Genomic DNA, 72,089 nt, shown 5'->3' with positions numbered 1-72,089 from the left:
GCACTCTAGATTGAAATTTAAAATTCAATTTTGTTTTAAGCGAAAATATCAAAAGCTGACATATGATATTTCATTCTATTCAGAATGTCATTTTCTATCGACTGAGGTAAAAAAATACCGAGGGTGTCATTTAAAAATCAAAAGTTGTAGTAATTTCCGGTGAAACAGGAAGTGGCCGAAAAGAATTGAATACGTCAATCAATCCTAATATATGTCATATAGTAACATACCAAATTTCCTTTTTTTTATCTGATAAAATAAAAAAGTTATAGGGGTGAGCCACTTTTGAAACTCACCCGGTACACTACACAAAGACGCGCCGTGATTGATTGTTTGATTTTTATTGTTAATCTTAGCATTAACATTATTTATAATTTTTTTTCTGGAACTATTAATATATTTTGTTGATATTTTATTTTATTTGAAATTGGTAATTGCAAACTTAATAATTCTAGTGTTTATGATTTAGTCAAGTAGTTTTAGTTTAAAAATCAAGTTAATAAATAACAAACATAAGTTATCGAATTAAAAAAAAATCTGACATTTTAACGCCATTTATCTATTTTTGTTTATCAAAAAATATTTTTAGATATTTGCGGAACCTTGAGATTCGCTATCACCTTAGTTATCATCTGCTTTGGCTCAAAAAGGCGTAAATAAAAATAAATCTTTTAAGAAATTAAACGCAATTTATTCAAGCCGGTAACACAATGTAAACAAACAATACTATAAATAGTTTTAGGTACTGACTAATTGAATATACGGTATTTAGAATTTAATTGTCAATCCCTCTTATGTTATATCACCTTTTAATGTATCATGGCATGATTTAATTGAAAAATGTGTGTACAGAAATGCCGTATGTAGCGTATGCGGGGATGTGAAATGGACGTCTGTAAAGAGAGACAATGAACGATTATAAAGTCAACATACAAATAACGAAGATGATGTGTACTTTTCAATTAAAATGTCAGACAACATAAAGTAAATTGGCTGCAGTTTTACGATTTACGGCATAAACAGCGGCAGCGGTGCATAAGGTCATATTTATATGTTTATAAAGTGTCAATTGTCTGTTATATTAATCCATAGGTAAATTGTATTTTTTTTTCATTTTTTCGATGTCAACTATCGAAATCTTCTCTGACTCGTTGGACAGACGTCTAACTATCCTCTAGCTTTAGGTTCTAGTCCCAGAACCCTTCTGCAACTTTGTAAAAGCAGTCACAAGAATGGCTACAAAACGGTGGGTGGCCAACAAATCTCTAGAATGATGGAGAAATTCACCAGAGCAGATAGACGAAAAAGTACATATATACATTGGGCAAAATTCACAGCAGACCTGATAAACAAAGATATAAAGACAGTCGAAGCTGTAGTGGGTCTACTAACAGGGCATTGTAAACTGAATAGACATCTAAAGCTGGTAGGACCGACGGACGAAGCCATGTGCAGGATTTGTCAATCTGAATACGAAACGCCTGGCAAATATGCAGTTCTTTGTACTAGGCAATGATAAGCCATAGACGAAGAGCTATATATGGAGGGTACAGTCTCCAAGTTGGATAGACTTCTTCAATAGGATAGGACTGGAGAATGTAAACTAAGGATTCAGAAGAGATTCACAAAAGATCTGAAAAGGTCGCAGTGAAACTAAACTTACGTGAAAAAATGTCTATACCTATGTGGCGGCTTCATCTATCCAAAATAATCCTTATGGGTTTTTCGCCACTGCACTGCAAGAAAAATCTACAAAATAAAATAGTTATTTTTTGTAAACACTTCTGCGATAAACCTAAACGGACGCTGCTTGTCAGAAGTTGTGTTTACAGTAATAAAAATTTGCCTAACAAAGAAAAAAATGCTTAACGTTTCGGAAAGTTTTCTCTTTCCGTCGTCGAAAGCAAAAAAATATAAAGAATCAAGAAAAAAACTATTTAAAATATTATAAAATAATATTATACGTGAAATTTAAAAATAATCATACAGAAAGTTTGGGCTTTTTGGTTTTACCTTATTAAGAAATTATCAGGTAGTAATTGTTAATTTTGAAGTTTAACTTAATATAATGTCATTTTAACAGAACGTCAACGATTTCTTGTAGACGTATCTGTTTTAAAAAGTAAAGTGTTCTCGAATAGTTCAATTTAAATATTTTAAATAGTTTTTTTCTTGATTCTTTATATTTTTTTGCTTCCGACGACGGAAAGAGAAAACTTTCCGAAACGTTAAGCATTTTTTTCTTTGTTGGGCAAATTTTTATTACTGTAAACACAACTTCTGACAAGCAGCGTCCGTTTAGGTTTAACGCAGAAATGTTTACAAAAAATAACTATTTTATTTTGTAGATTTTTGTTGCAGTGCAGTGGCGAAAAACCCATAAGGATTATTTTGGATAAACTTACGTGCATAGAAATCGGCCCACTGTGAACTTTTGGTTTTAACTGTGTCGTTTAGAATCTATTTATCAGAGTAAGTAAAAAATATGAGATGTTTCAAAGACAATTTAACATGTTTTGATATGAGTATAAATTTATCCAGAGTACTTATCATAGACTAATGTCACGTACTAGAGATAGATTGGACACTGATATAAAACAAATGGGTCCGTCATTTAGAGCCACCTGGTGATCCGGAAGAAACTAATGGAGAGTTTTGGCATAACACAATTTTAGCGTTCCGTTACTTATTAACGCTAATTAAAACGGTAACGTTATTCAAGCGCAAAATTATTCCTTGTAAAATATAAAATAATAAATATAGACTTTTTTCCGCATTTCATATTTTATTAGATCATTAGAAGTATAACATAATTAAAGCAAAATTAAAATTATGAATACATACATTTTAAACACCAACAATTCAATTGTCTATGTACTTACTTATTTATGATTAAACTATTTTTTTATTTGGTTTATAAATTATTTCTAAAATGCCAAAATGACTTTAATAAAAAAGTTTAGTATCTAACACGAAAATGATGATCGACTGTAAATATTAGAATGCACAAACTAATAAAAACACAAATCACTGAAATCACTGAACTTTCTGGCAAATCAGGAATATCTGAATTAATAATTATTTAAATAATGATTTAAAAATAACTTGACGGATCACCAACATTTTGTCAACTAGACAAAAACTAGACCATAGACAGTAGTTAACATAGAGACTGTAATGTCATCTTCATATATAAATTAGAAACCTGTACTTTAATGTCTTTTGCGCCGTCTGGCGATGCGGAAGAAACTAAATTTGTAGTTCTATAAAATTACCATTGAGTGTCTAGGGCATGTTACTACCTTTGCAATCGAAATTTTCACATTGTTCTTTTATTCTTTGATTAGTTGTGTTTCATTGTTTGATTAGTGTTTCAATTTAATGCATACATTATCGGAAAAAGCCGCTCAAGTAATCGCTTTAATCGAAAATGGACTTAAACAGAGAGCTGTAGCTCGGCAACTACATATGACACGCGGAGCGGTTCGATGAGTGTGTAAACGATATGAGGAGACTCGATCCTTTCGTAGGCGACCTGGAACTGGTAGAAAGAGATATACAACGGATCGTGATGACCGCTTTATTGTGTCAACAATGTTAAAAAATCGGCGTCTTAATGCTATTCAGGTGCAACAACAGCTCCGTGAAACACGAGGAGTGACTATTAGTCAGTGGACAGTAAGACGAAGATTGAAAGAAAGTAACATGACCCCCAAAACACCCGCAATTGGTCCAAAACTTACCCCAGCTCATCGTCAAGCACGCCTGCGTTTTGCACGGGAACATCTGAATTGGACACTAGAACAACGGGAATCTGTTTAATTCTCAGATGAGACCAGGATATGCTTCAATGGTAGCGACCGAAGAAGAAAAGTGTACCGGAGGCCAGGTGAGCGATTAGCAAAATGCTGCATTGAGGAGCGGATTGCTTATGGAGGTGGTTCCTGCATGATCTGGGGTGCAATTTCTCTGACTGCGCGAACCGACCCAGTTTTCATCCGTTGGGGCGACCGTCGTCGGCACGGGAGAGGAGGTTTAACTGGTGTTAGGTATATTGAGGAGATTTTAGAAGTTCATGTGGTACCTTACGTCGCGTCGACTACATTCGAAACGAATTCACTTTTATGCATGACAATGTGCGGGCACACACATCAAGAATCGTACACGATTACATTTCAGAAGTCTGTTTTCGGGTTATGGAATGGCCAACGTGCAGTCCAGACTTAAACCCAATAGAACATTTATGGGATGAGCTAAAACGAAGAATTCGTGCTAGACGAAGAGCCCCAACTTCTATCCCAGAGCTCATTGTTGCAGTAGAGGAAGAGTGGCTTAACATCCCGCAAGAAACAATATCAAATTTGATCGAATCTATACCAAATCGTATAAGAGATGTTGTTAGAGCAAGAGAGGGTCATACCCATTATTGAAAATTTAGTTTAGTTACTTGTCCATAAATAAATAAATAAATAATAACATACCTCTTAGTAATAAAAAACGATAATTTGTTTCATGCGTTAATTTAATAATTTTAATCCAAAGAAACCAAAATACAAATTAATATAATATCTCTAAACTCTTTTCAAAGAATATGAAATTGTCTTTCAAACAGCATATAGGTATTTTTTCTTAATGTGACAAATATATACATAGTTAACATCAAAAGTTTGCCTTGGGCGGATTTCTATGCACGCAAGTGTAGTATCCTCTAGATTTACATATTTCTCTGGGGAAATGTGAAAGTTAAAATAGTAATTTATACTATATATATATATTTATACTTTGGTAATACAGATTCTAGTTTAATGTAATATTGAGCGTGATAGTGATTTTGTTCCAATTTATCAGGCAGTAATAATTTGCGATAACAAGACAGGGGAGAAGTTGTAAGGTCTTGACAAAAAATACAAATAGGCAAAGATTACTGTACAAAAGGAATGTACCCAAGATATACAAACCAGGTGTAAACAGAAAAATGCTAAATTGCTATTTATTTACTAAAACAGATTATTAACAAAAATTATATGATTATTGTATAATAAAAAAATATGATGCAACGTATAAAGTGCATGATTTGTTAAATTTACAACAAATATATAGTTCATATCTAATAAACTTTTAGTCACGTGATTAAGCTTGACCGGCACAGCGCTGCCCATTTTTACATAATATTTTCTTATAATCAAAATATTTTTGGAAACAAAAATAATTAATTAATCATAAGTATATAAAAAGTTATTATTTACTATTCCAGAGGACAGTCCTCTTTTTGGTCTCACTGTCCTTGTTTTCTCTCACATATTGAAAAAGTCCTCTTTTTACATACCAAACTCAAAATCTTAAAAAGATCCGTCTATCGCCACAATGCCTTAAAACATGATTAATCTGTGTCTTTTGGCAAGAAATATTTATGTACAAGAAATATTTGTGGAAGCCATAAACATGTTTAACTATTTTATGTTTACTGACTGTTAGCTTATGTTTTGAAGACATTTTTTTTTGGTGAAAACGGTTTGTTTTTTGTTTTGAGTATCAATATTTTTAAGAAAGCAAGAAAGATCATCAATCGTATACCGTTTACATAACTTTTTGGGAAATTCTAGACATTTGGGCGAGGTTTCAAAAAATGTTTCGCCTGTGCCTCTTTTTTACCCTTTCTTTTTTAAGCCTTTCTCTATTTTTTATTTTAAAAGTTGGCAACCCTACCTTAACAGCACTTTAGGACCATTACTACCGCTTTCCCTTTCAAAATATTCTAATAAGGTTGCGATGAGTTTTTTACAGCTCCTATTAAGCTATCTTGTACACTACACACTAAAAGAGGTTCTAAAAAGAACAATGTGTTTAAGCTCAAATGTTTAAGCTTAAAGTATCACAACACTATTTATTTAAACCAAAAACTCATAATACAAAACTAAAGTGTCAAAACGAACGACAATGTAAGGAAATAAATAAATTAATATGGCAACTTGATATTTTTTACAGCAGAGCTACCACCTGAATCCCGGCGCCTAATATGCCCATGATTGGCAGCAATGAATTTAAAAATCGCGCCCTCGATTACGTAACTAAAAGTTTAATTGGTATCGCTTATACCCTGCTGGTCATCTAATTTATGCGGTCCGGATGAGTGTGACAGAGAATAATATAAATGACCGGTTGACAGACAGAGAGACAAAATCAAAAGCGGCATACAGTGTTGCCGGTTTTTTTTACGTTTGCAGAAAAATATGTGTAGAAAAATATAAGCTATTTTAAAAACTTTCATGTATAGTACTGAAATGATGATAATATATTTAAACTAAATATAATCTATTACAGCTGTAGTAAAATAAGTAACCTAATAGTGAAAAATAAAGTTCCAACCCTAGATGCAATATTTTTCGTAAACGCCTACTTGTGCGTTTGGAAATGTTGATGCCAAATCCCATGCCAATGTTGACCCAATTTTATATCTTTTTAAAACATTTGATTCTGCATTAAGCTGTCCAGATCACTGTCTCAAACCCCGTTCTCAGAACTGCGTCGTGTCGACAGCGACACTAATTGACACTTCAAACGACCAATGGGAGCTGTACTAAATTTAAAATTGACAGCTGTTTGAATTTTGTACAAATCCGATTGGTTCTTTTGTCGTGTCGCTGGCGACAGTCGCAGTTCTGAGAACGGAGCTTTAGACGTTAAAATCCAGACCGCACAGTTTCGATGACCAAATCGGTATATGGTCAATCTATCTCTTATACATGTCTATGGATGCAGCAGCGGCATCTCCCCTGCAAAGAATACTCACCGATTTGGCATAAATTTGCTTGACACACTGCAGAGCGGTCATGGGATTCTCCTTGTTCACGTCCAATTGCAGTCGAGTCTTCACGAACCAGATGGGGTTGGTGAGCGTGCTGGCCATGAAGCCTGCGCACGACGCCGAACAAACATGCACTATAGGAGAATCTGGTGGTAATATGCTATTCCAGAACCTTTTGGCTTGGGAATAGGTGGAGAAATACACGGCACGAGAAGGGGCAACTCCTATCAAGTTAGGGCCCAACCTGGAAATAAGAAAATTAATGTTATAGTTTAATGGAGAAAAATATAGTCTGTTTTACGAATAATGGAAGATTTCGCCGGAAGATAGAAGAAAAAAGACAGATGACGTCTACACCAATCTATTTAGTACACTAAAAAAAATTTCTATTATATTTTTTTAAGTTCTGTAAAACGTGTGGGATCTGGTAAAATCTTATGGATTGCAGGAATAAAGTGCGGCTTACAACAGGCCCTCTTGACAGGATATATGTCAAGTGTTACCTGAACAAGTTCAATCTGTATCAAGGAAGTCTTTGCTGCAGACTCTGCGATAAAAATCCTGAAACAACGGAGCACATAATATGTAACTGCAGGGAGGCACGACTTGGATCATAACGCTTTTTGACTAGGCTAGAGCAGGAGGAACTATGCTCCCATCCTCTCAAGGACCTGCATAAGTTAGTGCAGGGCGTAGGGATAGGAGAATGGGTACAGATATAGAAAGGGGACTAACACAATAGGCCACACAGGTCGCAGTGTTTCCGGCAGAGGACTGCGCCCCTTGTTAATGGAAAAAAAGTTAACTATGGATGTGTTCAATATATGCGTTATATAATGTTAAGAGGTTAATCTGAGAGAATAGACAATAATGTCTGGCAGGTGAAAAATTGGGATAAAAATTATTGAGACCATTGCCCTTATTTTCGAAGTCCTAAAAAATTGTCATATGATAGTTTATATTATAATTACAGCTGCAAATATAGTCTGGCTAATGTGGAATATCCAGAATGCCTTGCCAGACTCGTCCAATGTTCGTCAGGCGCGCTAAATTCGGCATGTTCAATTATGCCACTTCCTCTCCTCATTTAACTACCTGACTTGTGAGTCTGGCGGGGATTTCCTGATTGTAAATCACAGTCAGACGTGTATTTTCTATGAAATTATAGTATTATTATATTTATTATTTATCATGTGACAAATTTTCAAATCCGGGAAAATAAGAGCAAAAAATTGTAATTTTTGCAATTTTCAAGATGCCGCCAGGCTCATTTGCCAATTTCGTAAATCAACCAGACTTGCTTTTGATTATAGTTTATGATAGTATCAAATAATGGTAGTTAAATTTTAAGCAAAAAAAAATGGGAAAATAAAGGTTAGATTTCAAATCTGTCAAATTTTAGCATCCGCAAATTTTCAGCCAGACTAACTTTCCTCCACTTGGGATGTGCCAGACTGTTATTTCCATTAATAAAATGATTCACTTTAATAAATGTCAAATATTTAAGACTGGGAAAATAAGTGTTGACTTGTTTTTTTTTTATCTAGTAAACCCTTCCGAAAATTTTAGCCAGATTAACAAATTTCATTTAATGTGACCATCCAAACAAACTATTTCATAAAAAATGTCTATACCTATGTGTCTATATCCATTTTATCACATACTAAACCAATGAATACAGAACAACAAACAAAAAATCTAATATACAAAATACCATGTGAATGCGATAAATTTTACATTGGTGAAACATCTAGACACTTAAATGTCCAAATTAAAGAACATAAAGATTATTTAAGAAAGGGAGATTTTCACAAATCTAAGATTTGTCAGCATTCATGGGACACAGAACAAATTTTAAAATTAAATTTTAATAACGCCAAAAGTATAATGAAAGAAGCGATAGCCTCTAAAGAAAAAATAAAAAAAAAAAAAAAAAAAAAATCTAATAAAAAATAAATGTATTGCTCATTGCATCTGTCGAAGTTAGTAATGTATGGCAATCCTTTCTTTGATTTTAAAGAACATAACATAAACATAACATACGTAAAAATTAAAAATAATCATACAGAAAGTTTGGGGTTTTTGGTTTTACCTTATATGATAGTAATTGTTATCAGGTAGTAATTGTTAATTTTGAAGTTTAGCTTGATATAATGCCATTTTAACAGAACGTCAACGGTTTTGTAGACGTATCTGTTTAAAAAACTAAAGTTTTCGAATAGTTGAATTTAAATATTTTAAAATAGTTTTCTTTATTCTTTGTATTTTTGCTTCCGACGACGGAAAGAGATAAAACTTTCGAAACGTTAAGCGTTTTTTGTTCGTTAGGCAAATTTGTATATCTATGGCCTAACTTCTGACTGATTAGTTTCCGTTTGGATTAACGCAGAAGTGTTTACAAAAATAGAAACAGTGGCGAAATACCCATATATGATTTTTGGAAACTATTTCATATTCACTGACTTGAAAAATAAATGATATAAAAAATTAAAAAATGTTTTTTTTTTTTATAATTTATAAATTATAAACTTACCTTTAAATAGGGCCACTGGACCTTCATATCTGATAATGTGCCTGATACACTGGGCGATGCCCATGTCGTTGCCCAGCCTCAGTGGAGGTGGCGGAGGCGCCGTGAAACCTGAAAGAGCCACAACTTGAGGCCGGCCATAGCTTGTAGATGTCCATAACCTACGCTTACCTAATGCAAGAACAAATATTTTCATGCTTATAGACAATTTTTAGCACAAGCTAGTTTTATTTAGAAAAATCAAGCCTTATCACTAAAGTAATCTAACATTGAGTATAAGTGAAAAAAGATAGAATAAAGAGAAAAACAATTAGAAATACAAAAAAGATATGTATTATAATTAAATATTTGCCTCAATTATTAATAAAAAACATATAAAGTCAAGCAATTTTTCATTGATTTGATGCAATTTGATAAAAACTTTCTGTTTAATACTGTATATTGTCATTGAAACTCCTAAAAGAACAGTGGTATCTTGAAGCCATACAAAATGTAATAAGAATTTGATTGAATTGATGCAAAACACACATAGTAACAGACAAAAGATTCAGAAATATAATTTATTATCTTCTATTAAATAATAACTGAAACGTTTTATTACTGTTATCATTTAGTTACGGAATAATATATTTTAGTTACAGAAGTTTCTAGATAACTATAATATACGTATCGTCGAAAAAAATAGTCTCAAAGACGGCTGGGAATGACAACCGTTGATAATTTTGGCGAGGTCAATCACTAGACGTCATTTACTCCTCGAATTTTTTTTATATTTATATATATTTACAGTAAAGTTGGAAATCAGTGATTGTTAACAATTACTAGTAAAAGCTCACCCCATTTACTGATTTGCTAAGACTACGCCAGTAAAAGTTCAACAGCTATTTTGGAAACCAATTTTACTAGTGAATCCTAGCATAATATAGTAAATAGTAAAAATATAAGAATAAATAAGGATAAGTTGAATAATGGGCAATATAAGGATAACATTAGAAATTGGGCTAAACACTGGCAACGTTGACAGACATCTGGCGTAAATTCACTTTGTTTTTGTGGTTATGTGTATAATCGTTTCGTTATCGTTGTAAAAGTGTTGTGCGGTACACCCTCTGAAAGAAATTTTCTGTGAAAACTTAAGGTAAACTAGGCACTAGCAAGAATGTAATAGTGCTTGTTTTCATTTTTGAAAAAAAAAAAAAAAAAAAAAAAAAAGTTAATTATTTTAAGAAAAAAAAGATATTAGGAACCTAGTGACTATGAACGTTTTGATATGCTTAAGTAGTGGGTTTGAAAAAACGAATAACTCCCGTTGAAAATTCAGGCATACTTTATTTTGTCCACGATGAAGAACTTTGATAAAAACCTTGTACCCATAAGTAATCTTATGTTTATGAATGTGTTTTTTTTAATGTTTTTGTACGCTTTAAAATGCTTACTATGTGTTCCCTTTTTTAATATTCAGAAGGTTATGCTGTTATTTTCTATAATTTTAATAAATATACTAAAGAAGTAAATTGCAATTTTAAGATATGTGGATCAGCAAGAATATTGAGGTGATCCAATATTCATAAGTTTTATTTTGTTCTAACTTCCCATAACATTCTTCCTTACCACACTCTCCATGTACAATAGAATAACTTACTGGCAACCTTTAGTAAATGTTACTTTCACAAGTGAATGTTAGAAATTACTAGGAAAAGTCGACAAATATCTTTAAAATGCCACATTCACTGGTCCAGTGCGTAATTGCTAGCATTTCCGAGTGAATGTTAACAATCACTAATTTCCAACTTTGCTGTAAAATTATACACCATTGAAAAATCATTATTTTTACTCGCTATATAAGCTGTCTTTGACGCCGTTTTTTCGATCGTATGGTACTTCATATCACATAACGTTCCCCCAAATGTATTTTAAACAACCCATTTGGTATGAGTACAATAGAGAGACAGAAAGAAATCACATTAATTAACAGAAAATTTATTTGTCTGTGCAGCAATGACAATTAGCTAGTTCAATCACATTTAATTACCAGGAGTCGATGAGGGTTTAACGTTCCTTGACTGTGGAGGTGCATCGCTTCCTGGGGTCGATTTGAAACCGCTGCCCCTTGAAGACTGTTGGCGAGTTTTGACTACTTCTAATGGACAAGTCACGATGGCACCTACTGTACCCGCCACTCTGAAATTTCAAACAAAAATCAATTAAAATTGTATATAAATGTACAAATAAGATAGATAATAACTAAGAAAAATATATGAACATACTAAAGATAATAAGTAGTAATAATAAAACAAAAGAGAAGACAATACTGGATCGAATCCAGGGCGGAATCAAGTTCAGTGGAATCCCAATAAACAATATCAGATATGCCGATAATACGGTTATAATAGCCAACGATATACAAGAACTGCAAAGCATTATAGATTCGTAGTCCACTATGGTGAGATGTTTGAACTGCATCTCAATGTCTCCAAGACCAACTATTGGTCTTTTCTAAGACTCCAATAAATGCACACCTGCGTGTCAAGGGACAAACAACTGAACAAGTGACCTCATTAAAGTATTTAGGAGCTAACATCAATAGTCAGTGCGACCCGAAAAGAGAAATATTTTCAAGAATTGAGCAAGCGAGAAAAATCTTCGTGAGAATGAAATCATTTTTTACAAGACGAGACCTCAGTGCCAGATGCTACGTCTTCTCTGTGTTACTCTATGGGTGTGAGAGCTGGACACTGGATTCACAGACCGAGAAGAGAATACAAGCCTTCTAAATGTATTGTTACGGATTCCGTGGGTCCACTATTTAAACTCACGATAAAATACTTAACAATTTACATTTGTTTCTATACACACTGGCCGCCTATTTACAACACAACTTATACAACTACTATTACTCTAACGGTATTTCGCGGTATTTTTCAAACTTCAGACTATCTTCAGACTTTAGACTTTAAACTTTAAACTTTTCTTGTCCAACTGTCAAAGAGGGGGCCTTATATACCCCTGGCGGTTGTTTCTAGATTTTCTAAAGAATTCTATAATTTTTCTTTACTTTTCTGGCGAATGTGCCAGGTTCCTCAATGCACCGTTGCGGTTATGCAACCAGTAATACACATTTACCTTAACATTGCCCCCTTCTCAAATTTGATCGTCCGATCAAGGTTTCCTGTATGGTATCTCTTCAATCGATCCAGATGAACTACTTTCATCTTACTTCTAGGACTGCGTTGAATCCGGTACACAACATCATTTATCCTCTTGATGACTTATAAGGACCTTCCCATGCTGGGGTTAACTTTGGGGACCTCCCTTTCTTGCGCTGTGGGTTATATAACCATACCATATCGTCCTGTTGAAATCCCGTAGAATTAGCTATGAGGTCGTAACGAGCTTTCATCCGGTCACTGGCTGGCGTAATCTTACTTCTCACGGCCTTATGAATTTCCAATAACCTTTCCTTCAGTTCATCCTCGTAGTCCTCTACGTTCGTGGTGCTGTCGTCTGGTGATCCGAACACCAAGTCACAAGGCAACCGTAATTCTCGACCAAATAAATTCTTCGATGGTGAAAGTCCGGTGGTTTTGTGAACTGCACTTCTATATGCCATTAGGAATAGTTGTATATGCTGATCCCAATATCTTTGATGTTCATCCACCATTTTCGAGAGATGTTCTTCAATGGGCTTATTGAATCTCTCGACCATCCCATCAGACTGCGGATGTAAAGCTGTTGTCCTAGTCTTGTGAATACCAAGCAGATCACACATCTTCTGGAACGGTCTTGACTCGAAGTTCCTTCCTTAGTCAGTGTGAAGCTCTAAGGAATTCCAAATCTACTGAAGACATTATTGACTAATACTTCAGCTACAGTCGATGCTTCTTGGTTTGGAATGGTAAAAACTTCTGGCCATTTACTGAAATAATCCATCGCCACTAAAACGTACTTGTTGCCCTTGTGCGTTTCAGGGAATGGCCTGCAATGTCAACAGCGGTTCTTTCGAATGGCAGTCCAACGTTATATTGTTTCATTTTTCCTAGATCGAGTGCTTGGTCCTTGGCTGGCTGCACAAATTTTACATTGTCGACACCATTTCTTGACATCTTCGCAATAATCCACCCAGTAAAAACGATCTCTCAGCTTGCTCAAGGTCTTGTTTACTCCAAGATGGGCTCCAGCTTTACCACCGTGAATTTCTTCCAATACCTGGGTAACTTTCTTCCTTGGTACCAGTAACTGAGTTGTTACTGTGCTGCCATCCGCACTTTCCCATGTGCGCTTTAACAATCCATTCTCAATTACCAGTGAATTCCACTGAGCCCAGAGAGCTTTGAAAACGAGGCCTCTGTCCGCAATATCCTGCCACGGTGGTCTCTCGCCGTTACCTTACTTGAGCCGTAGTATTGCACCGATGTCTGGATCTTCCGTTTGGTCTTTCCTCAATTGTGTCGTCGTGCACTGTTCATCGGTTCCAAGTTTAAAACTCCTTATCATGACAGTGCCTTCACGTTGTTCCGTTTTACAGCAGTGCTTACAATCGGTTTGACAGGGTCTTCTGGATAAACCGTCTGCGTTACCATGCATTTTTCCGGCACGATGTTGGATGGTAAGTGATACTGTTGGAGCTTCTCGAGCCATCGTGCTATTTGACCTTCAGGTTGTTTCATCTCCATAAGCCACTTGAGAGCCGCATGATCTGTCCTAATTGAAAATTCTTGGCCGTACAGATATTTATGAAAATGATCAACTGCCTTCACAATTGCTAGCAGCTCCTTCCGGGTAACGCAGTAATTCCTTTCTGGTTTGGATAGAACTCGACTGTAATATTCTATCACTCGTTCTTCGCCATCTTGCACTTGTGATAGCACTGCACCGATGCCGATATTGCTGGCGTCGGTATCCAGGATATACCTCCCTTGTTGTTGCGGGTAGGCTAGAATAGGACTTGAACATAAAGCCACCTTAAGTCTTCCAAAGGCTACATCACAATCGGTGTTCCATTCGTAGCCAACTTCATCACCTGTAAGTCTATGTAAGGGTGCAGCTATATTGGCAAATCCCTTGACAAATCTTCTGTAATAGGTGCATACACCCAGAAAACTTCTAAGTTCATGTTTGTCGCGAGGTTTAGGCCAATCCTTGATTGCAGCGATTTTCTTCTGATCGGTGTCAATTTCGTCTGCCGAAACTACATGACCCAAAAATTCCACTTGTCGTTGGAATAAGCTACACTTCTTCGGGTTCAAGTACAGGTGCGCATTCCTTATGCGGCCGAAGACTTCTTCTAAATTTCGCAAATGCTCCTCAAAAGTTCTTCCCATAACCAATACATCGTCGAGGTAAACCAGGCACGTTTTCCAAGTTAATCCTCTTAACACCACCTCCATGATACGTTCGAAAGTGGTTGGAGCATTGCATAATCCAAACGGCATGACCTTGAATTGATACAGTCCGTTTCCTGTAGAAAAAGCCGTTTTTTCTTTGTCTTCCTCGTCTAGACCAACTTGCCAGTATCCACTCTTTAAGTCGAGAGTGGAGAACCAGCACGAACCTGCCAGAGTTGTTAATGTGTCATCTATACGTGGCAGTGGGTAGCTATCTTTCTTAGTGACGTCATTGAGCTTCCTATAATCCACGCAGAATCGTGTACTACCATTTTTCTTCGTCACCAAAACAACAGGAGATGACCATGGACTCGATGATTCTTCGATAACTCCATCTTCTAGCATCTTATCTACCATTGTCTCCATTTCTTGTTGTTTGGAAGGGGAACTCTTCTAAGACGTTGTCGAATCGGCTGAGCATGACCAGTATTAATCCGGTGCTTCACAAAATCCGTTCTTCCACTGTTGTTCTTCTCAAAAATACTGCCATGCTTTAGCAGGAACTGCTTAGCCTTCTGTTTCTCCTCAGGTGTTAGGTGATCCCATGGCTGTTCTAGATTTTTTAGTGTTTCTTGGGATGCCTTTTGTGTAACATCTGACGACACTTCATCACATCAGGTGACACTTCTTACAGGTTCGCAGATGGCTATCTTGTCACCTTTTTGAATCTTGATACAATTCGGGAAAACATTCGCAACTCTGATCGGTATATTCTTGTCGGTGTTCACCAATGACTTTCCTACTAAGTACCTATCTTGTTTGTTGTCGCTACTTTGTACCAGTCCAACACAGCACCCAGCGATTTTCTCCACTTTACCGAGTACGATCTTCTCGGTATTACCAGGTATCACCACAGTTTCCGCTGATCTTACATCCATTCTTCCTGGTCCCTCGTCTGGAGATAACATAAACTCTTCATTTCCGATATTCAGGATATTTCTCTGGTGATCGAACGAAATCCATGTTGACGAATCACATTCATGCCCAAGATGAAGTCATCTTCAATATCTGCCACTAAAACGCTATGCTGGAACTTCAAATTTCCTAACTCCAGTTCGACGATAGCCTCTCCCCGTACAACAGCCATTTCCCCCGTAACTGTACGTAAACACACTCTTCTTCCCAGAGGCATCAGCTTCAATCCTTGCACTGAGTTAGCCCGCACCAACGATACCATAGCGCCAGTGTCCACAGTCATTCGAATTCCCTTTCCATTGACTTTCCCGTCGATCACCAAACTGTCAGCGGTTCTTCCTAGACTCCTAATGAAAAAATCCTGGGGGCTCTGTTCTCCCCAGTCAATACTCGCCCCTTAGTATTGACTGATTTTAGTTTTCCTGGTGCCTACGTTTTCTGGATGTGGTGAACAGGATCGCATTTGAACGCGATCCCGTTTGATGTGGCCATTCCTGCCACATCTATAGTACCTTATGTCCTGGGATCTTTTATGGTTCTCTGTCTGGGTGTTGTTGCTACTCTTGTTCACTAGTAACTCACATAGTTTACTAAACATCTCCTCCAAACGTATGTGAGAACTTCCGGGCTGTTCCTCGACCGTTACCGATCTTATCTTCGGTCTAGGGATGGCGCTAAATGCAGCTTCGATTTCCAGCGCCCTGACCAGTGCTTCGCTGCTGGTAGAAAATCGGGATATTTGCAGCGCCCTCTGTAATTCGCTGTCCTTCAGTCCGCTGATAAAGCACTAAGCAGCCAGTTCTTCCCTAAATCCTTCCGGTGCTTCTGGATATGCTAGGTGTACCAGGCGACGTAAGTCTGCTTCGAATTCCTGCAGACTTTCTCCGGACCTCTGCAAGCGTGTCTTGATCTGGGCCTGGTAAAGTTGGCGTCGATGTTGGTCGCCACATCTTCTGTCCAGTGCAGCGACCAAAGTTTAGTATTCCTGCTGTTGGGCTGCAGGGAATGGTTGCAACAGTTCAGGGCAGGGCCACGCAGCGCGATGACAAGTGCCGCTGCTTTCTCCTGGTCAATCCATCCGTTGGCAGCGGCCGCTGCTTCAAACTAGCGGTGGTACATCGTCCAGGTGGTTTGTCCATCGTAGGTCGGGGCCTTGAGGTTCGCAGTTCCATGAACGCCAGGTGTCCTTGCTTGTACCTTGGTCTTCTGTAGGTCCATCTCTAATTTTTCCATTTTCTGCTGAAGGCGTTCCTCCAGATCTTCTACGACTTCTTGGAAATGGTTCTCCTGTCGTTTTTCTAGGTCTTCAAAATTCTTCTGTAGTCGAAATTCCTGATTTTCTAAAGTTTTCTTAAGACAGTCCTGATCTTCTTGCTCTTTCTTTTGGCGGCGTTTCTATATCTTCTAAAATTTCCCTCCATTCATTCTTCTGACGACTTTCTAAATTGCCTAAAAATTTCTCAAGCCGGTCCTGTTCTTCTTTGTCTTGTTGTCGTTGAACTTTCAAATCTTCGAAAATGTTCTCAAGCCGGTCCTGTTCTTCTTGACGTCGTAGTTTTTCCTCTTCCTTTTCTCTTTCTAATCGGGCTCGTTCTTCTCGTTCTTTACGGAGTCTTTTCTTGTTCTTCTGCTTTCTCCCTTCTCATATTCTCCATAAAATCGCCTAATAGTTTGCCTACTTCCTCCATTTTCTTCGCTTGTTCCCTTGTACCAACCATAAAATACTCTAATCCGGTCTAAAAATCTTCCAATCCGCTTAATTTCTTCTTAAAATCCTCTTGAATCGCACTTCCGACACCAACTGTTACGGATTCCGTGGATCCACTATTTAAACTCACGATAAAATACTTAACGAATTTATTTGTTTCACTCTATACACACAACTTATACTATTTACAACACAACTTATGCAACTACTATTACTCTAACGGTATTTCGCGGTATTTTCAAACTTCAGACTATCTTCAGACTTTAGACTTTAAACTTTAAACTTGTCCAACTGTCAAAGCGCGGGCCTTATATACCCCCTGGCGGTTGTTTCTAGATTTTTCTAAAGAATTCTATAATTTTCTTTACTTTCTGGCGAATGTGCCAGGTTCCTCAATGCACCGTTGCGGTTATGCAACCAGTAATACACATTTACCTTAACAGTATGTATTATGTATACAGACGGATGCTGATAATCTCATGGGTACAAAGGATCACCAACGATGAAGTACTCCAGCGCATGCAGAAACAAAAAGAGATACTGAACACCATCAAGGAAAGAAAAATGCAATACCTGGGTCATGTGATGAGAGGTGGTAGATACGAAATACTGCGCCTCATAATAGAGGGCAAAGTGCAAGGGAAAAGATCAGTAGGAAGACGCCAGAACTGATGGCTAAAAGATTTGAGGAGATGGTTTGAACGCTCGTCTGCGTGAATCTTCCGGGCTGCAGTTTCCAGAATTTCCAAATTGCCATTTGGATCGCCAACCTTCGGAAGGAGAGGGCGTGATAAGAAGAATAAAACAAAAGAACGATCAATTCGAAGTTGGTCAAAGAATGCCTAGAGAAGCTGAACAAAGTAGACAAAGAAGTCCTCCTACTATGGGTGCCAGCCCACTAAAGGGTAGAATGAAATGAAAGAGCAAACGATGTAGCTAGAAAAGGAGCGAAAACTCCACTAACTGGACCAGAACCGTACTGCTTCCCAAGTGGAAACCAACTTAAAACAGAACTCAAGTACCTGGAAAACTCCATCCGTAACCTGGAATGGGAATCCTCCAACGGTCTAAGACCCTTCTGATTTCTCAGGACTCTCGGACAACCGAGACACAATCAAAGATCTTGCTTAATTTAAGTATTGTATTGTATTGACTAAGAGTGGGACAGGTGGGACCCTGCACTGTGGCCACGAGGGCCTATTGTAGCTCAGTTTCTACAAGCTCTTTATTTGAAAAAGAGCATTAAAGTTCACGGGACTTGCGCTCCATTCCTACCATCCTTTAGGAGTTCTCTTGTTCTACGTTTGGATGGCCCTGCTAGGATTTTCTTGGCATGTTCCATTCCGGGACTGTCATTCCAGTCCCGAAACGTCGCACCCCTAACACATTGCCTGTCTCTTGCGAGATTTTTTGGCACGCTAAGTATCGGTTCTGGGCCCACGAATGGCGACATGCGCCGGTATCCATATTAGCGACACTTTGTTTCCATCTAATATATTGAGTAGTTTCTTACAATGAAGACTCGTCATAGACGGGCTTTTCGTTGCCTCAAGTGCTTTCAACGCGGCTTGGCTATCCGAAAATATGCTTATTGCTTTCCCGGTGTTATTGCTGTTCTACCAGCAGTTGCACACAGGTTTCAATAGCATATAGCTCAGCTTGGAAAATCCAAAAATAAAATGTTTTCCAAGACTGTGGTATGTCTCAGTCTTTGGACTGCCGCAGTAAATTCTTGCGCCAGATCCTTTATCGCTTTTGGATCCGTCCGTGTACCAACACATTTCCGCATGTAATAAACCGTCCCTATTCGGAAGCAGGACATTGTAGGTGCGTGTCAAGAGTTGGATTTAAGTTGTTTTAGTTGAGTTGATTTAAGTAACAAGAATTTTCGGACTGTAATATGTCACGGGATTTTTAACAATGTCTCCTCAATGAACACCTCAGTAGATTGAATCTAAAATATTGCTTCAACAGATGATTCACACACCTCATTCAACACCTCATGATAGAGAACTAGCGTCTGTAAAACCGTCTCAGATACTGGTTTTTCTCAAAACCCTGGGACTGCATGATGAGTGCTCCAAGAAAGGGGACACAATATATCTGTAAGGTCATTGATTAACGCTCCTCCCATACGGGAGGGGGGTAATCACTATAAGGATGTATATTCTACTATACCATGATAAGGTATTGATGAAGGGCTATATTATGGAAGATAGATTTTCTCTTTTTCTTAAGAATATAAGTATAAAAAACCATTATTATCATAGAAGTTGAAGAGAACAAAGGTAGATAGAAGTTATATATTTTTCTGATTACAGGTATAAAAAATTTGTGCATACCGGTTTATATTTACTTAATCCACAATCCTGTTGTAAAAATGTTAAAACATTATTTATACTCTTGTTTATAAAAAAGCATTCACGTTCAGTTAAATAAGCATTACCAATTCTCATATAAACTAACAACAAATTAATTATTTATTAATCTTCTAATTGCTTAGTGACAGTGTCATTAAATAATTTAAACTTTGAGTTACTGTACAACAATTAGTAAATAATCAGGTTGTCCTATTTAATGTACAGGGTGGGTCAAATTCGACGCTTTTAAATGGAAACACCCTTTTCTATAGGAGATACACAAAAACTAATATCGGTGTCTGGAGCTCAATTTTATCAAAAACATGATGGTGAAAACCGCACATCAATATCTGTTACCGTTTCGGAGTTACGCGGTGTTTTTCAAAATGTGCATTTTGAACAAATCGCTGTAACTTTTTGCTATGGAAAATTTTGTATTTCTATGAAAACATTTCCAAAGCACCTTTTTACGTAGAATTTAATCGTTATAATTTTTTAAAATTAATAATTTAAGAGTTATCAACAGAAAAATTGATTTTTATTTGGGACACCCTCTATATTTTTAATTAACTGAAAAGAATTTAAAATTACCTTTCCAAAAATATAGCACACTTATTTTGTTATAATCGCCTTCGAAATATAAAATTTTAATAGTTCGCCACTTTTTTAACTAGTAGGCTTTGGACCCCTTATTGATGATATGCCCTTAATGCAACTCGAAACATATTTTTCCAGCAGGACGACGCACCGCCTTTGAACGCTGAAGTTATCAGCAAATTTTGCAGCCAATTTCAAGAATAATTGAATAGCTAACCAAGATCCCAGCCGTTGGCCGTCGAGGCCGCCTATGCCCATGGATCTAATCCTATGGATATATTTGCGGAAGAGATAAAAGGTTCCTTATTCTTCCGTATAATCCTAGACAAGAATTAAATACTTAGCAGTTATGAGAGGGTATTTTTTCACCCCCACTGAGTAATGAATTCCGCGAAATGTTCAAAAACTGCCGTCTGTCCATAACAGAAGACGGTTGATATGTCGAACACCTGTAGCAAAATCTCATGTCTTAGTTTTCTTGGGATGTTTTGAATTGTGAGGTTAGGTTTTTGTTTTGATTTGCAGTCGATCAGCTGTTATCAATGTCAATTCGAATGATTTCGCAGAGCAAAGCTTTAGGTATTATTTCTTAATTATTTGGATTCTGGTCGTTATTCTAGTCTTGTATAAATATTTCGATAGGACTCAAGATGACGCAGAAAATATAAAAGTAACAACCGAATTGTTTCCGTAATTTGGACACCGGATGTTAAAAACAAAACGAATTTTTCAAATTTGTAAATTTTCCTGATGAAATATATCAAGGAGACGAAGGTACAATAATAACTGACAGTCATACTTAAACCCTTTTTGTAGGTTTTAAATGAAATACTTAAATAAATCGTATTTTTGACTTAACAAAGAGGAAAAGAAAGGTATTTTTAGATAGTAAGAAGTGGCTACTTAAAGGTTTAATTGTTTTGATCAGGCATGGAGATCGAGGTCCTTTACAGCACGTTAAAAGAATTACAAACATAAATTGTGATACTGAAGAAACCAGTATTTTAAGATCTTATAAGGTACCGGACTGACAATTTTTCAGTCAATAATCTTTAAAAGTGTACTTTCAGGCATATCTACACAATCTGACAATAACAGGAAAAATACAATGGACAGGTCCAGGTCCATTCCACGGTTTTCCCATAATGCCCACATATCCAAACCAGTGTCAATTGGGTCAATTGACAATGCAAGGGGTCAGTCAGTTGTTAAATTTAGGCTCTATTTTAAAGAGAAGTTATTGTGAAGTTTGGCCAAAGATTAATTTTATTAAACCTGAAGAAATTCTAGTCCATAGCACAAGATATCGAAGAACCTTCCAGTCTGTTTTAGCTTTTTTGTATGGTCTTGTATCGAACGATACATTGACAAGACTGAATATTTTGGAGAGTCAGTCCATGACGTTTTGTTTTAAGGACTGTGAATGTCCAATAACTGAACATTTGAAAAAGTATGATAATACTTTTTTTATTTTTATCCAGCTTTTTTAGTACTTATTTCTAGGCAAATACAGAAGAGTGAATTACATCAATTGAAATTGCATCCTGCAGTGGAAACATTGACAGAAAGTACAGGTAGACTACTTTTTTCTGCCGATACTGATAGAAAATCTTTAATCAGGGATCCAAATGCTGTGAAAGATGCACTATTGGCTTTTGTATGTCATAGAACTGGATTACCATGCGATGGTCCTATAAATTGTATAAGGTAAGGTTTATAAAAAAATATTTTATGTATTTCTGAACCTACCTGGTTTTGTATAGAGTCTATACAGTGATAGAATATATGATTTTGACATACATCATCCCAATATAGGTATTCTCTCACAGGACAGGCTATAGCCAGGTTTATGTTATTTGCAAAAATATGTTGACTTGATCTATTTTAGAAAACACAACGTCGCTGGAATTATAGCTTATACAGAGTGGACCAATTATCAAAAATGGAGGAATACATATTGGCGTCGATTGTGTTTGTTGAGGTCATATGGTCAGATGCGTCATATTGTCCAGCAAATGCTTCACATGGTAAGATACCACTCACAAATGTCCAGTGGGAGAATATATAATTTTTTTACTATTGAGTTAAAGTGATAGGCAACTATCACTGTTGTATATTCTCTTACTGAGCAGATTAGACTTTCTTCTTCTATCATGCAATAAGTTTTTGTGCCCATATATTACCAGGCTTTAATTATTCATACTTTCAGTCATTATAATATTTTTTACTGTTATGCTTTTTTAAGTATTATTTGAATTTTTTAGACAAATTTTGACAAAAAAAAACACTTATTTAAGTCGTTTTTTTTAATGTCCAATTTGGCAGAGGCTAAGAGTAACAGATTTATTTTTGTGTAATTTAACTCAAGGTACAAACAAATGCTGATGTTAAATTAGACTTAAAGGCCCTTTTATACCATTTGGTTACTTATTAAATGCCCTTACCAACTATATAGTCAAGGTATGCAACTAACATTACCCAGATTCCTAATTCTTTCTCTACTTTTTATTTTTCAACCCTCGTCCAGTTGACAATCTAGGATTTTGTTTGTAATAAATTTGGTGAAAAAATGCTTTTAACATCCAAAACATATATAGATATACTGGGTGCGTCTCAAAAGTGGTTACCTCTATAACTTTTTTATCAGTTAAAAAAACGAGATTTGGTATTTTAGTATATGATATAAATTAGGATTGATTGCCATATTCAATTGTTTTCGGTCACTTCCTGTTTCACCAGAAATGACCACAACTTTTGATTTTTAAATGGCACCCACGGTATTTTTTTTACTTTATTTGATAGAATATGGCATTCTGAATAGAATGACATATCATATGTCAAGTTTTGACATTTTCGCATATGGTTTATTTGAAATTGAGATATGATTAAAAATACGATTTGGGCATCTTTTAACAAGCCAGGAGACTAAAAACATTAGACAATCAAATACATTTTTCGAAGGCTCATTGATTAAAAATTAGCGTTTTTAACATAGCCATGGCACTCTAGATTGGAATTTAAAATACGATTTTTTATTAAGCTAGAATGTTAAAAGTTGACATATGATATGCCATTTCCAAACAGGAAATGACTACAACTACATGCAGGATTAGTTGTGTTAGAACAAAATATTAACTAAATAGTCTAATCTTTTTAGGTGGGATCTAATGGTCCAAACTTGGTCGTTTACTCCGGTCACGACTACACCTTACTCCAAATATCCACAGCGTTAGGGCTAGCCAACGACCCTCTACTCCTCCGATACGCCTCAAGAATAATATTCGAAATCTATCAAGACAACCGCGAGAACACGAACGACGCCAAAGGCATCTACTTCCGGGTGCTGTCAAATGGGAAAGACGTAACGAGGGAGGTCAGTTTCTGTCGAAATATCATTGCAGTGGATAGGAATAATTATGTGTGTAAGATAGAGGATATAGTCAGGTTCCTCCATGACGATTACTTTAGTTCGCTGAATGTGACTAATTTCAAGGACGCGTGCGTCAGGAAATTAGCGAAGAACGCAGAAAAAGATTTCTTCCATTTTCGTTAAAGTAAAAAAAGTATTATGAAGAATTAGTTTGTAGATAAAAGAGTATTAAGATTATGTATATATTTATTGTTTTATTTATTATTTAAAATCGTGCAATATAATAGTGTAGAAAAAATAAAAAACATACAAATCAAAAATAGGAGATTTTTCTAAACCCCTGTTATTTTATTTATTTAAAGTCTGTCATACAAGTCGGAGAAGATTTCGACAATAACAGATGACAACCAAAAAATGACAGAAAATACATTCTACATGACAGACAACTGTCATCGTTATACAGGGTGGTCCGAACTGTATTCCGGAAACTTCGGCAGCATATTCTGCAGATAAAAATAAGTAAAAAAGTTCGTATAAATGTCTGCCCTAAAATGCTTAGTTTCGGAGATACAGGGTGTAGAAGTTTCATTTTTATTTCGATTTTTTCCAAATAATTTATAAAGTAACGTCAATATTTGGATGAAAATTGGTGCCTGAGTTTTTTGACATGATAAATTTGATTTTGATGTCAATATGACTCCTACTTGTAGAAGGCGCCATCCACATATTTTTTAACGGGTTTGAAGAGCCATAACTTTTCGTCCGTACCTGTATAAAACTACTGATTAAAAAAATATACATTTGCGACATGTTTTACGTAAAAAAAGGTCTCTTGGTCAAAATCGCTACGAGTAATGGTTCTTGAGACATTTGGAATCGAAATTATTAATACCTGTCATCATTGACATAAATTAAACATGTTGACTAAATAGTTATTAGACTGAAATCATAAACTTGAAATGTTTTGTGCCAAAAGTTCAACAGAAATTGTTTTATCATCAATTTTTCGCAGAAAAATTTATGATTAATTTAAAAAAATACAAATTTCCCGAGTTCAGAATTTCAGTGAAATAACTATCTACTCAGCGTCTTTATTTTTTGTCAATAATGACATGTATTGACTATATCCATTCTAAATATCTTGAGAACGGTTGCGCGTAGCGATTTTTACCAAGAGACATTTTTTACGTAAAAAGTCACGGAAATGCATATTTTTTCACTCAGTAGTTTTATACAGGTACGGACAAAAAGTTATTATTCTTTAAAACAGTTAAAACACGTGGCGTCCCCTACAGATAGAACTCATATATTGACATCAAAATCGAATTTTTCCGGACACCAATTTTCATCCAAATATTGACGTTACTTCAGAAATTATTTGGAAAAAATCGAAATAAAAATAAAACTTCTACACCCTGTATTTCCGAAACTAATGAATTTAGGATATACATTTATACAATTTTTTTTTCTTTTTCTTAAACCTTTAAATTATATCATATATATTTTTTTTCCTTATCTTGGGTATGAGGTTTTTTTTTATTAATTGAAAAGGGAAACTTTTTTTTTTATTATGCGGCGTTTCGCCTCATCATGGTGGGCTTTCTCAGGCACTTTATTCTTGAAGCATTCTTCTATATAGACTGGTGGTAGCAAGGCGGCTGCGGCTTCAAGAATAAAGTGCCTGAGAAAGCCCACCATGATGAGGCGAAACGTCTCAAAATAAAAAAAAAGTTTCCATTTTCAATTAATAAAAAAAAAACCTCATACCCAAGATAAGGAAAAAATATATATATATGATTTATACAATTTTTTTTATTTACTTTTATCTGCAGAATATGCTGCCGAAGTTTCCAGAATACAGTTCGAACCACCCTGTATATCCGTCATCGTCATTTCTCTGCTTGGAAGACTTTATTTATCATATATAAATACATATCTATTAAAAACTAAATTAATTTTTATCTTTACTTGCTAGCTCAACAAATTCTTAAGTATTAACTCAAGACTGTATTTCAATTTTATTAAAAAAATCTCTGTAATGAATAAATAATTTGTAGTGAAATAGTATAAATTAACGTATATCAGTAATACATTATTGATTCTCTAAAATCGTCTAAATATAGTGTGTATAGTAGAAAACACCAATTTTTTTTTCATTTCATGTGGTAGGAGTCTATGAAACCATCACTCAACGCTACGTCATATATTGTATATGAAATAGATTGTAGACGTCATTACAAACCGTCATAACAAACTGATTGGTAGAGATTCTCGCATTCTTCGTTATCAAACGGTAGCCATGCGCATAACGTTCTCCTTATTGGTCAGTGCTATCCACCATTCTAGCCCCCCCCCCCCTGGAAATAGTCGAAATATTGAAATATCCAGTGGCGGTGTTTGGTTTAATTTGTGCCTTATTGATATTTAGCAAATTATTAAACAAAAAAATCATTAAACAAAACGTAGATACATTTAAAATATGTATTATAAAGTTTCCTGGAAAATATTATAGAACTATTTTATATTTTGATTGCTCGCATCGCCAGATCATATTTTTTGTTTTTTAACGATCCGTCAAATATGACTGATACTTGACACCTGTCGGTATACATCGTTGATTTTATGCAATTTTATTGGTTTATTTAAAAAAATACAGCTTATATTTAAATATGATTGGAGTGAAAGAATAACGGACGACGCATTACGCCATGCATGTAAACACACACTAAAAATGAAATATTTTTGGAATAAAACACAAAACGTACATTTTAATAACTATATTATAACAACAAAATAATAGAATTTTACAAAGAGTTTACAATAATCAATCACAGTGCCAATAATAAAATTATACAATTAATATCATTTTAATGAGTGTAAATTTATATATGTAATGTATTTGTAAAAATATAATTAAAATATAACATAACAATTATCAATTATATCTTAAGTACCGTATGATCGAAAAAAAAACGGCGTCAGTGATGGCTATGAAATGAAGATCGCTGTCATTTATTTTTTATGTAAAATTATATGGGAAATGTAAGCGATCGTCATTTCCCAGCCAACTGGACGCCGTTTTTTTCGATCATACGGTATATCGTTGTACTTAAAATATCTCGATTTCAATTTACTTTTTTTTAACAACAAATACCTACAATTTCTAGACATCAGAAGCCAAATCAATAGAGAGTTAACAAGTGCAACAAGCCTCTGTATTATATAAAAATAATTTTCTATTTAAAACTTACCTACAGAGAAGTATAGAATAACACGCTCTGTATTGTTTATATTAATGCAGTTTAAATCTATTTTATGGTAGTCTGTCCAAAAAATTAATTTGCCTAGGAATTAAAATGACAGACACAACACTGCCTCTGACTGGCCAGCGAGTTAAGGAAGATTTTGACAGATGACATCCCAAAAATTTTGGAAAGAAAATATCAATACAATGTCTATGAATTAAAATGACAGACATAACTGTCACTGTCAGGGATCCCCTCGCTGGATAGACTTTATACTTTAAATGTATTTACAGGGTGGTCCGAATTGTATTCGGGAAACTTGTGCCGCATATTGTGCAGATAAAAATAAGTAAAAAAGTTTGTATAAATAATGTATCACCTAAAAAGTTTAATTTTTATTTCGATTATTTAAAAATAATTTTTGAACTAATATCAACATTTGGATGAAAATTGGTGTCTGGTAGTTTTTTGAGAGGAAAATTTGATTTCGATCTTATTATGACTCCCATTTGTAGGGGGTGCCATCTACATATTTTTTGACACTAGTTTGAAAAATAATATCTACTCGTCTGTACCTGTATAAAACTACTGAGTGAAAAATTATACATTTCTGTCATTTTTTACGTAAAAATGGTAAAAATCGCTACAAGTAACGGTTCTCAAGATATTTTGAATCAAAATAATCAATACATGTCATCATGGACAAAAATTGAAATTGACAAGATCGATTAAAGACGCGCCCCTTATAGGTAGGACGTCCAAATCAAGTTCTTCTCAAAAAACTCCCAGGCACCAATTTTCATCTAAATATGGAAGCTAATTCAGAAATTATTTAAAAAAAATTAAAAAAAAAAACTTCTACACCCTGTATCTCAAAAACAAAGCATTGTAGGACAAATTTATAACAACTATTTTACTTATTTTTATCTGCAGAATATTCTGCCGAAGTTTCCCGAATACAATTCGGACCACCGTGTATATTAGTTATACATACAGTATGTCCTCGGATTGTCTTTACAAGAGGAAATTTTTTTTTATTATTGACATTTTGAGAAAGTCCTAAAAATAAAAAGGCGTCTATGGTAATATAATTTCGATTTCATTCTCTGATGGTTATTATTAATTTTGATTAACGTCATATTTTTTGCTGTTGTTAAAGTATCTGCTACTATCACCCTTCCGTAGCATTGAACCATAGATAAAAGAAATAAAAACGAAATTGTTTTGTGTAGCGAACGTTGTACGCGATCTGGCGCTGCTATAGCGGTTGCTAAGGACAACCGCAACAAAAACAGAAATAATTTTCTCTTGTCAAAGTCAGAATCTTCAAAAATTACAACATTTTTCAATATTTAAACCTCTCTCATTGAAAAAATACCGAAAAGTGTTTGGAGCGTCAATTTTCAAAGTAATTATTGTTATCTTGTGAGTTTAATTTATATTTTATTTACTCAAACCCGTGATAATTGTGAAAAAGTGGCATTAAAAACTTAAAAAGCTGTGCTGTGAACTGCAAAAACCATCGTGGATCGTGGCATAACGTCGCCGTCGGTTTCTAATGTTTCATAGGTATTTCATACATGTCCTATAGGTATTTCATACATGTCCTATAAAATAAAGTTTCTTGTAAGCAAAACACCGTATTTTATTTATAAAATTAAAAGAAAATAATAATAAATTTGAATAAACAATATTTGGTCATATAATTCCAGAAAAAGCTGAACCGCTCCGAAATTTTCAAAAGCTTTGGGTCGCGACCGTTGCAAGAATAGCGCCAGATAGTGTTTACATTGCCCTTATGGGCACTTTCCAATCTAAACTTGATTCATTTATCTATGCATTGAACTAAATACATTTTGTGCTTCTTTAACATTTTCAAACAAGAAAAATGAAGTTAATTAAAATTCTATCCACAATAATCTATCAAAGAATTAAAACGAAATTATATTACCATAGAAAGGCGTTTTGATTTTTAGGACTTTGATTTAGAATTTAGGACTTCATAACATAAAAATTCTACAATATTTTTATGTTTTTTCGAATTTTCTCTAAAACGGTATAGATTAAGCAATTTCAAAGAATCAAAAATGTTTATGAAGAATGATTTTTTCTCAAAATGCCAATAATAAAAAAGTTTCTCCTCTTGTAAAGACAATCGGGAGACACACTGTAGAACAAAATTAGAAAAAAACTTTTGATAAGTCTTGATAACAAGTTTTGTAAAACAGTACAATATTTTTGTAAAATTGTATCAATATTTTTCTAAAATATTTTTGATTGATAGAAACAAATAGAGCATAGAATTGATTTAATTCCACCGAATTGTACCTTGTTTCATTTCCTAAGAAAAAACAATCCCTGAATCAATAGACGGATTAGAGTGCGGCTTGGCTCTCCTGTTTGAGCACGTGCTTGTTGTACGCGCCGTTCATTTGTTCCAAAAAGATGAACGTCAGCACGGTGTGTGGACCCAGACGGAAGTAGTAGGGGAAGAAGCCCTTCCACAAGGCGAACACCCCCTCGTTCTTCAATATCTTACCTAAAACGTCGAATGGTCCCGAGAATTCTGGCTTGCCGTCGATGGTTTTCATATTTTGGATTCTGAAATGAGATTATCTTAAGTTAGATGAAATTAAATTGGTGATGATCAAATTGACTAGTTATAAATGGTAGTTGAAGCACTCCTTTTTGAAGTGGAGCTTCTTTGGGCGCGTTGGGAGTAAAAATTCAAGGCCGTGACACTCGGCTTTAAACAACGGCCGCGAGACGGCCGTGACGCGCGAGCTATGCGCGAACTAGCGAGAGGAAAAGTAATAGCGGCAGTGTTGCCGGAGCTACCCCATTGGAGGTAGACGGGAAAAATCACCACAATAAACTTGATATTGTACCAACCTTGTGTGTTAGGAAGTAAATTTTCATGCATACTTTCATCAATAGGTTTGTATAGTACGTATGCTGGATCTGTCTATGAAAGGAATGCGGACAAAAAAGATTTAAATAAACAGCAATATATTTTATACGTCGACTTGACGAGTACGTCACCGCAAATCGCCCGCTTAGTTTATTGGTTACTTGCAAATTTGCCGAATTTTTATTGATGGGACGCGTCGTCTAATTTTTTTACGAAAAACATCGAGAGAATATCGTTTCCCCTCTCAAGGATACCCCGTAGCTACAGAACGGACAGACGTACTGTAGCTTCTGAATAATGATTGTTTTGTTAAAGCACTCCTTATTAAGCAGAAACAAAAATGGAACAAGTCAACAGATTAAAATGTATAAAGACGAATGTAAATATTTAAATAACAAACAATAAATAAGTACCTACACTTGTAGTAGAAGTATTGTTTATGGATTTACAAATACAAAATAATCTTCGATGTTATAAAAATCATGCTCTGAATAATTTTTTTTATGACAATGACAATTTTCCGTCTTGTATTATTTAGAACTTCTACTGAAGAGTTTGTATATTTCTAAGAGTGGGGCCCTAGGGTCTATTCAATGGAAGATGGTAATGCATTATAAAATTTTATATTTGAAAAGTTTTTCGGTGACACATTCATACTTATTTGGTCTTACTGAATTCGCTAATCTTGCCAACATTGGTTCGCTTTAGAGATGTGTAGTTCGTGAACGAACTAATTCCAATGAACTATTCCGACCCCGGAATGAAAGGAACTAGTTCCTGGTTTCTCGGGACCTATTTCGGGATCGAGACTGTAACCGATATAGAATAATATGCGACGGCGACGGATCAGCTAGCGCGCGTAGCCCGATGGTAGGCAGGAGTGGGGAGTGCCAGCCGTACGTTATCGGATCCGGACCTAGAGGAACTAAGGGAACTAAACTAAATAAAAGACTAGTTTACGTACGAATGGATCGGACCAGCGCGATCGATGCTAGGCAGGAGTGGGGAGTGCCAGCCGTATGCCGTATGTTATCGGATCCAGATCTAAAGGAACTAGAGGAACTCATGAGGAACTAAATAAAAGACTAGTTTACGTATGGATCAGCCAGTGCGATTGATGCTAGGCAGGCGTTGGGAGCGCCAGCCGTATGTTATCGGATCCGGACATAGAGGAACTATTAAAAGACTAGTTCACGGGAATCTATTCAGTCGGCAGATCCGAGATATAATACAAGGCGACGACGATGGATTCGGCCTTGTCTATTGCCACAACCGGCGCGGCGTAATTACCACAGAAATTTGTCGTGGATACTGTTTTTGATTTTTAGTTTGTTTTTTAAATATTTTATGGGAATGTTTCACTTTAGGTCTCTAAAATTAAGAAATATCTTATAAAACGAAGTAGATATTCTGAACTTTTAGACAAAAACAAAAAGCTTGAAGTGAGGAAAAATACAATTTCTCGTAAAATTTTTGTAATATTTGCTCCAATTGATTTGTGATATAGTTTTTTAAATTCTGATTTAAGTTTTTTTTTATTTTTTTTATCTGCAATAAAACTTACCTATATGTTTTTAACATACACAATTACACGTCTCGTTATATCTCCGTACATTATAAAAATTATACAGACCATACTGTGAATAGTTCTGACTGACAACGAAACGCATTAGCAAGCAAGGTGGATGTCAATGTTAGTCGGGAACTATTGTGAACTAAAGACCTAGTTCAAGGAACTATTCCTCTGGAGGAACTAGAACTAAGGAACTAGTTCCTCCCAAGGAACTAGAATTCTCACCTCTAGTTCGCTCTCAAGATGATTGTGGGGTAATGTTCCATTATAGGAGCATGTATGAGCACAATCGAGAATGAATAAGTACAAACGAAAGCATTACCTCTAAATCTTTTTAGATTTCTTAAAATGATTCCTTATTTTTCGCTCTAAATAGCATAAGTTTTTTACAAAAATAGTATTTGCTCTATAGTATTTATAATAATAATTATTATTTAGACATTTAGCAAGTGACAACGTGAGACTCTGAATAGAATGACATATCACATGTCAACTTTTGACATTTTCGCTTAAAAACAAATCGTATTTTAAATTTCAATCTAGAGTGCCATGGCTATGTTAAAAACACTAATTCTTAATCAAGGAGCCTTGGAAAAATAGATTTTATCGTCTAATGTATCTCGTGTCTTGTCTAGGCAGGTTAAAAAATGCCCAAATCGTATTTTTAATCATATCTCAATTTTTTCAAATGGAACAAGGGTGGCTCATTAGCATATTTGTTAGTTTTTGTTACTTAGTGTAAATAAATTGTGTCTAAATAAATTGTGACTTTCTATCCACACGGAACCGACGAAAAACGTAACAGTATAATAAAAAAATTACTAAATGAACAATTCCTTTAAAACAAGTGTTTTTACCTGGTTTTGGCTATATCGACGGGCATGCTGGCCGCCGTCGTCACCAGACCGGAAATCATCGAGGCGACAAAGTGAAGGAATAGGCCTTCGTGAAAATACCCTGTCTTGACTAGATACTGTTTGGCCTGAGAGTAGCTGGCTAGCTGGGCGGCGTTCACCACCATGGCTCGACCCATCGTCGGTACGGCACCTCTCCATAGCGTTAAAATACCTTAGGGAAAAATACGCATTGACTTGTGCTCATAATGTAAATGATATACAGGGTGGTCCGAACTGTATTCCGGAAACTTCAGCAGCATATTCTGCACATAAAAATAAGTAAAAAAGTTCGTATAACCACAGATTAGGTATCCTATAAGTATACAGATAAAAATCTTGTCCCTGATTCGTGGTACGAAAATTGTTTTTTATGACGATGTGTAAACGAGTAAAATTTCCTGTGCGCAAAAATAAACTCGCGTAAAATATCAATAAACAGCATAATAGAGAGATATCGCTAAACCGAATAGCGTGCATGGACGTTAATAAGGCCAGGTGTTATTTCCTTTACGTGAGGTGGTATTAACGTATTAACTCTCTTTATTTATAGTTATCGGATCGGAAAGAATTCTGTTCGCGTCGCGTCCGCTATTTAAACTTAACCTAACTTTGAATTTAAAACTTTGAAATTGTTTTGTTTACTAGGTATTTTAAAACTAAAGGGCTAAAGTGCTTATTTCCAGTACTTTATTGTTCAACGTCTGCCAGTGGGTTTAGGGCAACAAGCAACAAATTCTCTTAGAAGGGCTAAGTCGTCATCTGCTGTAAACCTAAGCCTCTTTATAGGTTCTTTAATATTGGAAGAGGTGGAATCGATATTTTGCGCCATATTTATTTAATTAAAACTAATCCCAGCTACTTAAATATCAAATTACCTAATAAAACTAAAGTAATAATTCAAAACAATTCAAACATAACCTAAAATAAAAGATCTCGCCGGCCGGCCCCGGTTGCCAAATACCCGCACGTGCCCATTTAAGCAATTTTTAAACGTTATTTAGAAATAGCGCTTGGTGTAATTGATCCGCAAATTACGTCAGGCGGTAACGTTATTAGCGAATTTTTTCCAAAGAAAAATTTATGATTTATTTAAAAAACACAAAGTTCCAAAATTTATCATTTCGGTCAAATAATTAGCTACTCAACATGTTTATTTTTTTGTCAATAATGACATGTATTGACTATTGCCATTCTAAATATCTTGAGAACTGTTGCTTGTAGTGATTTTTACCAAGAGACATTATTTACGTAGAAAATCACGGAAATTTATACGGAGTTTTATACAGGTACGGACGAAAAGTTATTACCTACTCTTCAAAACAGTTAAAACGCATGTAGGTGGCACCCCCTTACAAATGGGAGTCATATGAGACATCAAAATCCAAATTTCTCATGTCAAAAAACTCCCAGACACCAAATAAAAATGAAATTTCTACACCCTGTATCTCCGAAACTAAGCATTTCAGGACATACATTTTATGAACTTTTTTACTTATTTTTATCTGCAAAATATACTGCCGAAGTTTCCGAAATACAGTTCGGACCACCCTGTATAGTGTCAATAAAAAAGTAAAAGTAAAGTATTCTAAGTTAACGTCTCCTTTTTGCTGCTAAGGCTAATCTGGAGGCCCGTCCAGATACTTTGTTTAAGCGCAATCTGAACCGCGGCCCTCGGCCATATCATTGTCAATGGCCTGCCGACTTGGCGAGTGTCTAAATCGATTTTACTCATGCGCAGTGTGTGTCAGTAGATTTTACAGACTTGCCATACAGAGTTTCCAGACGGTTACCCGTCCATTCACTCGCATCATCTAACGTCGTTTAACTTCAATTATCTAACGGGAACCGGTCGGTGTTTTGACGTAGCTAGGCCGTTGCCCCACAGTGTTAACAGGTAAAGCCTATATCATAAGGGATATTTTTGATTTATTGCTTTAGGTAAAATTTGACTTCAGAGATTTTTGCTGGGAATTAGATTCAAAATTGGTCAAGTGCGAGTCGGACTCGCGCACGAAGGGTTCCGTACCATTCATTATCTATACAACATTAGATACTATATTATTATAAACTTTTTTTCGGATTTAGCTGAAATTTTGAATGCGCGTATAAGTAATTTAAAAAAAAATGAAGAAACACATTGTATTATATTATTCCATTATTAAATTGTATTAATCAATAATAAATATGTAAAAAGTAAAAATAAATATGTAAAAATTAAAAAAAAACGATTAAAAAAAAGTCGCCTTGACTAGGATTCGAACCTGCCTTACTACGGCTCCAACATCATAGCATCGTAAAGTCCTAACGCTTTAACCACGCGGCCACCGAGGACTTGAAGGATTCTATGTAAAATTCTTATTTAAAAGATAATGTTTAGTGAAAGTACTTTTTTATTTATAAACATTTATTTAATTCTGTTTTTAGTATTTGTTCTTATAGCGGCAACATAGATACATTATCTGTGAAAATTTCAACTGTCTAGCTATAACGGTTCATAAGATAGACCTTTGTGACAGACGGACAGCGAAGTCTTAGTAATAGGGTTCCCGTTTTTACCCTTTGGGTACGGAACCCTAAAAATGACAAAAGAAAAATTAACTTGTCGCTCTCGGCGTTCTCAGAATTTTTTTCATTAGAAGACCAAAGCTTGTCAATTTCTAGTTTTAAATGACACTTTATTAGTTGCTTTTTATATGCATAACTTTACCTTCTTCGCGATAAATCCTAAATATAGCGTCAAAAACATTCTTGTAATTTCTTCTCTCGTTCAATGGCAGCCTTCCATCAGCTGTCATTCGTATCAAAGAAACTTCAGCAGGTGTACCTTAAACAAATATATAAATTACTTTTAATTTTTTACTTTAGATTTGAAATAACTTCTTTAGGTATTTACTTATATGCTATTATATCATATGATATAAAATATATACCATATAATATAAAAAAAGGTGTCAGCGATGGCTATGAACTATGAAATGAAGATCGCTGTCATTTTATATGTAAAATTATGGTGAATGTCACCCATGTTCATTTCCAAGTCAACGGGACGCCGTTTTTTTTCGATCATACGGTATCTAGCAAAAATTATCCAGCAAAAGCAAATACAGTGCTGGCAACTGTTACTTTTGGGTCGGTATTTATATGTGTGGAAGTAAATCGGAATAGGGATCTTATAAGTCGGAGTGAGAGAAACCCTACGGTGTGCTGCTGCGGCGTTGCCGGTACACCTTTCCCTATCAAGTAAAATCACGATCGCAAACCGCTTTTTTTTTCGAAAAGATAACTAGATAAAATCATCAGACATGTTTCTGAGCATCTGAAATGGAATTATAAGGATTATGTGTTATTTATGTGTTAAAAACTCAACTTTTTAACACATAACACGCCATAACTCACGAACCACTTTAGATATTGAAACTTTTTTTTATTTTGAAGATCAGATCTTTAACAATATGTTTACGTAAGAAAAATTCGATAAGGTTGTTGTTTCCATTCAAAAATTGTAAACAATCCATCCATTTACTTTAAGAGCATAGCAATTTTTAGCAATAGTGTAACTTTGTTATTGATAAAGATTTTCACACAGTGTCTACGAAGAAAATATATCAGAAATTTTTAGAAAAAACTACAATCAATTATTTCCTATAGATGACCACTGCAACCACTGTCGAACACCAACTCAATTCCACTTATTTTTACCAAAAATGCAAGTGTTTCTAGCTTGCACTTAAAAACTTTCAAACTATAGGGAAAATTACAGAGAGACGTAATTAAATCGTGAAGCTGAACGCATGATGTACACCTTCCCCTAGAACTTTATGTACTGACAGAGGTACTGATCATGGTACAAAGAATACAAGGTATGATCGATAGCGGCTCCAATTTCGTTCAGTTCGCGCATACCACCTGTGACGTCACTAGGAAAATAATGAATAAATAAAAAATAAAGAAAGTTGACAGGAGATCTGCATTTTTGGGGTTATGGTTAAGAATTGATAATTTTTAAGACTTTTTAGTTCGTTTAATTTAATAATTACTAAAACCAGCAGTTCCAAAAATATATTTAAAAATAATAATTATCTATTAACATGGATTTGGACGATAATAGGTAAAAATACTAAATTTATTTCTAAATTCGGTATAAAATTGTTTATTAGGTTTTTAGTTTGCGATGTTTATGGTAAATAATTTTCATTTTATTGCCTCTGAATTCGCATGAGGACAGAGATGAGGATATCTATGGAAAAGTAACCACAAGAGGAATTGTTACATCATTTAAAAAATGTTGGGAAGTTTATTGTTTCCCATCGAAAAGTAGAAAATGCCAATGCAGATGGATGTATTGTAATTGTGATAGAAATAATTCCAAGGGTGAAGTTTATTATAATTAATGACCTGTGCTTTTCTTTTTATATGTAGATGTTTCAGGTTTTGAGAATAAATCGGTTGAACGACACCCAAAATTTAAAGGAAGTATTTGCATACCCAGAATATGCCCATCAAGGGTTATATAGCTCAAATTTCCTTTAATGGTAGGCAATTATTCAATGCAAATTAACTTTTTAAGTGACTGAAATATTAAATAGTTTACAATATGGTATATCACTAAAAATATATTACTTTTAGGTACAATTAGGGCCCGATACATTTCAAAAAGTAGAATATTATTTTATATTAAATGAGGTATTGTAATTATATATATATATATATATATATATATATATATATATATATATATATATATAATGAGGTATTGTAAATTTATATTAATAACGGAGATTAAAAAATAACAGAATAAATAGTTCTTTTTTTTATACTACAAAAATAAACTATAGAATAAACAGTATTTAAAAAAATAAATAAAAAGTGATGTTCCGGCCGAGATTCGAACTCCGGTCTCTCGATTCCTAGCCCGACTCCTTATGCACTGCTCCACAGTAACTTGCTTAGCGATAATTCAATGACGGTATATAAACAAAAAAAAAAGGTTTATAACAATATCTTGACGATTTGAACTGGCGCGCGGAGCGTGCTGACCAATAGCGCCTGTTATCACCTGTGACGTAGCGACCAACCTGCGCAATATCATACCTTGTATTCTTTGTACCATGGGTACTGATTGGGTCAACCGGTCTGGTCAACTGCGACAAATCTGCTATATTCCCTTCCACGTCTCTTAGCGATGTGCACAGTTTCTCGGTTTATTTCATACGTTTGGCAACGTGTTTACTGTTCTCTCTTTGTTTAGTACATTATAAACGCATTTTACTCTTCGTACATACGGAAATCTCGACCCAAGACTAACTTTTGCCAGCCCTTTATTAAAACAGTGACAGTTAGTAGATAAAAGTATATTTTTTGAATGTCGTTTGATAAGAGTTGAAAAAAAAAACATTTTTTTATATTTAAACAATGCATTTGTCTTTATGGTTTAAAAGATTTACGAGTATTCAAACTCTGTTTTGAACTACAGTGTGTAGGTAACGATAAAGAGTTAAAACTTAATTTGATTTTTAAATCAAAATTTTAATTAAAATCGTGTGGACATAAAAATGAACACTAGTTATGTGACCGTAAGGCACTCAATAAACTTTTTTGTTGGCTTTGTCTACTATTATTTTATTTAACAGATGCGTTCACAGTCTTGTTTTTTACCTAAATATAGTTTTTTTTTAAATTGGTTTGATTATTTTTTTAACCTGTTACATTTGTTGTATATTTTACTTTTGTAACTTCAACATCAAAGACTTTAATAAGATAATAGTTATTTTTTATACAAGACGATAATGCAATTTTATCGTCGTGTATAAAACAATATTTTTTCCATAGCGAGTTACGTTTTAAAAAATATTCAGAAATTATTATTTCAAGGAATTTATTACGAGTAGAAAAAATATTGTGCTGGGTTGGCGTTGGTTTCTATGTAATTTGACAAATAAATAAAGCTGTCTCTTTAGTTGTCAGTTTGAGTCAATATTTTTAATTCTCTTTCGTGTCGATTGCTGATTGAATTGGAGCCAGAAATGGCTCAAAACGAAATAAGTAAATTACCAACAGATATTCAGGCTGAGGCGACAAACGCCATATCCAAACTACTTCCATTTAAATCCCGAATAACTTATGAAAAGGAATACAAAAATTTTCAAAAATGGAAGCAATTAAAAAACGTGCGAGAAGAAATAAAGTTTTTACCTATCTCATAGACTTTTTTATTTCTTTATCCAAACCAAATCACCTATCCTCGCTGTTAAAGTATCATTAATCTACCCTTGCGGCACAAAACATCCCCATATAGAACTTTTTCTCTAATGGCCATAAGTGGGAGTAAAAGACCAACAGCCCGAACAAACACTAGAGGCGCCACCGGTCATCAAATGGTGTAAAAATTGCGAAAATTTAATTATCTAATTTTGACACAAGGGGTCGGGCTTAACTTTTTTAGTTTTAATTCAATATTCATTGTTTTCAAACTATATTATTAGACTTTGTTGTATTTTGTGAATCTTTAAATGTTTTCTTAGTACAAATAAGTTGCATTATATTAATTTAAATTATATTACATACATATTTAAAATTCAAATATTATGACATAAATGTCAGTTGCCGTCTAAAATGTCATCTTGATAACAAAAAGTTAGTTATTGTCGGGAATAGTTAAAACCATATTAAAATATTACAATTTACAAGTTATAATTAGATATTTTATATTATTTCAAAAACAAAAACATATCTAATGGTAAAGCGTAATATTGATATGCAGGTCTAAAACAAAAAGTGCCGTTATATTTTTCAGTTTTGGTTGTCAGCCGCGGAAGTTTCAGTGATTTTAGTGTTGTCGGATATTTTTATTTGTGAAATAGAAATATTGCGTTTGGATTGCAAAACTAAAAGTGGAAGTTTTATTGCAACGTAAGTAAACGTTTGTCCATTTTATATTTTACGTTTTTCATACCTACGACAAATATACATATTGTTAAGGTAAATGTGTATTACTGGTTGCATAACCGCAACGGTGCATTGAGGAACCTGGCGCATTCGCCAGAAAGTAAAGAAAATTATAGAATTCTTTAGAAAAATCTAGAAACAACCGCCAGGGGGTATATAAGGCCCGCGCTTTGACAGTTGGACAAGTTTAAAGTTTGAAGTCTAAAGTTTGAAAATACCGCGAAATACCGTTAGAGTAATAGTAGTTGCATAAGTTGTGTTGTAAATAGTATAAGTTGTGTGTACAGAGTGAAACAAATAAATTCGTTAAGTATTTTATCGTGAATTTAAATAGTGGACCCACGGAATCCGTAACAATTGGTGTCGGAAGTGCGATTCAAGAGGATTTTAAGCAGAAATTAAGTGGATTGGAGATTTTAGACCGAATTAGAGTATTTTTATGGTTGGTACAAGGGAACAAGCAGAAGAAAATGGAGGAAGTAAGCAAATTATTGGGCGATTTTATGGAGAATATGAGAAGAGAGAAGGCAGAAGAACAAGAAAGACTCCGCAAAGAACGAGAGAGAAGAGCGAGCCCGACTAGAAAAAGAGAAAAGAAGAACAAGAAAGACTCCGTAAGGAACGAGAAGAAGAGCGAGCCCGATTAGAAAGAGAAAAGGAAGAGGAAAAACTACGACGTCAACAAGAACAGGACCGGCTTGAGAACATTTTCGAAGATCTAAAAATTCAACGACAACAAGACAAACAAGAAGAACAGGACCGGCTTGAGAAAGATTTTTCGAAGATTTAAAAATACAACGACAACAAGACAAACAAGAAGAACAGGACCGGCTTGAGAAAATATTAGGAAATTTGGAAATTCGTGTGGAGGAGCGACGTCACAAGGAAAGACAAGAAGATCAGGACCGTCTTAAGAAAACTTTGGAAAATCAGGAATTTCGACTACAGAAGAATTTTGAAGACCTGGAAAAACGGCAGAAAAATCACCTTCAAGAAGCCGTAGAAGATCTTGAGGAACGCCTTCAGCAGAAAATGGAAAAATTAGAGATGGACCTACAGAAGACCAAGGCACAAGTAAGAACACCTGGCGTTCATGGAACTGCGAACCTCAAGGCCCCGACCTACGATGGACAAACCACCTGGACGATGTACCACTGTCAGTTTGAAGCAGCCGCCGCTGCCAACGGATGGTCCGACCAGGACAAAGCAGCGGCACTTGTCATCGCGCTGCGTGGCCCTGCCCTGGAACTGTTGCAAACTATTCCTGCAGCCCAACAGCAGGAATACCAAACTTTGGTCGCTGCACTGGACAGAAGATATGGCGACCAACATCGACGCCAACTTTACCAGGCCCAGATCAAGACACGCCTGCAGAGGTCCGGAGAGAGTCTGCAGGAATTCGAAGCAGACTTACGTCGCCTGGTACACCTAGCGTATCCAGAAGCACCGGAAGGATTTAGGGAAGAACTGGCTGCTCAGTGCTTTATCAGCGGACTGAAGGACAGCGAATTACAGAGGGCGCTGCAAATATCCCGATTTTCTACCAGCAGCGAAGCACTGGTCAGGGCGCTGGAAATCGAAGCTGCATTTAGCGCCATCCCTAGACCGAAGATAAGATCGGTAACGGTCGAGGAACAGCCTGGAAGTTCTCACATACGTTTGGAGGAGATGTTTAGTAAACTATGTGAGTTACTAGTGAACAAGGGTAGCAACAACACCCAGACAGAGAACCATAGAAGATCCCAGGACATAAGGTGCTTTAGATGTGCAGGAATGGCCACATTAAACAGGATTGCCGCGTTCAAATGCGATCCCGTTCACCATCGAGAGAACGTAGGCACCAGGAAAACTAAAATCAGTCAATACTAAGGGGCGAGTATTGACTGGGAGAACAGAGCCCCAGGATTTTCCATTAGGAGTCTGGGAAGAACCGCTGACAGTTTAGTGATCGACGGGAAGGTCAATGGTAGGAGAATCCGAATGACAGTGGACACTGGCGCTATGGTATCGTTGGTGCGGGCTAACTCAGTGCAAGGATTGAAGCTGATGCCTCTGGGAAGAAGAGTGTGTTTACGTACAGTTACGGGGGAAATGGCCGTTGTACGGGGAGGCTATCGTCGAACTGAAGTTAGGAAATTTGAAGTTCCAGCATAGCGTTTTGGTGGCAGATATTGAAGAGATGACTTCATCTTGGGCATGGATGTGATTCGTCAACATGGATTTTCGTTCGATCACCAGAAATATCCTGAATATCGGAAATGAAGAGTTTATGTTATCTCCAGACGAGGGACCAGGAAGAATGGATGTAAGATCAGCGGAAACTGTGGTGATACCTGGTAATACGAAGATCGTATTCGGTAAAAGTGGAGAAAATCGCTGGGTGCTGTGTTGGACTGGTACAAAGTAGCGACAACAAACAAGATAGGTACTTAGTAGGAAAGTCATTGGTGAACACCGACAAGAATATACCGATCAGAGTTGCGAATGTTTTCCCGAATTGTGTCAAGATTAAAAAAGGTGACAAGATAGCCATCTGCGAACCTGTAAGAAGTGTCACCCGATGTGATGAAGTGTCGTCAGCTGTTACACAAAAGGCATCCCAAGAAACACTAAAAAATCTAGAACAGCCATGGGATCACCTAACACCTGAGGAGAAACAGAAGGCTAAGCAGTTCCTGCTAAAGCATGGCAGTATTTTTGAGAAGAACAACAGTGGAAGAACGGATTTTGTGAAGCACCGGATTAATACTGGTCATGCTCAGCCGATTCGACAACGTCCTAGAAGAGTTCCCCTTTCCAAACAACAAGAAATGGAGACAATGTAGATAAGATGCTAGAAGATGGAGTTATCGAAGAATCATCGAGTCCATGGTCATCTCCTGTTGTTTTGGTGACGAAGAAAGATGGTAGTACACGATTCTGCGTGGATTATAGGAAGCTCAATGACGTCACTAAGAAAGATAGCTACCCACTGCCACGTATAGATGACACATTAACAACTCTGGCAGGTTCGTGCTGGTTCTCCACTCTCGACTTAAAGAGTGGATACTGGCAAGTTGGTCTAGACGAGGAAGACAAAGAAAAGACGGCTTTTCTACAGGAAACGGACTATATCAATTCAAGGTCATGCCGTTTGGATTATGCAATGCTCAGCCACTTTCCGAACGTCTCATGGAGGTGGTGTTAAGAGGATTAACTTGGAAAACGTGCTTGGTTTACCTCGACGATGTATTGGTTATGGGAAGAACTTTTGAGGAGCATTTGCGAAATTTAGAAGAAGTCTTCGGCCGCATAAGGAATGCGCACCTGTACTTGAACCCGAAGAAGTGTAGCTTATTCCAGCGACAAGTGGAATTCTTGGGTCATGTAGTTTCGGCAGACGGAATTTACACCGATCAGAAGAAAATCGCTGCAATCAAGGATTGGCCTAAACCTCGCGACAAACATGAACTTAGAAGTTTCCTGGGTTTATGCACTTATTACAGAAGATTTGTCAAGGGATTTGCCAATATAGCTGCACCCTTACATAGACTTACAGGTGATGAAGTCGGCTACGAATGGAACACCGATTGTGATGTAGCCTTTGGAAGACTTAAGGCGGTTTTATGTTCAAGTCCTATTCTAGCCTACCCGCAACAACAAGGGAGGTATATCCTGGATACCGACGCCAGCAATATCGGCATAGGTGCAGTGCTATCACAAGTGCAAGATGGCGAAGAACGAGTGATAGAATATTACAGTCGAGTTCTATCCAAACCAGAAAGGAATTACTGCGTTACCCGGAAGGAGCTGCTAGCAATTGTGAAGGCAGTTGATCATTTTCATAAATATCTGTACGGCCAAGAATTTTTAATTAGGACAGATCATGCGGCTCTCAAGTGGCTTATGGAGATGAAACAACCTGAAGGTCAAATAGCACGATGGCTCGAGAAGCTCCAACAGTATCACTTTACCATCCAACATTGTTGGATTCTATCCCTTCCTCCCATCCTTTACCCGAAAAACCTTAGTGGGTACGTAGCCGTAGTCGAATACGAGAGAGAGACAAGATCGGCCGAGTACACAGTGTACACCTCCAAGCGCGCGCTATCCTCAAGTGTTTTGTTCAAGCAAAAAATCAACAGGTACGAGTCCAGAACGGGAATAAAGGTGAGTGCCCACAGTCCTGATACATTAACTCACCCTAATGAACTGAGCCCCTTAATTCTCGCCCGTAGCATTGGTCCTTCCGCCGCAGATCCCTTTCTGAACTACATACATATTTTACTTATACTCAATTAAATTGATTATCATAATTAATTTCTCAAAATTATCTAAATATCATTAATATTTTTGTAATATATTATTTTAAATATATTCAATAAAATAAATTCTCGAACAAAATCTATATTTATCTTCTCTTTAACGCAGTAAAAAAGGTAGTACATTTTTGTCACTGGTTCCACTGGCCAGGAATTTGCCACCGACCGATCGATTTTTAAATTGCCGTACCGGTGTTAAAAGCGATATCTAGCGCTGTTTCGCGATACTGGTCCGGATATTTCTTTTCACGCTCAAATTTATCGATACGCATTTAGTCTCAACTCTACTCTGTTCTCTCTCTTAATAATTTAATTTTTAATTAATAAATAATAATTATTATTATAATATATAATTAATTTTAATTAAAAAAGAATAATAATTATTCTCTCTCTCTCTCTCTCTCTCTCACACACATACACTCTCTCAGTGAATTATTCTATTTCTCTCTTACTCTCTTAGTTAATTACTCTCTCTCTCTCTTTCTCAGTTAATTATTATATTCTATAATATTTTATTTTCTCACCTTATAAGGTAAAAATATAATAATTATTTTCTCATATAATATTCTATTGTAGAATATATCATTCTCTCTCTCTCTCTCTCTCTCTCTCTCTCTCTCTCTCTCTCTCTCAGTTAATTATTATATTCTATAATATTTTATTTTCTCACCTTATAAGGTAAAAATATAATAATTATTTTCTCATATAATATTCTATTGTAGAATATATCATTCTCTCTCTCTCTCTCTCTCTCTCTCAGTTAATTATTATATTCTATAATATTTTATTTTCTCACCTTATAAGGTAAAAATATAATAATTATTTTCTCATATAATATTTTATTGTAGAATATATCATTCTCTCTCTCTCTCTCTCTCTCTCTCTCTCTCTCTCTCAGTTAATTATTATATTCTATATTTTATTTTCTCACATTATAGCATTCCATTTCTCTCTTACGCTCTAATTAATTATTATACTCATTTTCGCTATGTCTGCAGACGCTCGCAAATTAAAAACTCTTATAGCTCAACGCTCTGTAGAACTTACTAAAATTAAAGAACTTAAAAAATCCGCTGATCAAGCTCTTGAAGATCCAAATTTTCACCCTAACTTTAGATGTCGAGCAAAACACTTAGAAGATATTTATAAAACTTTTGATAAGATTCATAATAATATAATTTTATTAGTTTCCACAGGGATAATGGCGATATTGATCCTCATGTCAAAATTCAAACTGAATTTAATGATTATTATTTTCACATTGAAGCATTATTCACAAATTTATTTCCGCAAACGAAATCGGAGCTGGATACAACACAATTACAAAACACTACTGCTCAATGTTCGTAAAACTTCCTAAAATTGAGGTACCCCATTTTGATGGTGAATTTAAACATTGGCAAACATTTATCGATATGTTTGATTCTCTTATACACTGTAACTCGTCTCTTAGTGATATATCGAAATACAACTATCTAGTGAGTTTCTTACGAGGTCCTCCTTTAGCTTTGGTATCTAGTACTCCACTTGCCAATCAAAATTATAATATAGCATATCAAGCCTTAAAAAATAAGTACGATAAGAAACGTTTGATTGCAAAAGCTCACTGGCAGGCTCTAGAAAATATTAAGCCCATCTCTAACGAAAATAATCATGAAGCTCTAAGAAATATGATTGATATTTATACTCGTAATATTACAATTTTAAATAACTTGGGTTTTCCCACAGAGAGCTGGAGTTTTGTGCTATTTAATATGATTTATGATAGACTTCCAGAAATTTTGCAAACTAATTTTGAACTGGAATGTGGCTCTGTTTTATCACAAGATATGCTATACCTCAAATCATACGATACACTCATTGAATTTTTAGAAAAACAATGTTCAGCTAAAGATACAATCTCTCTAACTAAATCGTTTTCTCATTTTAATAAAAATAGTAATTATGACAAAACTAAAACGAAGTATTCACAAAAAAGTTATAAAAATAAACCTACCTCTTCCTTTGTTGTCAACACTCAGTTGAAACAAAATTTAACTTGTCAAGTTTGTAACAAGGATCATTTTATTTATAACTGTCCAGATTTTATTGCTTTTACTCCAAAACAGAGATATGATTTAATTAAATCCCGAAGTTGGTGCTCAAACTGTCTCGGCACTAGACATTCTTCTAAGAGTTGTAATTCTCGTTCCTCATGCCGAACTTGTGGCAAAAAACATCATTCGCTTTTACATTTCGAAGGTCAAATAACAACTCCTGTAAACGTTCCTCCATCCACTTCATCGCAAACTCTTCCAGTTCTGCAAGCAAGCAGCTCTATCTCAGAAGTTGTATCTACAAATTTATTTGCAAAACATAAGAATAAAGCTCTTCTTTCTACAGCATTAATCAATGTTCAAGATGCGTGGGGTAATTTTCATGTAATACGCGCTGTAATTGACAGTGGAAGTGAAAGTCACTTTATTTCAAAATCTTGTTTTAATAAATTAGGTTTATCTAAATTTTTCCTCCCCATCCAATTGTGTGGCATCGGGAAAAATATTTCCAAAGGTTCTCACGGTGTTAGATGCAACATTAAACCTATTGGAAAGTCTGATCCGATCTACTCCTTGGAGTTTATTATATTAAACGAAATTAGTGATAATTTACCGATTAATTCTCTTCCCGTTGAACAGTTCTCAAAGTTTTCTCAATTGCCCTTAGCTGATCCCAACTTTCACCTCTCTAAACCCGTAGATATACTTTTGGGTGCAGATATTTATGGTTTCTTGATAACAGGAAACAAACTCCTCTCAGATCCAGATCAACCCGTCGCTTTAGAAACTATATTTGGATGGATAATTACAGGAAGAGTTAAAACATCTAGTGTTTCACTCTCTGTAAACTCATACTTTCTTACCTCTTATGCTTCCTTGGATCAATCACTTCAAAGATTCTGGGAGTTAGAGGATGTTCCACAATCCTCGACGCTTTCTTCAGATGAAAAGCTTGCCGAAGAACACTTTTGTAAAACATTTTCACGCACTCTTTCTGGACATTATAAAGCTATCTTTACCATTTAAAACTTTGGAACCGATCTTTGAAGGTTCTAGAGATGTCGCCCTTCGTAGATTTTTCTCCCTCGAAAACGATTGCTTCGAAACCTCAACTTTATTCTCAATATTCTAATTACATGCGCGAATATTTAGATTCTCAATATATGATTGCCGTGCAAAATCCTTCTCCCAACGCTTATTCTTATTATCTGCCTCATCATTGCGTAATCCGACCAGATAGTCTCACGACCAAACTTAGAGTTGTCTTTGATGCTTCCGCTCGAGATTACACAAATAAATCTTTGAATGACACTCTCTTAACTGGGCCAAAATTACAGTCAGATATTTTATCTATTTTACTTCGATTTAGATCTCATTTGATTGTATTTGCTAGCGATATTAAACAAATGTTTTGTCAAATTCTTGTTAATGAAAATCATACTGAATACCTCAAAATTTTATGGCGATTTAACGCTAATGAGCCCATTCAAGAATACAAACTTACTCGCGTTACTTTTGGTTTAAGCTGTAGCCCATTTTAGCCATTCGAGTTATAAAACAAATTGCTTTAGAAAATTTAGTAAAAAATATCGAAGCATCAAAGATTTTAGATATGGATACGTATGTCGATGATATTATATCTGGTTGCGATTCTCTTTCTCTTGCTATAAAAAATTCAACGCGATCTCATTTCTATACTCAAACACAGCGGTTTTGAACTTAGAAAATGGACTTCGAATAGCTCAGATTTTCTTTCTCAGTTATCTCCAAATGAATGCAAAATGGATTCTTCTCTCTCTTTAAATATAAATTCTCTTTCTTCCTCTAAAGTTCTAGGACTAAACTGGAATCCCTCTACAGATGAATTTTTCTTTGATTCACCAGCGTTGTCCTTGACAAACAAAATCTGTAACAAACGCAATATTCTTTCACAACTCGCAAGCATATTCGATCCCTGTGGCATGTTGGTTCCTCTCACTCTTCACCTAAAACTGATTATACAAGATTTGTGGAAGTTAGGTATAAATTGGGATGATCCTGCTCCCAATAACATTGCTACTTCTTGGTATCGACTCGTTCAAGAATTACCTTGTATTTTCTCTCTCAAAGTTCCTCGATATTTTCTCTCTCTCTCAAATATTTATCCTGGAAGTACATGGTTTTTGTGATGCTAGTGAAAAAAGGCTATTGTGCAGTAATTTATTTTAGGATAATTCTTCCAGATAACTCTGTAAAACAAATTTTGTCTGCGCTAAAGGCAAAGTAGCTCCACTCAAAAATCTCAATTCCAAGACTGGAACTCTGTGCAGCCTTACTTCTGACCAGGTTAATTGATTTCGTTAGAACTTCTCTTTCTAATAAACTTATTAATGTTAGTACGATTGCATGGTCCGACTCGATGGTTGTTTTGCATTGGCTTAAAGTGAACCATATAAATTGGAACACCTTTGTAAGCAATCAGGGTTTCCCAAATTCAAGAGAAATTACCTCCTTCTTGTTGGCGTCATGTAGTCTCCAAAGACAACCCCGCTGATCCAGGTTCTCGTGGTCTTCAACCTAGCGAGTTACTCGACAATGCCTTATGGTGGGCGGGACCTCCATGGCTAAGCCAACCGGAATCTTATTGGCCGCAATCAATCTTTACTTTCCCTGAAATTGAAGAAGAACAACGAAAAGTTATATTGACATGTACTTCACAGCCCTCATTGTTTGATACTCTCTTTGAAAAGTTCTCTTCTTTCTCTAAAATTATAAATATTGTCACGTTTTGCAGACGCTTTCTCTATAATACTCGACATTCTAAATCTCGTAAAACCTCTCCTCTCTCGAAATTTGAAATAAATGAAACTCTAGAATGTATTATTAAATGTGTTCAATCACAATATTATGCTAGGGAAATTCTCTTAATAAATAATTGCAAATCTCTACCTAAATACTTAAGAAAATTGACCCCTTATCGACACCAATGGAATTCTTAGAGTTGGTGGTCGCTTGCTGTGCTTCTCTAAATTTCTCTCAAAACATCCCGCACTCTTACCCAATAATCATAAATTTACTACTCTACTCATAGAATATACTCATAAACTCTATTTGCATCCCGGTCCCCAAACTCTTCACTATATTCTCGCTCAACAATACTGGATTGTTTCTGCTAGAAAAACAATTCGTAGTGTTCTCTTTAAATGTCCTCAATGCTTTCGCGCTAATCCAGTAATGCCTCAGCCTCCTATTATGGGAGATATTCCTGCTGTAAGACTTTCTCAAGTAAAACCTTTCTCTGAAGTTGGATGCGACTATGGTGGTCCATTCTCTTTATTAAGATATCGTGCACGAGGTGCTAAGTCCTGTAAAGCCTATATTTGCTTATTTGTGTGCATGGCCACGAAAGCTTTGCACTTAGAACTGGTTTCCGACCTTTCCTCCGAGACTTTTCTGGGTGCACTGCGTCGATTCATTTCTCGTAGAGGGTCGCTGCAATCATATTTATTCCGATTGTGGAACGAACTTTGTCGGAGACTTCTAGAGAACTGATTAATATGCTAAAATCCGCCGCTGAGCAAGAACAAATTTCCTGGCACTTCAATCCTCCAAGCGCGCCTCATTTTGGTGGCCTGTGGGAAGCAGGAATAAAGTCTGTAAAACTCACATTAAAAGGGTCATTGGTGATCAATTGCTCACGTATGAGAAATTTTATACGCTACTGGTTCAAATAGAAGCAGTGCTTAATTCTCGTCCATTGTGTCCACAAAGCTCTGATCCTAATGATTTGTCAGTTCTTACTCCAGGACATTTTAACCCTAGAGCCGTTAAACGCCCCTCCGGAAGATGATCTTTCCGGGATAAAATTAAATCATCTCTCTCGCTGGCAGTTGATATCACGCTTGCACCAAAGCTTTTGGAGCCGATGGTCTAAAGAATACCTTCAAACACTTTTACAAAGAGCTAAATGGAATGACTCTACTATTCCAATAGAAATAAACTCGGTTGTTTTAATAAAGGATGATAATCTTATTCCGCTCAAATGGAGCATTGGAAGAGTCTTAGAGATTCACCCGGGCCATGATCGTGTTACACGCGTGGTTACTTTAAAACAGCAAAGGCATTCTTAAAAGACCAGTGACAAAGATATGCCCACTGCCTTACTGCAAATCTCATAATTAAAATTTACTCTAAAAAAAAACATAATCGCAAAAAAAAACATAATCGCAAAAAAAACATAATCTCATTATAAACATAATTAACATCTCTTATTTAATTACTTTTCTCTACTCTATAACAAATGTAAATTCTCTTAATATTTAATTAAATTACACTCATGCATTAACCCCAATAATGCATTTTTCTAAATTTCCTCTAAATTTAACTTCATAAATTTCACTCTCACTTTCTTTTAAACATAACGCATTTTTCACTTTTTTATTTTTACTTTACTATTCTCAAACGAAAATGGAAAATATTTCATTTTGGTGGGCGGTATGTTGGATTCTATCCCTTCCTCCCATCCTTTACCCGAAAAACCTTAGTGGGTACGTAGCCGTAGTCGAGTACGAGAGAGTGACAAGATCGGCCGAGTACACAGTGTACACCTCCAAGCGCGCGCTATCCTCAAGTGTTTTGTTCAAGCAAAAAATCAACAGGTACGAGTCCAGAACGGGAATAAAGGTGAGTGCCCACAGTCCTGATACATTAACTCACCCTAATGAACTGAGCCCCTTAATTCTCGCCCGTAGCAAACATCGTGCTGGAAAAATGCATGGTAACGCAGACGGTTTATCCAGAAGACCCTGTCAAACCGATTGTAAGCACTGCTGTAAAACGGAACAACGTGAAGGCACTGTCATGATAAGGAGTTTTAAACTTGGAACCGATGAACAGTGGACGACGACACAATTGAGGAAAGATCAAATGGAAGATCCAGACATCAGAGCAATACTACGGCTCAAGGGAAGGTAACGGCGAGAGACCACCGTGGCAGGATATTGCGGACAGAGGGCTCGTTTTCAAAAGCTCTCTGGGCTCAGTGGAATTCACTGGTAATTGAGAATGGATTGTTAAAGCGCACATGGGAAAGTGCGGATGGCAGCACAGTAACAACTCAGTTACTGGTACCAAGGAAGAAAGTTACCCAGGTATTGGAAGAAATTCACGGTGGTAAAACTGGAGCCCATCTTGGGGTAAACAAGACCTTGAGCAAGCTGAGAGATCGCTTTTACTGGGTGGATTATTGCGAAGATGTCAAGAAATGGTGTCGACAATGTAAAATTTGTGCAGCCAGCCAAGGACCAAGCACTCGATCTAGGGGAAAAATGAAACAATATAACGTTGGACTGCCATTCAGAAAGAATCGCTGTTGACATTGCAGGCCCATTCCCTGAAACGCACAAGGGGCAACAAGTACGTTTTAGTGGCGATGGATTATTTCAGTAAATGGCCAGAAGTTTTTGCCATTCCAAACCAAGAAGCATCGACTGTAGCTGAAGTATTAGTCAATAATGTCTTCAGTAGATTTGGAATTCCTTTAGAGCTTCACACTGACCAAGGAAGGAACTTCGAGTCAAGACTGTTCCAGAAGATGTGTGATCTGCTTGGTATTCACAAGACTAGGACAACAGCTTTACATCCGCAGTCTGATGGGATGGTCGAGAGATTCAATAAGACCATTGAAGAACATCTCTCGAAAATGGTGGATGAACATCAAAGAGATTGGGATCAGCATATACCACTATTCCTAATGGCATATAGAAGTGCAGTTCACAACACCACCGGACTTTCACCATCGAAGATTTTATTTGGTCGAGAATTACGGTTGCCTTGTGACTTGGTGTTCGGATCACCAGACGACAGCACCACGAACGTAGAGGACTACGCGGATGAACTGAAGGAAAGGTTATTGGAAATTCATAAGGCCGTGAGAAGTAAGATTACGCTAGCCAGTGACCGGATGAAAGCTCGTTACGACCTCAGAGCTAATTCTACGGGATTTCAACAGGACGATATGGTATGGTTATATAACCCACAGCGCAAGAAAGGGAGGTCCCCAAAGTTAACCCCAGCATGGGAAGGTCCTTATACAGTCATCAAGAGGATAAATGATGTTGTGTACCGGATTCAACGCAGCCCTAGAAGTAAGATGAAAGTAGTTCATCTGGATCGATTGAAGAGATATCAGACAGGAAACCTTGATCGGGACGATCAAATTTGAGAAGGGGGCAATGTTAAGGTAAATGTGTATTACTGGTTGCATAACCGCAACGGTGCATTGAGGAACCTGGCACATTCGCCAGAAAGTAAAGAAAATTATAGAATTCTTTAGAAAAATCTAGAAACAACCGCCAGGGGGTATATAAGGCCCGCGCTTTGACAGTTGGACAAGTTTAAAGTTTGAAGTCTAAAGTTTGAAAATACCGCGAAATACCGTTAGAGTAATAGTAGTTGCATAAGTTGTGTTGTAAATAGTATAAGTTGTGTGTACAGAGTGAAACAAATAAATTCGTTAAGTATTTTATCGTGAGTTTAAATAGTGGACCCACGGAATCCGTAACAATATATTGAAATTTTATAATTCGTTTTATTTAAAAAATGTTAGAAAACAAGCTTGTAATCCTGTAATTGACATAATTGTAATGTAATATATACTATTTAAATGTAATATATTCCATTTAAATGTAATATATTCCATTTAAATGTAATATATTACTTTACAATTAACAAAATGTAAATCTAAAAAATATATTAAAAATATATACAGGCATTAATTGAATTTTTTAGCGTGCGAACAAACACGAGAGGCGCTTTATTATTTACTTTCATTTCTTAACATGACAGACGAAGTTCTAAAGGGGGATGTTTTGTGCCTTGCGGTTAAAGTACTATTTTATCTACTATTTTTGATAGATATAAGGCAATTTTAACAGTTGCTATGGAAAAAAAGGAAAATAACTTTATTGTGTCAGTAAAATGTTAAGTGCAGTTACATATTACATCCCCTTGTATTGACGCCACGCTACTGTTTTTCTTCTTCAGTCTTGACAGCTGTTCATAAGAAGACCAGAAAGTATCAGGAAAATATCTTTTTGTTTGGGAACAGAAAAAATATTTCAAATTTCATTTCTGCGCCTAGTGTGTGTCATTTGAATTCAATTGCCCGGTATATATGTACTTATTTGAAGTCTGCATCCCTAATGAAAACAAAATTATGTAACTTTGCGAAAAAATATTCCGAATTGTTTTCCAGTTTATTGACTTTATGCCAATTTCATGAAAAAAATATTTATTTCTGGTAGTTTCAACCACACATCTCTACTAAAATTAATATTATTTTTCCTAAATGTTGCTAAAAATATACCCGCAAAGTTTTTACGTCTTTTATCGGTTCTAGATAAACAAAAACATCACAACTAATTGCCAGAAAGCGTGCGTGTGTCAAACAGATAATCTATCTCGCAAAGCGGTTAAAATTTTAATTTCTATTTGATTTGGAATCAAGTGTCTTATTTAATTTAATTTTAGAATTGTTTACTTCTCCGGACCCCTATAAAAGTATTAACATTTTTCAGAATTTGATTAATAATAGTACCCTACAAATTTTTATCGAAAGATAAGGTACTTAAGTTCTTAAAGAGGCGTTTAGACTCTCAAGTAATATCTTCAAGAACTTACAACCGAGAAAAATCAAATATTTTCATTAGTAAGTAATCAATCTTCGGATTGTCACGGGGTTTCAGAGTTTTTTAAATTTGTACACAAAAAATTACGAGATTTAATTCTAATCATACCAGTGTCTATTACTAACAATTCTAGAAACAAACCATATTAATTATTTTTACGCATACCACATTTTTATATTTCTTTTTAACTATGCTTAGAAAATAACTCTTCACATTGCCATATTACGAAATAGTTTCAATAAAAAAAACATTCTTTTAAATATTTTGCTTGTACCTACTTCCCCTTTCAATGAGAACTAAACTGGGTAAAAATTATTCTTATGAGATTTACGAAAATCATTGTTATACCGCAAAATAACTTTATTTAGAACTAAATTTAATAAAATAATTCACCATATTATTCATACTGAGATCACATAAAAGAAAATATCGACAAGTTTATCGGAATTCACTATTCGGAACATCGACAAAATCAGACAAATAAACCGTATACGAATGCACAACACAACACAACTCATTCCAGGGATTTCAGATTTCACTAATTATAGCATATATACTTCTTTTGACTACCTGGCAACACCTCGTGAAAAATCCTTAATAGCCGGTTATCGCCAGCGCTTCTCAAAATGTTGCCATTATTTTTTTAAAATTTCAAAATTAAATAACTCGGTTATTTTCAATTGATTTTAAAAATGGTAAAGAGAAAAGATGTTTCTTTTGATCAGACCTACCATCCCTTAAAATATCTGCACTTATTTCTGGGACACCCTGTATAAAGATCAAACTTTTGAACGACTTGGCAACAATGTACAATTATTGGTAGTGCTTAAGATCGGCGGCGCGGCGGTTCTCAACATGTTCACGTGTTTATATAATGATAAACAACACCCTGTATATGGATAAACTATGGGTACAAGCGCAAAAAAAAGACAAATAATGTTCCATTATTTAAACAAATTAAATTTCTGTAAGCTGATTATTGTAATAGGATACCTATTACATTAATCAGCTTTATAACTTTTTTTTATACAGGCTGTCATATATTTGATCTATCTAATCTTAATGAAAAAAAACATGTTAATGACCTTAAACAATTTGATTACGCTGAACACACACAAGCTGTTACATAAAGCACTATAAATAATACATATAAATAAATATTAGTTTGTCAAATATACAGTTTTATTCTTAAAATATCTCAGATTTGCTTCTATAAAGTGATAAGGTATTAAATAATTGCTTAATCATTTGCAAAACAAATAAAACTAAAAATATAAATGTTAAGTTAAAATTACATGAAAAGTTTACAACAAGGTATTCAGGATTATATGTTTAAATCTGACAATACCTATACAAATTATATTGGAGTAATGCAATGTTCAAATTTGAATCAAGTTTTAAGTGACCTCACAAATGAAAAAAATATTCACTATCTCTACTACTTATCACCTTGAAATATAGGTAGATTTATGTATTAGAATTTTATAAAAAAAAGGACAAGATAAGGTCAATAAACAGATTAAATCTGTATGAAATTACTATTTTATTTTGAGGTATTTTTAAACTCCATATATCAGTCTAAGAATATTCAACACCGTACTTACCTACAAAAGCTCCACAAACACCCGAAGCCATACCCAAGGCAGCTTTAGTAAAAAAATTTGGTGGTGTCCCATCTTTGGAGAATTTTTCAAATAACCAAGTGTATATTCCTAATCGTGTAGTTGTATAAGTTGCCTGTCTCATAAGACCAGCCGATAGGCCTGTATATAAAGTAGAAAGCCCCTCATTTCTCACTATGGATTGCAGTAAATGTAAGGAGGTTTTATGTTCTTTAGCTGTTCCTCCCTGTCCACTCAATTGCATACGGTTCTTCAATAAGTCTAGTGGTTGTACAAAACAAGTTGCCAGCATACTAGAAATTAAATTTGCATGATGTATAGGTATTATTGTACAAAAATAATTACCCAGCACTTCCTCCAAACAAAATTTTATAGAATTAGGAATGCGTTTAATTTCCTTAGTGTCGCCCATTTTTTTATAATTAAAAAATATACTATTTAACTAATGAAAAGTTTTAAAAACAAAAGGCAAACAAACGATACCGAATTATCACTGAAAGGTGAGGAAGGTCATTTAAAACATTTCAGAATACACAACTCCACATCAATACGTAGCAAGCACATATTCTTTTTGAAAATTGCATTTTTTCATTAATCTACCATGCAAAATATATTACAGCGTTTAACTAGTTGCATACAAAAATAAACTAGTGTCATTTTGGGTATTTTAAATAGTTAAAAATTTTAATCTATGGACAAGGTAAGTGACAAATCGTGTCAAATGACTGTCAAAGCTGTCAAACAAAATAGGTCAATAGAAATGTCAGATTTAGTTCTTTTGTTATATTTCCTTTTAAAAAATTTTAAAACCCACAAATAAACTTAAATATTAAGTGTATAATCTAACAGAATGTATCAAATTACTTTTGTATGTTTCAGTCACACGCTCTTTCGATTCCATTAAATTAACCTCAAATATCAGAAAATGGCTAGCAATATTCCAGATTTTAACTATTGCTGTGAAATTTGCGGATTAGATGGTCTTAGCGAGGACGAACTTCGAGTTCATACGCATACCGCCCATGTAGAAGGTTGTGGTGTTTGCCCTTTTTGCGAACTGACTGCAGTGAGCCCTGCAGAGCTTATTATCCACGTAAACCAAGCTCATTTAGACTTTTTAACGCCCGAATCTGAACAGAATATAAGCTTTATTGATGATACTAGTCCTAGGTAACGTACATAAGCGTGTTATATTCAGTGTTACTAATAAGAAATTTGTAGTGAATTGAATGGGTTTACTGACGAACAACACTGGAATAATCCAGGAACGTATTCAAATAAAGATAGACCGGAAAGCAAAGTCAGCGTTTCAAACATAAATTTGAGCCCAAAAGTAATGAAAACAAATTTTTACGTTTTCCATTAGATCTTGCTTTCAACGACTAAAAATCTATGACTTACAGGTAAATGGCGGTGGAGAGATAAGTCCTCAAAATTCTAGCCATGGTCAGGGATCTCCATTGCGTTCTAATTTAGCTCTAAAGTTGAAAAGTTCTTCGCAAATTTTACAATGTCCTATGTGTAATTATACAAGTAATAATCCTAATGATTTGGAAGAACATGTTAATAGGTAATGTTTTTGTATAATTTAATAGAATTAAATTTTTGATTGATGATTGATAGCAAGTATTTTGAAAAAGTGTGTTGTTATGTTCAACATTTTATGAGAAATAATTGTCTATATTAGTACTTAATAATTTGTGGTGGTATAGACTAAGTTATTTCAAGAAATACATTATTATCAATAATTTAAATATTAAAGAAATAGCAGATATTAAATAATTTTCATAATAGTATAAAAAATTAAAGTTTACAATGTGACCTAGTGTTGTAAAAAGCTCCATATCAATAGTAAAACTCATTTTAAAAATATTTATAGATATAATGGTGATTCAAATAAATTTTTACACAAAATTTCTTTTTTTTAAATGGAATGCTTGACATAAAATTCTCATATCAAAAATCAAACTTTGATTTTGTTGCTGACGACACTGAGTGATACGTCAAAGAACCAACGATAATAGTTGTACTAAATTTAAAATTGGCAGCTGTCAGATTTTGTACAAATCTCATTGATTCTTTGATTATTTTAGAATAGAGCTCTAAATGTGTTGAAAGTTTTATATTTGGATTACCCTATACATCTATTTAATTTTTGTTTTAAATGTATGCTAGGGTGAATATGCTATATAGTGGTCAGACAGTTTAGAAAGAGTTTAAATTGTTGATTAAATTTTCTTTATTGGTGGCATAATAATGAAATTTTATGAAATAGATAGTGTGGTTATTGGGCTTCATGTTAAATATAACAGTTTTTTTCATAAACCTACCAATTATTTTAATTATTTTTTTAAGTGATAAAAGAGCTGTTTTGTCAGTAGTCGGACAGTGCTTGCCAGTGTCCGGCCGGGAAGTTACCTTAAGACGGACACTTTGTGATTGTCTGATTCTGCACAGTCCTGTATTTAATATATGTATAATTTTAAAGCAAATTTAATCTTGAACATTATACCGGGTACATCTCAAAAGTGGCTCACCCCTATAACTCTTATTTTTTCAGATAGAAAAAACGAGATTTGGTATGTTAGTATATGACATAAATTAATATTGATTGACGTATTCAATTGTTTCTGGTCACTTCCTGTTTCAGCGGAAATTATTACAACTTTTAATTTTTAAATGGCACCCTCAGTATATTTTTACTTTATTGGATAGAAAATGACATTCTGAACAGAATGACATATCATATGTCAACGTTTAACATTTTTTATTAAAAAAAATCGTATTTTAAATTTCAATCTATAGTACCATGGCTCTGTTAAAAACACTAATTTTTGCGTTGGCAAAATAGATTTGATTGTCTAATACTTTTCGTATCTTGTCCTGGTCAGTTTAAAGATGCCCAAATCATATTTTAATCATATCTTAATTTTTTCAAATGGAACCAGGGTGGCTCATTAGTATATTTGGAAAAGGCATTTTTTACGAATAATTTGGTACCACACACTTGGTATTTCGAGTCAAATTGTCATTATGAACCGCGTGTTACAATTTCAAATTAACCATACGCGAAAATGTCAAAAGTTGACATATGATATGTCATTCTACTCAGAGTGTCATTTTCTATTGAATAAAGTAAAAAAATACCGAGGGTGTCATTTAAAAATCAAAACTTGTAGTCATTTTCGGTGAAACAGGAAGTCACCAAAAACAATTGAATACGTCAATCGGTCCTAATTTATGTCATATACTAACATACCAAATATCGTTTTTTTATCTGAAAAAATAAAAAAGATGTGGGGGTGAGCCACTTTTGAGACGCATCCGGTATACGGTTTTTTGTTGTAGTTCTCTATATGAAAAAATCATCTTTATCTTAAAATTATTAATCTGTGTTTTCGCTACTCCCACTCGTTTGTACAGAAAAGAAAATGAAGAAATATTTATGTACAGGGTGGGTCAAATTCGACGCTTTTAAATGGAAACACTCTTTTTCTATAGGAGATAGACGAAAACTAATATCGGTATCTGGAGTTCAATTTTCATCAAAAACATGATGGTGAAAACCGCACATCAATATCTGTTACCGTTTCGGAGTTACGGGGTGTTTTTCAAAAATGTGCATTTTTAACAAATCGCTGTAACTTTTTTGCTATGGAAAATTTTGTATTTCTATGAAAACATTTCCAAAGCACCTTTTTACGTAGAATTTAATGGTTTAAATATAATTTTTTTAAAATTAATAATTTAAGAGTTATCAACAGAAAAACTGATTTTTTATTTGGGACACCCTATATATTTTTAATTAACTGTAAAGAATTTAAAATTGCCTTTCCAAAAATATAGCACACCTGATATTTTGTTATAATCCCCTTCGAAATACAGAATTTTTAAAAGTTCGCCACTTTTAACTAGTAGGCTTTGGATCCCTTATTGCTGTTATGCCCTTAATGGAACTCGAAAACATATTTTTCCAGCATGATGACGCACCGCCTCTGAATGCTGAAGTTATCAGCAAATTTTTGCAGCCAATTTCAAGAATAATTGAATAGCTAATCAAGATTCCAGCCGTTGGCCGTCGAGGCCGCCTGACTTAGTGCCCATGGATCTAATCCTATGGATATATTTGCTGAAGAATAAAGGTTCCTTATTCCGTATAATCTAGACAAGAATTAGAAATACTTAGCAGTTATGAGAGGGTACCTTTCACCCCCACTGAGTTAATGAATTCCGCGAGAAATGTTCAAAAACTGCCCTGTCTGTCCATAACAGAAGACGGTTGATATGTCGAACACCTGTAGCAAAATCTCATGTCTTGGTTTGTTATTTATTTTTATTGTTATTAGATATAGTTTAAATGTGTTGATGTTGGTTAAATATATTTTAAATTGTTATAAAATTCTGCATCTCTCATAAGCCTACTTATTTAAAGCGGGCAAATTTTTATATACTCTATATCTCGAAGAGGAATCGAGCAAAATATCAAGTGTATTATATTTTTGGAAAGGTAATTTTAAATTCTTTTCAATAAACTAAAAATATACAGGGTGTCCCATATAAAAAATCAAATTTTCTGCTGATAATTCTTAAATTATTAATTTTACAAAAATTATACTTAAACCATTAAATTCTACGTAAAAAGGTGCTTTGGAAATGTTTTCATAAAAATACAACATATTCCATAGCAAAAAAGTTACAGCGATTTATTAAAAATGCATATTTTTGAAAAACACCCCGTAACTCCGAAGCGGTAACAGATATCGATATGCGGTTTTCACCATCATGTTTTTGACAAAAATTGAGCTCCAGACACCGATATTAGTTTTTGTCTATCTCCTACAGAAAAGGGTGTTTCCATTTAAAAGCGTCGAATTTGACCCACCCTGTACAAGAGATATTTGTGGAAGCAATAAACATGTTTAACTATTTTTTGGTTATATGTTAGCTTATGTTTTGAGAAAAAATATTTTCTCCTGTGCCTCTTTTTTACCCTCTCGTCCTCTATTTTTTTATTTTGAAAGTTGGCAACCCTAGACTACTAGCATATTCACCCTACTCTTTTACAAAAAAAAGGCTCGAATGAGAAGCACAAGTATAACGTCTAAAATGGAACTTTTTCGGAACTTTGAGTCACCCTGTATACCTATAGTATATAATAAATGTTTGTATAGACGACATTTTGATTTAACATCACCCTCCGTGGGAGCGAGCACCACCTCCGAGGCCTTTTCATGTCCATTGTGCGTTAAGACGTTTGCCTTAGCACCCGACTTGGAACTCCACGTCAATATCGAACATAAAGATGTCCTATCGCCTGCCAGTCCGGCCATTTATGCTTGTCCAGTTTGCGGAATTGCCTTAGATAAAGAAGCTAATGTAAGTAATAACGAAGCGCATAAAGTCTATATGACAGGGTTGCCACCCGTCCCGATTTTGTCGGGACAGTCCCGATTTTGATCCAAACGTCCCGCGTCCCCACGCAAAGCCCTAATGCCCCGATTTTTATTTGTTTAATAGCCACGTTTTTATTAAACAATGCAATTGTTTAATAATAAATTTTTGTAAAATTTATTATTAAAAATCCATGTTTATTAATTTTTTGAATTTAAAAACAGTTCTTTTCCACGAATTAATTAAAATCTTAGAAATTTTAGAATTAAAAGTAGTATACCGGGTGCGTCTCAAAAGTGGCTCACCCCTATGACTTTTTTATTTTTTCAGATAAAACAACGAGATTTGGTATGTTAGTATATGACATAAATCTGGATTGATTGACATACTCAATTGTTTTTGGTCACTTCAACTGACTTACAACTTTGGATTTTTAAATGGCACCCTCGGTATTTTTTTACTTTATTCGATAGAAAATGACACTCTGAGTAGAATGACATATCATATGTACCTAGTGTGTGGTATCAAATTATTCGTAAAAAAATACTTTTTCCAAATATGCTAATGAGCCCCCCTCGTTCCATTTGAAGAAATTGAGATATGAAAAAATACGATTTGGGCATTACTATCTGGGACTTTTAACCGGCCAGGACAAGACATTAATCACATTAGACGATCAAATCTATTTTTCCAAGGCTCCTTGATTAAAAATTAGTGTTTTTAACACAGCCATGGCACCCTAGAATGAAATTTAAAATACAATTTTTTATTAAGCGAGAATGTCAAAAATTGACATATGATATGTTATTCTGTTCAGAATGTCATTTTCTATCGAATAAAGTAAAAAAAAATACCGACGGTGTCATTTAAAAATCAAAAGTTGTAGTCATTTCCGGTGAAACAGGAAGTGACTACAACTGCAAGCAGGATTAGTTGTGTTAGAACAAAATATTAACTAAATAGTCTAATCTTTTTAGGTGGGATCTAATGGTCCAAACTTGGTCGTTTACTCCGGTCACGACTACACCTTACTCCAAATATACACAGCGTTAGGGCTAGCCAACGACCCTCTACTCCTCCAATACACAATTGAATACGTCAATCAATCCTAATTTATGTCATATACTCGCATACCAAATCTCGTTTTTTTATCTGAAAAAATAAAAAAAGTTATAGGGGTGAGCCACTTTTGAGACGCATCCGGTATATTGATACTCTGTTTAATGAATATTCGATAATAAAAACTTGTGTAAAAGAAATTTGCCAAAAAGCATACAAAAATTATAGATAAAAAAATAAAGTATTTTTAAAACTAGAGTAAATTATTTGTCTTTATTGTTTAAGGTTGTTATTTATATATTTTTTCACGTATGATTTTGAAGTAGATGTAGACGCTAGAAATAGATGTTCTGTTAAGCTCATTAGAACGGAACTTCAAATTTCAATTAATTTTAATAGAATTTTTGGATTTTATTAAAAATGGCAAGGCCCTTATTATTACAGCAACAAAACAAATAAAAAATATTCATTACAGTTGAGGGTTAGAACCTTTGGTGTTACAACAGCAAAATAAAACACTAATTCACCGCAATACACCAAAACACTTTGCTTTTAACCATAAATTTGAAGCTAACCATCAGTTTTCATCATCTGCTGATGATGCTAAGCTGGTTAACGAAACGCGCGTCCAGTGTTAAAAGTAAAGTCTTTAATGGAAATTAGCGCATTTGTAGGGGTTAACGCTTTCTTATGCTTGTGTTTACTAAGTATGTTATATTTTAAAGTGTTTTGGTGAATTGTGGCGAATTAGTGGTTTTATTTTGACAAAAAATGTTCATTTAAAAATAATTAAATTAACTAATAAAGCCAATTATACAGATTATACAGCTGAAAGATTTGATTTTGTGGTAATAGTGTGGATCCGGTGGCTGACCTTGAAACGAGTTTTTGTTGTATATAGTCACAGACACTACGCATGCGCACATCTTCGATGTTGCCAGTTTGCAAGTTATTTTGGAATTATTTTCAGTAGAAAACAAATACGTGCTTTTCAGTGTTTTTTTGTCAATATATACCGTATGATCGAAAAAACGGCGTCCAGTTGGCTGGGAAAAGACGATTGAGGACATTTTCCATATAAAATGACAGCGATCTTCATTTCATATATGAAATGATGACTGATGATCTTCATTTCATATATGAAATGAATTTCATAGTCATCGCTGACGCTATTTTTTTTCAATCATAGTACGCGGTATATTTATATTATTATTTTAAAATTTCGCACAACACGTGAACGCTTATTATGTGTTTTCATAGTCAATAAAATTAAATAGAAATAAAACTCTAGATTCCTATAATTAATCTAGTTGCTCTAGATTATTATGCTACGTTTAAAAAGGGCTTTATTAAAAATTCGGGAAATTAAAAGGGATAGTGTCCAAGTTTTTCCTTTTTTTTTAATTTTTAAATGCTGTAGCTCCATGTCATGTTCATAATAGTTTTTTTTAACATTCCATCACAACTACGGAGGCCTTAAAAGGCCTTTTAGCCTCCGTAATTAAAATTGTAGAATCAGCTTCAGCAACATTAACATAGTATTAAGATTAAGACATAACAAATATTATAAGAAAGATCTTAATATAAATCACATACTAACTAAGTCGTAATTTGGTCTATAATAAATATATAAAAGTCTATAAAAAAATAAAAATAATTTGGTCTTGTATAAACACAGGTATAAAACTAATAAGATCAAAACTCAACCTTCACCATATTGTCAAGATTTGGTATTATATGAAACAAAAAATTACAGTAAATTAAGAAAAGAATACCAAAGTACACGATATTAAATACTGTAATGTATTCTACGACACAAACTATCTCCCTTCTAAAGAGAAAAAGATAAAACATAAAGCTTATTTTAGTCTTATCAACACACTCTTCGATAAAATATATGTCTAAAATTGCTATTAATCCACTAACTTGATATTTTTAAGAAATTATGATACAAACATTATAATCAAAGTATATTATATTAGTAACATTATAGGTAAAATGTTACCTCTATCTCCCATTGACGTGTATTGCTCTATAAAACTCGTCAGGGTAGTACATGGGTAGTACTTCAATACATCATTACATATAATCAAAACTATTGTTGCCTGTAAATAACTAGAAATTAAATAACTTGGAAGAAATAAAATAATTCTAAAAAGTTTAAAACCATTAAGAAAAAATCCGTAAATGATAATTTTTAATTCTAATGTAAATATATAAATAAATGTTATTATTATTACAATTTTATATATTCATAATACTTTCATTTCACAATCTTCATTATCTTTCTTACCTTAATTTTGGATATCAAGATAAATCTGAAATTATAAAATTAATTATATAGAATTTGTATTATTATTGATTAACACTCAAAAAAAAAATTCAACTGCAAATACTTCGAAAATAAACTGCAATTTGGCAACATCGACGATGTGCGCTTGCGTAGTATCGATGATCAAATGCAGCAAAAAATATGGGCTTCAAGGTCAGCCACCGGATCCACACCTTTACCGATTTTGTTTAGGTTTTGTTCTAGTTGTTTTAGATTTAATTGATTGTTTACTAATTTTGTTTTCAACTTTTCATTTTTTATTTTTACATAATTATTTATAAACTTCGAATAGTTTTTTTTTAAGTTAACACAAAAAGGCATAAAATATTGTTTCAAAATCCGATGGGCACAGAAAATTTTATATTTAAGAAAAAAGGTTGCACCAGTGCTGTCCCGATTTTTTAAATACAAAAGGTGGCAACCCCGCTATATGACCGTTGTTCAATGTTACGTCATAATATATTATCAACCTCTTTTCAAGTAAAAAAATCAGGCAGTTTTTGTAGAAAACTTTTGAAAAATGATACAATACACAATGTATGGGATAAAAATTAGTGTCTTTATTTTTAGAATGAAGCTGCTCAGCAGCACGTTGAGTCACATTTTCTTGCCAGTTCGCCCCAGCCTTCAGACAGGGCTGCGCTACGCGAAAGAGAAAAGCGAGAGTATGAAATGCTTCGAGCTCAATATGGAATGGATAATCAGGTATCTAGTATTATAACATCCACCTCATTTGTGTTTAAATGTCTTAAATAGTATAGTATTTCCGAAATCAAGATTGGAAATAGTGGGACTCTCAATTTGTTTGTACAGACGATAGAATGGTCGCAACTAAAGAAAAGGCCAGGAGTGTCATTGATGACGCGGCTTCATAGCGACCGCTTCTTGCGATTGGACGGTTTGGCGACCATTAGCGCGAGCTTAGATATTTTTGTTCTAACGCTATAAAATAATATTTCGAATTATTTCGGGTGGCATGCTTCTGATTTTTTTTATGTATATTCTACTGACAAAGCAAATGCCGAAATTGAGTGTCTCAACCTTCTATCTGACTCGTTGGACAGACTTTAACTTGTTTATAATGTTTTGTCTAGAGTCTAGATTAATCGATTTTGCAGGGTAATTTTCGCGAGCAGTCTGTTACCAATATGCAGCGTGCGGTTTACGCTGGTGAAATGAGCGTAGCCGACTATTACGAGCGCCAGTTGGACCTAAAAGCAGCCGAGAGTTGTGGCGTAGATGACGGCAGTTCAGTCACCAGAAGCATGGTAAGTAACTCAAAGTTACTATACAGGGCGAGTCTTAAATAAGTGCAAATATTTTCAGGGGTGGTATATTTCGACCCCAGGAATGCGTCTATGAGGTTTTTTTCGCTAAAAAAAGATGTTGAAAATCGTGCATTTTATTTTAAATTTCCCTGTATATTTTTCGAAAGCTTTTTAGAACTGCCTGTTCACCGCAAACTTTCCCCCACGGTATAGTTTCTTAATCTCTGATATTACCATAGTTACGGCTTTACTCTATAGTTACAGCAATAAAAGGGATGCAAATACAGAATAAATCCGGTGGCTCTAAAAAAAAATCATTTTTTTAAAATTTTAAACTTAAATAATTGGGTTATTTGGGACTTATCTGAAAAATGGTAAATAGAAAATATGTTTCTTTTATCGAGATCTACCGGCCCTGAAAATATTTGCACTTATTTTAGACTCACCCTGTATACATGCCTTTAATATGCTACATAAGCTGAGTTTTTTGACATTAACAAACGTTTGATTTTTTGGATGTTATTTGTCAAAGAAATCATATATCCTCTCGCATGACATACTATAAGTAAGTATATTATTTTTTAGGTTCCTAGAGTTAAAGCGACAAGCAACAACGCTTCCAACGTAGTGCGTAACTTATTGTGCACCTCTGTGGACCACTACGCTTCATCTTACGGCGACAAGGGCTGGGGGTGCGGTTATAGGAACATCCAGATGATCATCTCCAGTCTGTTGACCCACACCGGCTACAACGAGCGCCTGTACAAGCTGTGGCACAAAGAGAAACCGCCTAGGAGCGCCGTTCCGAGCATATCACGCTTGCAGAGCCTCATAGAGGAAGCATGGTCTCAGGGATTCGATATTCAGGTAAAAACATTAAATAAAAAGACTAAGAGATTTTTTTTTCTTCAGTATTAAGGGACCGTCTAACAAACGGAAACACTGCGACCTGTAAGGCTTATTTATTGTGTTTAACCTTTTCTATATCTGCATTCAGTCTCCTATCCCTGTGCCCTACACCAGCTTGTGCAGGTCCTTGATAGTAGGGGAGCATAGTTCCTCCAGTTCTAGCCTTTCTTTCTCAAATAGAAAGTGTCATTGGCGATCCAGAGTCTTACAGAGACATTTTATGTGCTCTGGCGTTTCAGAATCTTTATCCGCAACAAAAACTTCCTTGATACAGGTTGGGCTTGTTCGGGTAGCATTTGACAGTCATATGACCTGTCAAGAGACCTGTTGTAATCCGGACTTTATCACTGCTAAGCATTAGCAGTTCCTTTGTGATTTGAGAAGTAAGTCCTTGGATGAAGGCCTTGCTATGCCTGTGCCTCTGTCTGTTTCTCCAGTGGACATTCTGCTTTTCCCTGGTTCAGAGTTTCACTTTGGGTGCCGACCGCAGCGCTCTATACGGCAGAAATCAGAAATGTTTGCTAAGTATTTCACGTCGCGTCGTCCCGGTTACAGTTCATGTTGATCGTATTAAAATAATATTGTAATCATGGCTTGTATCTATTATATCTTCTAAAATTATAATTATGTACCTTCAAAACATTTAGTTATAGCCAAAATAGCCCGTTATGTCGCCTCTAGCAAAACCGGTGCGTAAAACTATGCTCGCTAACATAGTTGAACTCATCTAAAAAGTTTTAAGAGCTTCAATAATAAATTATAATACAAGTTAGACCTTCCGAAGATATCAAAATATGTACGTTTTTATTTTTTTTAGAAAATTTTCACAAATTAGATAATTATATAAACTTTTTTTCGTACTTTTAAAATAATTATATAAACTTTTTTCGTATACTTGTTATTTAAACCCGTGTATTTGTATATAATAGTTGTTTCCGATATTCTTCGATGGTGGCAGCACCGGCGGAGAATGCACCAAGCCTATAGAGTCTATTAATTTTCTCAAAGATCTCTTTGATCAAGCTCACGATCAAACTTAAATGTTATTAACAAAAACTATTGCCAAGCCGCTATAAAATATTTTATAATGGTATGACATTGGTTTTTGTTAATAACATTTGAATTTACTATTATTATGGTATTATTTTAGGGGTCTGAACAGTTGGGCTGTAGACTAGTCAACACTAGAAAATGGATCGGAGCTACCGAGGTAGTTACGCTCCTTTCGTTTCTGCGAATTCGATGCCAGCTGGTTGATTTCCACAGACCTACTGGACCGAGAGGATCCCATCCGGAGCTCTTTAAATGGGTGTGGAATTATTTCGAGAGCGCCGCCGCTGGAGAATTTACGCCTCCGTTATATCTACAACATCAAGGTAATGTTAAAACAGCAATTATGTGGCGATATCTATAACTCTATATAGATTATCGCCTATCACTGCAATGTGTTGGAGTTGAAGCCGAGTCAGAGACAACTAGATAACTGGTCCATGTATATTTCACATAAGTTCGTCTTTTAGGCAGACCCTGGTGCAATAGCGCAACTTCAAAATTCCGAATATCGATTAGCCCTTACTCTGAGGATTAGCCAGTTGTCGAACAGGAGCGCAAACGAAAGCCATACGAAGCTGTACGAAGCCGTACAAATGAACAGCTAATGCTAGTGTCTAGTCTCTTATTTGTCTCGTTGTCCGATCGATAATTCAGAATCCACGCTTGCGCACTACGCTTGAGCACGCCTAACTGAGCGACTTATGCAAATTCCTTCAGAAGATTTATATACCCATTTCACTGGCTCGGCTTTACAAAGTGCAGTTTGGAGTCGATATAGTTACTTTATAAATATATGATGGCGATATAATGTCTGTTCAGCGATCGTTCAACGTTACGTCATCATTATTTGTCAAATATGCGTGTTATGATGTGTCTGAGATCAGTTCATATTGTTTAGAAAACTTTAAGTACATTCCGAAATCATTGAATAAATTCCGTTTTTATTAATTTCGTGGAGATATGTTAGCGCACACTCTAAAGCGCATATTTGACAAATATTGATGACCTCAGGTTATAATCATCTGCTGATGATGCTAACATGGTTAGCGAAACGCGCGTCCAGTGTAAAAGTAAAAGTGTTTTGGTGTATTGTGGTGATTTAGTGTTTTTATTTTGCTGTGTAACACCAAAGGTTCCTACCCTTAACTGTAATAACGTTAACAATCGCTGAACGATATATAGGTCCTAGATCATATCTTTGAATAAAAAGATTAAGGAAGGAGCATATCAAAAATCTTAGATCGACCGCGAAGGGACTCTAAAATGGCCGACTTTAATTCCTATTTATCAGTGCCGTTCTAAATTTATTCAAAATACTGTACTATTCAAAACACAGGGTAGACTCAATAATTTGTTGTTTTATTTTACGTTGTCAAAATGTTGGTAGTTATTAAAGTTGCTATAAGAATATATAATTCTAATAAAAATAGATGAGTTATAATAATTATTTATTAACACAAACATCTGGTACGCTACTGAAGCAGGTAAGTCAAATTGACGTATCTAAATTTTTTGACATCTAAACTTTGACAAGTAGTAAATAAAAGCAAAAATGCAAAAAAAATATATAATTAGTAAACTTTAAGTGAATTTTATAAATGATCGGTTTACTACACATATGTATATTATACCGATTTGGTCATCCAAACTATGCGGTCTGGATTTTAACGTGTAAGACAGTGATGTAGACAGCTTACTGAAAAATCAAATGTATTAAAAAGAGATAAAAATTGGGTCGACACATTTTTTCTATGCGGTATTGCCGGATTGTGCATCAAAATTTCAAACCGCACAAGTAAGCTTTTCTACGAATAATGTTGCATCCATGGTTGGAACTTTATTTTTCACTATTAGTTATTTATTTTACTACAGCTGTAATAGATTATATTTAGTTTAGATATATTATCATCATTTCAGTGGTTGTAGGTATATAGTATTCTGGTACAAGTTTTTAAAATAGCTTATACTTTTCTACACACATTTTCTATAATAATAGCTCCTGTATATGGCGTTTAACGCCTTGGGAGTAGCAAGGTACAGCTTGCCATGCTAGAGCCGTTCGGTATACAAGGAAGGTAATGTGACTAGCACTACGCTTCATCCGCCTATTATTACCTCAGAATTGTGAATCCCGAATACTCATTTAAGGCTGAGTCGACCTAAGTACCCAAACAATTTTTATTTTATTAAAAATAGTCGGCTACTGAACTGCCTATAACATTTTCCACCAAAATACACACATTTTCCAACCAACGTAAAAAAACCGGCAACACTGTATTCCGCTTTTGATTTTGTCTCTCTGTCTGCTAACCGGTCATTTATATTATTCTCTGTCACACGCATTAAAATCCAGACCACATAAATTGGATGACCAGCAGGGTATATGATCGACGTCGCGTTTGATCTGTTTTTGATATGCTCCTTCATTAATCTTTTTATTCAAAGATCTAGGATATACATAGATGCACTATAAATGTAATATGTTATGTTGATTTTCTCCTACAGGTCATAGTAGGACAATAATGGGTATCGAATTGCACAGAGACAGCAGTCTTGTGCTTCTGGTGTTGGATCCTAGTCACTCCCCCCAAGAGGTAGCCCAACTGGGGGACACAAGTAATTCGACTAGCTCCCTACGTCTCTTGAGAAAGAACGAGACTACCATGAAGGCGAAGCAGTACCAAATCGTAGCGGTGGTTGGTACCATCGATAACGAGCAACAATATCAGGTAAAATTTTCACTTTTGTTTTGTAGGTAGTCATAAGTTTCCTCAGGTTGCTAATAATGAATTTAATTTTTGTGTAATATAATAAAATCATACATATCACCCTTCGCGCAAACAATGCTATTATTGTCTTTAAGTTCAACATTTTTTAACTAGAAATTCGCATAAAAGTTCTTAATATTTGAGACCATAGATTCTGATTTGTATGTAACTGTATATAACAACTGTATCTCCAAAAAATACTATATGGATATTTCGCCACTGCAAGAAGAATCTACAAAATAAAATAGTTATTTTTTGTAAACACTTCTGCTTTAATCGAAACGGAAACTACTTGTCAGAAGTTAGGTTTACAGATATACAAATTTGCCTAATGAACAAAAAAATGCTTAACGTTTCGGAAAGTTTATCACCTTTCCATCGTCGGAAGCAAAAAAATACAAAGAATAAAGAAAAAAACTATTTAAAATATTTAAATTCAACTATTCGAGATCACTTTAGTTTTTTAAAACAGATACGTCTACAAAAACCGTTGACGTTCTGTTAAAATGACATTATATCAAGTTAAACTTCAAAATTAACAATTACTACCTGATAAAAATTACTTAATAAGGTAAAACCAAAAAGCCCCAAACTTTCTGTATGATATTTTTAATTTTTTAAGAAGCGATTGCCATACAGTACTAATAACATCTAAATATGCATGAGCAATACATTTATTTTTATTAGACTGTATTAAAAAAGACCCTTTTATTTTTCTTTTAAAGGCTATCGCTTCTTTCATTATAATTTTGGCGTTATTAAAATTTATTCTGTGCCCTGTGTCCCATCAATGCTGACAAATCTTAGATTTGTGAAAATCTCCCTTTCTTAAATAATCTTTATGTTCTTTAATTCAAACATTTAAGGGTCTAGATGTTTCACCAATGTAAAATTTATCGCATTCGCATGGTATTTGGTATATTACATTTTTTGTTTGTTGTTCTGTATTCATTGGTTTAGTATGTGATAAAATGGATCTAAGTGTATTTTGTGTTTTGAAAGATGTTCGTATGTTATATTATTTTCCTATCCTTCTTATTTTTTTCCGAAACGCCTCGTATGTTCCATATATACTAACATTGTAAGTTGTATAGTTATCGTTATCATTGTGTCTATGATTTGGGCTTTGTATTTCTTTTAAAAAAAAGTATCGTCAATTGCAGGCTAGCAAACTACTTTGGGGTACAAGGATACCGCAGGAACGGTGAGGTTAGTGGCACCCTCCTCCCCTCTACGAAAATCAACATTTCCGCTCTACAGAGTGTTTCCCACGAGACTTTTATCTTTGTTCTACCACCTTTGCTGTTCAAAAAATATATCCAGATTACTGATAGCGAAGTGTGTATACCGGCGCGTTTGTATACGGTCTCTTTGAATGTTCCGGCTTCTAAAAAGTCTACTCACAGCTTATTTAAACATTTGACCGAATGATATTAGATTTAAATAAATAAATCGTTTCACTAAGCGATTGATATTACACAACGACTGTAAATGTATTAAGATTTTCACGAAATCTCAGTTTGATTTGAAGTTTGCTCTACCTCAATTTCTATCTTTCGTCAAAAACCGTATGATCGAAAAAAACGGCGTCCAGTTGGCTTGCAAATGAACATCGATGACATTATCCATATAATTTTATATGTAAAATGACAGCGATCCTCATTTCATAGCGATCGCTGACGCCGTTTTTTTCGATCATATAGTATTTTAGTTTTAAATCATCCTGAAATCTAATCTTATTCGATCATATACGATTTTATGTTTGTATCTGTCGATATTTTTATGGGCATTAGCTGCTTTCCATTAGCTACTCTTATTTGTTTGATTATGTAGATCAATTATTTATTAAAAATTTTGAGTTCTACTAGGGCCACATCTGTAAAGTATGTCCAACGAGTCGGGGAATATTTTGACAGAATAGTCTAAGAGCATAACTAATAACTCTACATAAAAAAACCTTATCATCGTTACATGGCTATTTTTTTAGGTGAGGTATCCTTTTGTGTAGCCATTACGAAATAGTCATGTCTGCCAGCGCGATCCCGGTGCTTAAAGCGGGGGCGACCAATCGAAAGGGTGAAATTTTGACACTAAAATATTATTAAGGTACACAAGTTATAATTGCGAAAATAGTTTTTATTTATTATTAAGAAACGAAGAAAATTGTTGGCAGACATTTTTCTCGTCGCTAAAATGCCGTCGGACAACGCTAAACAGCAAAGAACATAACCGTATGCAAAAGGGCTGACTAAAAGATCGTGGCTAAATCAGCGGCAGATCGCAATATTACTCTAGCGCTTTCAGGAAACGCTCGCCGCCTCATCCATTTAAGTATAGATAAATCATGTATACGATTTTATTATAAATATATTTTTTAATTATTTCCATAACAGATATCATACATTTATTATTCTGTCTCACCTGTCTCACTATTTATTTGTATT

At 34.9% G+C, this 72,089-nt stretch overlaps 4 protein-coding genes across 4 annotated transcripts in view; 2 read left to right on the top strand and 2 right to left on the bottom strand.

Annotated features, from left to right (window-relative positions):
* The window catches only part of LOC115878196 (mitochondrial carrier protein Rim2-like), a 14,790-nt gene extending 2,324 nt beyond the window's left edge, over positions 1-12,466 (bottom strand). The window contains exons 1-4 of the mRNA XM_030894608.1: positions 12,459-12,466; positions 11,368-11,516; positions 9,335-9,506; positions 6,791-7,049 (exon numbers count right to left, since the gene is read on the bottom strand). Of these exons, the coding sequence (XP_030750468.1) occupies positions 6,791-7,049; positions 9,335-9,506; positions 11,368-11,516; positions 12,459-12,466 (588 nt within the window). The remainder of the gene's footprint in view (positions 1-6,790; positions 7,050-9,334; positions 9,507-11,367; positions 11,517-12,458) is intronic.
* Positions 12,467-18,180: 5,714 nt separating this feature from the next.
* On the top strand, positions 18,181-23,991 carry LOC115878195 (2-phosphoxylose phosphatase 1-like). The gene is made up of 6 exons (XM_030894606.1): positions 18,181-18,247; positions 21,185-21,318; positions 21,370-21,749; positions 21,803-22,006; positions 22,188-22,326; positions 23,457-23,991. Exons 1-6 carry the CDS (start codon positions 18,181-18,183, stop codon positions 23,850-23,852), a joined length of 1,320 nt encoding a protein of 439 aa, XP_030750466.1. The 3' UTR covers positions 23,853-23,991.
* Positions 23,992-28,826: 4,835 nt separating this feature from the next.
* LOC115878237 (mitochondrial 2-oxoglutarate/malate carrier protein-like) lies at positions 28,827-55,495 on the bottom strand. The gene is given in 6 exon segments (XM_030894665.1): positions 28,827-29,515; positions 32,256-32,466; positions 35,002-35,118; positions 54,848-55,158; positions 55,211-55,229; positions 55,232-55,495. Coding segments are annotated over 6 exon segments (930 nt in total). The 5' UTR covers positions 55,278-55,495; the 3' UTR covers positions 28,827-29,289.
* A 115-nt stretch (positions 55,496-55,610) lies between these two features.
* LOC115878236 (zinc finger-containing ubiquitin peptidase 1-like) lies at positions 55,611-71,713 on the top strand. The gene is made up of 10 exons (XM_030894664.1): positions 55,611-56,035; positions 56,087-56,198; positions 56,269-56,435; positions 60,037-60,241; positions 64,218-64,352; positions 64,766-64,915; positions 65,501-65,782; positions 66,975-67,200; positions 69,383-69,606; positions 70,809-71,713. Exons 1-10 carry the CDS (start codon positions 55,791-55,793, stop codon positions 70,851-70,853), a joined length of 1,791 nt encoding a protein of 596 aa, XP_030750524.1. The 5' UTR covers positions 55,611-55,790; the 3' UTR covers positions 70,854-71,713.
* Positions 71,714-72,089: the final 376 nt, after the last annotated feature.

This window comes from Sitophilus oryzae, unplaced genomic scaffold, assembly GCF_002938485.1.
Source record: "Sitophilus oryzae breed Bouriz unplaced genomic scaffold, Soryzae_2.0 scaffold_1502_pilon_pilon, whole genome shotgun sequence".
NCBI classification, from domain to species: domain Eukaryota; kingdom Metazoa; phylum Arthropoda; class Insecta; order Coleoptera; family Curculionidae; genus Sitophilus; species Sitophilus oryzae.
The sequence above is the reverse complement of the archived record's forward strand: the minus strand, read 5'-3'. Positions and strand labels throughout refer to the sequence as shown.

What these genes read in the sequence shown, in the direction of transcription:
- LOC115878195 (XM_030894606.1), top strand. Translation starts at nt 18,181, where the DNA reads ATGCCTAGAGAAGCTGAACAAAGTAGACAAAGAAGTCCTCCTACTATG. An exon ending in GGGTGCCAGCCCACTAAAGG is followed by an intron (nt 18,248 to 21,184) that starts GTAGAATGAAAT and finishes AGGTATTTTTAG; the next exon opens with ATAGTAAGAAGTGGCTACTT. An exon ending in GGTCCTATAAATTGTATAAG is followed by an intron (nt 22,007 to 22,187) that starts GTAAGGTTTATA and finishes GATCTATTTTAG; the next exon opens with AAAACACAACGTCGCTGGAA.
- LOC115878236 (XM_030894664.1), top strand. Translation starts at nt 55,791, where the DNA reads ATGGCTAGCAATATTCCAGATTTTAACTATTGCTGTGAAATTTGCGGA. An exon ending in AATATGGAATGGATAATCAG is followed by an intron (nt 64,353 to 64,765) that starts GTATCTAGTATT and finishes TCGATTTTGCAG; the next exon opens with GGTAATTTTCGCGAGCAGTC. An exon ending in ATAACGAGCAACAATATCAG is followed by an intron (nt 69,607 to 70,808) that starts GTAAAATTTTCA and finishes CGTCAATTGCAG; the next exon opens with GCTAGCAAACTACTTTGGGG.